This window comes from Glycine soja, chromosome 5 (genome assembly GCF_004193775.1).
Source record: "Glycine soja cultivar W05 chromosome 5, ASM419377v2, whole genome shotgun sequence".
NCBI classification, from domain to species: Eukaryota; Viridiplantae; Streptophyta; class Magnoliopsida; order Fabales; family Fabaceae; genus Glycine; species Glycine soja.
Window position 1 is genome coordinate 32,144,673 of NC_041006.1, and position 72,089 is coordinate 32,216,761.

The window sequence follows — 72,089 nt, forward strand, 5'->3', positions numbered from 1 at the left end:
ACATGACTCTGAGACAACATGGATTAAGTGATTTACACTTAGATTTTTGTGTTTTTTTTTCTAATCAATATTTTGGAAGAAAAATTAAATCTAAAGGTTCAGCACAAGAAGATTATGACTGAAAAAAGATAGAACCTAAACTCAACACAAAAACATGATTCAAGAGTAGATCTACAAAATTTGAACCATTGAAATGCAAGAACAAGTGTAGATCTAAGATTTAATGGGTTTAGTTTTTTGAATCTACTCTAAACAGCACCAAACCACAAGACAATGGAGGATATACATGGAAAATAAGATGAAGAACAAGGAATTAAAGTGAATTGACCAAACAAAAAGATAGAGGAAGCAAAAGAACATCAGCTAAATGAAGATGCTCTTGATACCACATGATGTAGCTCCATGTGGAGCTTCTAGGCCTTGGATCTTCTTCATCAATGGAGTCCTTTGCTTCTTGAAGGTGAATGGTAGTGGAATGGAGAAGGAAGAAAGATGATTGGAGACACCACTTCAAGGAGAAGATGAGTCAAGAAAAAGCTCACCACCATAGGAAGTCATGGATAAGAGCTTGAAGGAGGAGAAGATGAGGGGAGGAAGAAGGAGCATGAAATTTTGTACCTCAAATGAAGTCTGAACTTTGAAGTGTAATTCTCAAATGATCAACGTTGAAAAAAATGCACACACATGACCTCTATTTATAGCCTAAGTTTGACACAAAATTGAAGGAAAATTTGAATTTCTATTCAAATTTCACTTGAATTTGAAATTGAATTTGTGGAGCCAAAATTTCACTAATTATGATTAGTGAATTTTAGCTATGGTTAAGCTCACTAATCCAAGATTAAGTCCAAGATTCTCCACTAAGTGTGTTTAGGTGTCATGAGGCATGTAAAGCATGAAGGACATACACAAAATGCGACTATATGATGTGACAATGGGGTGTAGCAAGCAAATGCTCACCTCCTCCTCTAAAATTTAATTGGATTGGGCTTCTCCCAATTCAATTAAATTTATTTCCCAACACACACATCAAATATTCACGTAATGCATGTGAAATTACAAAAATACCCTTAATACAAAAACTAGTCTAGGTGTCCTAAAATACAATGGCTGAAAAATCCTACATTTCTAGGGTACCATACCTACATTATGGAGCCCTAAATACAAGGCCCAAAAATAATGAAACCTTAATCTAATATGTACAAAGATAAGTGGGCTCATACTTAGCCCATGGGCCTGAAATCTACCCTAATGCTCATGAGAATCCTAGGGTCTTCTCTTGCATCGCTGGCACAATTTTCTTTGTGTCTTCTATCCAATGCCTTTGGGAGGTAGGATTGCATCATGCTGGGCCCATGGAACTCTGGATTCATGATGCCAATGTGACACCTTCTACCCCATACATATATGTACTAATAAAAGGGAAAGAAAATCATAATTAATTAAAAGTTTTTAAAACACATTGAAAAAAAATCCTTTCTACAGGGTAAAAGGCTCACATTCACTTCTTTTTACATCATATTCAAACTTGTCCAAATAAATAATAAAGTCATCTCAGCTCGAACAAGGTTGTCTAAGACTTCATACAATTAATATAGAAACCTATATCCCAATGTCACATCCTATCAGAGCATTATGTCCCGACGTCCTTCAACACAAGGTTCCTTAAAGCAATTCACCTAGTCATCTGCTCCCCCAAACACAAAGTTCAAGATCATTACAGGATCCAAACACAAACAACACACAGGGAGTGAGTTATCACATTCCTAACTAATGGAGAGAAACAATATAGCATGTAGGTATAAATATCATATAAACAAAATAAAACTTACTTAAACATAGCTCACGTCATTTCACCATTTGGTCGCCCAACATCACATCACAACACAACACAACACATCTCATTCATTTTCACAACATTCACGTACTCAAGGATCAAAACATAATATCACCAAGTCAATCAATATCGATCGATACACAAGCGTTATGCAACATATACACTAAGACTCAATACTATATGCAATGTGGTACCATGTCAGTGAAAAATCTCGTCGGGCACCTAGGAGTACATGACAAGACAAACCACACACTAGTAAGTCAGGTCACTCTCACTAGGTAAAATCATAGGGAGACCAGTCAGGGTCACGCTGTTTTGCGAGAATGCTCCAATCATGTGGGATCAGCACAGGCTTAAAGGAGCACTCAAACTGGGTGTATTTACCCCCAAGGCCTACACTCCGAAGAGTCTGTCAGGGTCTCTCCCTCTTGATTCAGGTCCAACCCAGAAAATATTTTAGCTCACAGACTCTATTTATGAACTGTACAAAACATATGACTCCTCAATTGTTCTCAAAATAGTTTTATCTCGTTACACTTGTGATTAAACTCGTCGGGTTCCCATAGTGGTTCCCATTATAATACTCATTGCGCATTAACTCGTCGCCCTTAAAAAGTCTTAGCATTAACTCGTCACCCTTAAAGAGTCTTATAGTCGTGTGATTGTACAATTCATAGCTCACAACTCAATGCACACAACATCTCAATGTACATATATATTACGAGTCAACACATACTCAATTTATCGCATATATTCAGTCTCAATCACAATGGTATAATTACAAAGTATCATGTTACCACACCCCATGAATCATATACACTTTACCTATGAACTATGCAATACACACAACTACTCAATTGTTTTCAAAATAATTTTAACTCGTTAGGTTCCCATAGTGGATCCCATCACAATGTTCATCGCCCTTAAAGGATCTTACAATTGTATGATTGTACTGTTCATAGCTCACAACTCAATACACACATCTCAATACACATGTATTTTATCATTCATCATAGGTTCAATTTATCGCATATTTACAATTTGAATCACCATTTCATAAATCTCAATATAACAATTTATACAAAAGGTTTATCATAACGTGGGGAGTAAAACCCCTCAAATAATTTCACACAATTATATCAAAATCATAGGTCAAAATATAAAAACATCAAGAGCACTCAAGTTTATCAATCAATTCTCATCAAAACATCAATTGGTACATAAAACATAATGGTATTGTATTTATAATCGTAAAGGAAAAATTATAATTCAAGAAGCATCCCAAAATAAACTCCAATTTAATCCTCTAAGGATCCCTACATATGTTCATTTTAAGGATCTCTAGCAATTTCTTGAGATTCCTCAAGTTTTTACTATGATTGCTCTGATAGGGTTCTCAAACGTTAGAGAGAAGGAGAAGAGATTGAAGCCTCCATTTATACTATCTTTGTGCGATTCTATTTTCTCTCTCCAAGAATATTATCTCCCAAATCCCAACGGTAAAGGTTTGCAGAATTGAATAGTAAACCATATATCAAAATTTCACGACAATCCAACGGTTAACGAGTTCCGAATCATAGTTTTACTGAGACAATTTTGGGTTTCTGCGGGAAAGAAAAAGTTACAATGCAAAGGGTATCTCTATCAGCTCCGACATCTTTTTCGTAATCCCAACGGTGAGAATGTTTGGAAATGAGTTCCAAACCTGGTGCTCAAATTTCAGGATGATCCAATGGTAAATGAGTCCGAGATTTTCATTTTTCTGGGATAGGTTTGATGGTATGTGGGAAAAGAGAGAATTTTGGGAGGAAGAGAAGGGAAAGCAAAATTGAGAGAAAGGAGAGGCATCGTTATGAAAACTGACCTAACACGTCTCTATTTATAGCTAGGATACTTACAACTTATTTTTTACTCTATTTATTTATTTTTATTATTTTATAAAAAAAACTTTATTTTATTCCCTATCAAATGAATAAATCAAATATACTTTTTATTTTCTCTCAAATCATTATTTTAATACATAAAGTTATTTCTCCTTATTTATTTAATTATAAAAACCTCATCATTTTTTTAAAACTCTATTTATTTACAAATAACAATCCTTTTTAAATTAGTTTACGAAAAAAAGGGATGTTACAGCGGCCAACGTGAGACTCTCCCTTCCCGTAAGCCCTAATTTCAATTCAACCTAACTTCCATTAACAATAATTGTAATTGTAATTTCTTTCACACAACCTTATTATTAATGAAACGTTGATTTGGTTGTGCAGCATGACGTGGATGTTGGTGTGTTGAAGAAAGTGGTTCAATGGATAATGCTGATGATAAGCAGGTTTTTAATCAAAGTATTCAATCAAAATATTGATTTTCTTTCTATTGTTAAGTTTCTTCCAATTGTCGTGGTAACTAGTGACGCTGATGGCTTGAACTAGTGTCTGTGGTTATTTATTACTATATTAGTATCTAGTTCACTATTCCTGCATGTATAGAAGCAGAGCAGGTTACAAGGAAAGGGATGGTAAGTAAAAGAATAAACACACTATAAAATTAAGCATATTGTACTTTGTAGGTTTACTTTGATTTCATGAGAAGTTTCCGGGTAGAGTTTGATGAATATTTTGAGGATGGGTTAATCTCTATGATTGAAGTTGGAATGGTTTCGTGTGGAGAACTAAGATACCCATCTTGTTCTGTAAAGCATGGTTGGAGATATCCTGGTATTGGTGAATTCCAGGTAATTAAGTATATCATAGTTATCTATCTCTGTCACTCTTCAGATGTTGTTTTCCATTACAAATGCTTCCTTGGCTCAAATGTATTTATTTCCATATATTCTTTTAAACAAGAATTTTTTTATTCTGTTGAGCCAAAAAAGTTGGAAATGAAAATATCCCTTATACATAGACTTGTCATAGCTCAAAAAGAAATTTGTTTTGTTTAGTTGTTTTATTCACCATTTTTTTTCTTTTGCCACATGTTTTCCTTGACAATTTGTTTTAGGATAAGGGTCTTCATTTAACCTCTATTGATATATGTGTACAAATTTTAGTTTGTTTTAGGAGGTGAATGTTAAATGTTTGATTCCACACAGAATTTTGTCCTTACACCATTGCCTATGTATCATTGTTGTTGTCTTGTCTTCACTTGTTGTTGATAGTTGTTGATATCTTTTTGCCTATTCATATATGCCTTGGAACTCTTTTCATCACTTTTGCTAGTGCAGGTTGGCCATCTATATTAGCCTGTGTGCTCTAATTTGTATGAGAGTTATATGTTAATTTTCTTTAAATTTATTTGTGTAGTCATATGGGCTTTTGGTTTCACTTGGAAAAGTTAAATTGTACCTGCTACTAGCATTATTTTATCAAATCAATTAAATCTTACTAGTGGATTTCATTTCCCTACACATGTGCATTGCTAAATGATTAAAGAGTATCTAAATATTTATATTTGTCCTTATCCTTTTAGACTTTAGTGATTGTATATTCCTTTTTTTAGGATGATGACTTTAAGCTAATTGGCAGAATGTCGCCAGCACAAGGAGGATATGGCACATACATGCTTATATTTCAGCAGCCACTAGATATGCAACACTTGGTGCTCCTACTTTGTATGACCATCCTGGCCCAATTTATGGAAGTAATCATCAAGCACCAGTGTTCAATTAAAGTGACTTATGTTGTTTTTCATAGTGTCAATGCACTGAACTATTACTTACTATTTTCCTTTAATTATTTTCATAACTTGTAATTACGATTCAAAACCAAAATAAAAATCAACTGTAACAACTATGAGGCATTGACCCTGTGCAGGTAATGTATTCAATTTCACAAATTTATTCCCTTTTCCTATTCTAATCGAAGAAGTATGCATAGGCCTAAAATCTGATATGTAACAGACTAATATGTTTCACATGCCATAGACCCCTTAATGGGATTTTATGTTTCTAGTAGCATGCATTAGATGAAAATTTAGTATTCAATAACAAGTGTACATGATTCTGACATCTTTCTATTTTCCAATTGATTGATATGTATCAGGTAGTGGTAGAAAGTTTTTTGGCAAGAAACCAGCATGAGCAGAAGTCAAGAAAACAAAAACATGAGGTTATATCAAGTTCTCTGTTTGCAAGGTCTACCATCATGTCATATTCAACTTTATGGTTATAGTTTTCATCATAGGCTTCTAATTACAATAATATGACAGTGCTCACTAGCTCCTTTTCTTTGCTTTCAGACTTGAAAAGGTCATTCACTTCAATTATTTTTGGACTAGGTGCACAAAGCTCATTATTGTAAGCCACTAGAGCTCATATCTTATTTTTGCTTTGTTTATCTTCCTATAACAATCTCAAGGTACTTTGTAGAACTAAATTGCCACTTTTCATAAAAATTTCAGGTGAACTTGTTTTCGGTGCATTGTGTGGGATGCTTTAACTATCTCATTGCTGATAGGTATCTAGATTCCAAAAGAACATGGATTGGTGCAGTGTACCCAAATTTCAAAGAAGAAAGTCTTTGGGACAAATATGTCACTGCAATATATTGGTCCATTGTCACTGTTACTACCACTGGCTATGGGGATTTACACAAGAGAGATGTTGTTTAATATAGCTTGCATGCTCTTCAACTTGGGCTTAACATCATACATCATTGGAAACATGACTAAACTTGTAGTCCACTAGACCAGCCGTACCATAAATTTTGTATGTACTCTCAAACTTAAGCTTTTTAAATTCTGCTATTGCTCAATTTGTTAGTGTCAATTATTATACATGTGTTAGCCTAAACTAAACTCTATTTCTCATTTAATGATACTCTTCAAAGTCACTATCCAGAGGACAGTGTTCAAAAAGCTACTTTTAAGTTTTAAATATTCTGTAGGCCCCACATTTTGGTAATATATTTGGAACAACAAATCTCGCATAGTTTTCCTATTAGTTTCATGCTATGTTGCACTTCAACAATAAGAGGAATTTTATTTCTTCCCCCTAATGAAATAGAGGATTGGTTTATCGAGAATGGAACAATAGTCATTTTGGGGGAATGAGGCAATTTTTAATCTTTTTTTTGTTGTTGTTATATCCTCATTTGATCTTACACGGACAATAAAAATATTATTGTTGCTCTTAACATACAAAATAGTTAAACATTTAAATATTCTATTTGACAGATAAACTAATTTTTGTTGATACACTCATAAAAAGTATATCAAATTATCATTTTCAAAAACTAAATAATACAATATCTATTGAATTTCTTGAATCTCTATATTTCAAAAAACAATTCTCTTATGTCGTGTTAAAAATATTATACCATAACAATAATTTTTTTTTTGCTGAACATAATAATAATATTTAAAAGCTAAAAGAAAATATTCTAAATATGATTCTCCTCCAATTTGTTATATTTCTTTTAATTTTATTTTAATGTTTCTAAATGGTGATTATTTGTATCCGAAGGTTAGGATTATCACATATGGAGACATGAACTTTGCCTCCATTTCCTTTAGGCGAGTCAGGTGCATGAGTTTTTTTTCTAGGTTGTCCATGTTTCTTTAAATAGTTTTATATTGTTATGTTTCTTTAAATAATTTAATTATTGTTATTATTATTATTTGGGACTTTGTATCATCATATGTAAATACAAATTATTTTGTTTGATTATTGTTATTATTATTATTTGGGACTTTGTATCATTATATGTAAATACAAATTATTTTCTAGGTAAGATACTAATTAGTTTGTTTGCCTTTTTTCTGTTTTTGTAAAGTATTTTTTTTAAAAAATAAAACATTCTAAGATGATTATTTAAAAAACCGTTTTATAAAGTATATATTCTAAGATTATTTTTAGCTAAGAACCGTCTTAGAAGGACAACCTTCTAAGATGGTTTGTCTAAGAATCGTCTTAGAATGATACCCTTCTAAGAAGGTTCTTAGATAAAAACCGTCTTAGAAGGACAACCTCCTAAGACGGTTTTTAGTTAACATCATCTTAGAAGAGTACCTTTCTAAGATGGTTTTTAGATAAAAACCGTCTTAGAAAGGTACTCTTTTCTAAGATGGTTATTTATGGAGCCGTTGTCGAAACTCTTGGTTTTCAATGACATTGGCTTCAAAGAAGGTTCAAAATCGTCTTTGAAAGTGGTTTAGAACCGTCATTATATGGTCTTTTTGCAGTAGTGAGGGTGGAGTGAAATAAGGGAAGAAGAGAGAATTTGAGCAAGATCTTAGGAATCGAGTGTGTTCAAATGCATGAGTGTCATCATCCTCCTTTCATGTGGTTACAAGATGTCTATTTATAGTGATGTTGTTGTAGCGCTATTAGCCACGTGGCTTATTACAAGTGTTTGCATTGGGTCCCCTTCTGAGGGTTGTCATAAATTTCTTATGTATTTATTGTAAGCCGATTATTGCTAGGTCTTCTTCAACTTATGCTATTGTTGGATTTGTCATCAGCTTATTATCCTCAAGTTGGCCGATGTGAGTCAAGCCATGTGCCATCACTACTAGAAATATTGTTTTTAATTTCGCTAGCTTAACATTGGTTTTAAAAAAATCGATGTTAACAAAAACATGGTGGCATATTCATAAATAACATGAACTCGTTAATATCGTTTTTTTTTATAAAAAAACGGTGTTGTGTTTTAACTTAATTAAAAACCCTAAACTCTTTTTGCGTCGCACGCATTCTCCAACCCCCCCCCCCCTTTCACCAAAGCATCTAACGACTCTCACAATTGTGGCTCGCGACTGTCACCACTCTCACTGTCGTCACCTGCGACTTGCACCACTTTCACGTCATCACTTTCACCATTGTCTCTTGGTTTCGTCCTCATTGTTCACTGGCGTCAATAAGTGTTTGTGACGCTTGTTCTATGACACCATCATCACTGTGTTCTATCAACCACCATCACTCATGACTGTCCTCCAAGGTTTGTTCTTCTTTTACTTAAGTGATAACTCGTTGGGATGTTGTCATTGTTGTATTTTTTTTTATGAAACATTGTCTTACATTGAAGTTAGTTTGAATGATGAAATTAGTTCTTCACACATACAGAGAAGAAGGTAATGCTCAAAAATAGTTTGGAATTATTGTTGGGCCTTGCAGGCTTTGCCTATACACCTATGAGTTAGTTTTCTATTTACTACATTCTATCTCTTTATTTTTGTTGTTCCATACCTTAAACTTGGTAAAAATTGAGTTTCTAGAGTTGCTTCTCTTGTTGTGTTTAAGTAATAATGGTTAGTAAAATGAGCAAGACATTCTGACCCCGGTTTTTCATGTTTTATTTTATAGTTATTTAATTATGAAAAATGATGAAAAGAAATCTAATGCTAACCCAACCTCCTATATAAAAGCCTAAAACTAGAATGTGTATGAAGCAAGCTAATTGTCTTTATTTAAAATCATTATAGCAACTTCAATAAAGTTTCTCTTCTAACTGTCTACTCTGGCTGATCAATTATCATCAATAATTGTGTCTCATCTAAACTCCTATAATATCACAATCCTTGAATTAATCATTGTAAGCAATCTTTGTTTGGAGACAAGAGAGTCAAGTTTCTACTACTATTTGCCTATTGGGTTGCTACTCCATGTTTGACCTGTGCTTTCACTATTGTAGACCTTTGTGAAGGTTCTTATGACTTGTGATTTTGAAAGACATGTTGTATATAGCTGTTGGTCTAATTTGGAATATTTTTCATGCACACTACCTAAATCATAACATAACTTATGCATGCTTCCTAGGCCTGTATTTGTCATGCCACCAATAAACTTGCTCCAACATGTATTTGTCAGGATTCAGAATAGAATGTTGTTTCCCAAATGAACTTGGTAAAATATTTTATCATTAGATTTAGATGCTTATGCCCAACAATTCAGAGACTTGAATACCAAGATAGAATCAAATCAAATATAGTATGTTAATATGATTGTTCCCATTAGACATAACATAATACAATGCCTAAAGTAAAGTCACGATATTCATTGTTGGAGACTGTTAGTGAGCATTATCACAAGTACGAATGTCTTTCATACTTTTGTTAGGCTATTTTTTCTTATGAGTCCTTTTTTACCTTGTTTTATGTCATTAATGAATATTACTTTGTATATAATTAATGTTCATCATGAGTGAATCTTAGATTCCCATTTGAGAATTAATACAATGATTATTATGGATAGTTTGCATTAATTGTTGTATTGAATCTTGAATTGTCCGTTTGGATAGTTTGGGAAGAGTCATATTTTATAGTACATTCACGCATAAAGGTTAAGTTTATATTCTTAAATTTGATGAAATTTCGGTACAATGCATTTCTCTTTGTTCGCTAAGTGCATACTTGATTGTTGTGGAATTAATGTCACCGCTTTCATGTTGTGCATTTGTAGATCAATGCAAAATGCTACCAAAATTTCATCAAATTTAAGAAAAGAGACTTAACCTTAACGTATAAATGTACTATAAAAAATAAAAAAAACTTCTTCCTGAATGGGATTGGGCCACACCTTTAATGAAAAAGTGAGATTTTCATGCATCGAAAAACTTTGTGAGTATCATAGAGTTATTAATTAAATGGATCAAAGTTGGATGAATGCAAGTCGCATGAGCCCTGCGTATGAGGAACACGTGGAATAGTTCTTGGAATTCGCCTTCAAAAGAAGTCAACTAGATGAGGATGGAAAATATTTTTGTCCTTGTATAAACTGTTTGAACGGGAGACGACAACTACTCGGTGACATACGAGAACATCTACTGTGTGATGGTATTAAGAAGAATTATACGACATGGATATGATATAGTGAATTGACAGACATGCAGAGGGAGTCCCAACCTGAACCGGTTGATGTACAAATGCTTAGAGGAAATGATTTGTGATCTTGGACAAGAATATTTTCAGCAAGCACATGCCCCTATGTATGAAACATTGCAAAGTTATTCGAAGAAGCCTTTTGTATTCGGGGTGCAAGAAGTCTTTGTCGTTGTTGTCAGTGGTGTTAAGTCTGGTTAATGTCAAGGTCATATATGGGTGGAGTGACAAAAGCTTCACTTTACTTCTTCAGGTGGTGCAAGATACGCTTCCAAAGGAAAACATGTTGCTAAAAAGTTACTATCAGGGGAAGAAGATACTGTGCCCAATGGGTATGAAGTACGAGAAGATTCATGCATGCCCTAATGATTGCATACTGTACAGAAATGAGTTTGAAGAAATGCACAACTATCCCAGGTGTGGGGTATCATTGTAAGTGAAGGATGATGACGAGTGTAGCAGTGATGAAAGCCCCAAGAAAGACCCCCTAGCGAAGGTGTTATGGTATCTTCCGATCATTCCAAGGTTGAAGCGTCTGTTAGCTAATGCAAATGATGCAAAAAAACCTTACATGGCATGCAGATGGGAGAAATTGCGATGGAATGCTCCGCCATCCAGCTAATTCCTCTCAGTGGAAGAAGATTAATAGTTTGTATTCGGAATTCAGCAAAAAGGCAAGAAATCTTAGGCTTGGACTTGCCAATGATGGAATGAATCTGTATGGCAGTTTAAGCACTCAGCACTGTTCATGGCCTGTTTTGCTAGTAATTTACAACTTGGCTCATTGGTTGTGCCTGAAGCAAAAATACATGATGTTGTCTATGATGATATCGAGCCCAAGACAACCAGGAAATGCCATTGATGTTTATCTCAATCCCTTGATTGAAGACATGACAGAGTTGTGGGATGAGGGGGTTGTTGTGTTTGATGGGTATCAAAATGAGACATTCAAGTTGCGTCCAATGCTATTTTGTACCATTAATGACTTTACAGCATACGGGAATTTGAGCAGATACAGTGTTAAGGGCCATCGTGCATGCCCTATCTATGAAAAAGACACAAGCTACGTACAAGTGAAACATGGAAGAAAAATAACATACACTCGGCATCGACGTTTTCTAAATGCTTATCACCCTTATCGATGATTGAAAAAAGATTTTAATGGAAGTCAAGAGCGTGATAGTGCGTCAATACTATTAACTAGTGAACAAGCTGTTGAGTGGGTTGACAACATCAATACTGTATTTGGAAAGACCCAAAAGAGGGAAAAAAGTAAAACTTCCATCTGGAAGAGGAGGTTGATATTGTTTGATCTTCCATACTGGTCTAATCTAGATGTCATACATTGTACTGATGTTATGCATGTTGAGAAAAATGTTTGTGATAGTGTCATCGACACGCTTCTTAACATTCAAGGCAAGACAAAGGATGATTTGAATACTCGCCAAGATCTAGTTGAGATGGGTATATGAGACCAATTACATCCAAGGTCTGATGGTAAGAAAATATACTTTCCTCCATCTTGTCATACTTTGTCCATAAAGGAAAAGATAAGTTTTTGTTAGTGTCTGTGTCGTGTCAAAGTGTCACAGGAATACTCTTCAAATATTAAGAGCCTTGTGCAGTTAAAGGAACTAAAGTTAGTTGGCTTAAAGTCTCACGATTTCCATATCTTGATGCAACAACTGTTAGTTGTGGCGATACAAGACATTTTGCCTAAGAAAGTCAGGCATGCCATAACTCGCCTGTGTTTTTTCTTCAATGCCATATGTAGCAAAGTCATTGATCTTCTCAAGTTAGATGAGCTGGAAAACGAGGCTATTATTATCTTGTGTCAATTGAAGATGTATATTCCTCCTTCATTTTTTGACATCATGGTTCATTTAATTTTTCATCTGGTGAGGGAAAGTAAATGTTGAGGTCTGGTCCCGTTTATTTGCGGTGGATGAATGTACTATAAAATTGCATATCACTAAGATCATTTTTCCTTTGTTCATTTTTCTAAATAGATCTTTAAGATAGGAAAGCTCAGTTTGCAACTTCATACGTTCTTCATAGTGATCCTTTTTGAACTTTTAGAATTCAATTTGCAAAGATTTGTAATCATCCATATTAAGAAAAGTAGAAGCACAAACACAACTAGTGGCTTTATAGCTTGAAATAAGTTTTTCATTTTCTTGTCTCAATTTATCCAGCTCACTTTGTGTTGAAGCCAATTTAGTGATATTCAATTTTAGATCGCTTCTCAATTTATTGTTCGAAACAACAAGCCTTTGCGCTTCTTCATGCATTTCATTAAATGCTTCCAAAACTTCTTCAAATTCAGAATTTACCTCAGTTTCTTTAATTGTTGATGAGTCATCCATTGAATTTTCCATCAAGAACACATTTGCAACTTCTTCTTCACTAGAAGATTCGAAGGATGTGGATGCATTATCTTCCAAGCTATGTAGGCTTTTTTATGTTTTCTGCCCTTCTTTCCTTTCTTTTCAACAAGTTGTTTTCTAAGGTAGATAGGACATTCGAATTTGATGTGACCTTGCTTCCCACATTCGAAGCATGTAAAGGTGTTGTTATTACTTTCTATCTTCTTTGAAGGTATAGAGAATTTTCTGTCTTTGGATCTTTTGAGAAATTTTCCAAACTTCTTCACCAAGAAGCTTAAACTCTCTGCATCTTCGTCATCACTAGAGCTTTCTTAGCGATCTTCCTTTGAAGAACTAACTTTGAGGGCAATTCCTTTTCTTTTCTTTTCTGTTTCTTCTGCATGAGATTGTTGAATTAACTCATGTTCATATGCAAACAATTTTACGAAGAGAGCTTCCATTGACATTGATGCTAAGTCCTTGGATTCCTTAATCGTTGTGATTTTTGGTTCCCAAGTTCTTGTAAGACAGTTGAGGATTTTGATGTTTAGCTCATCATCTTCAAACGTTTTTCCAAGACCAAGAAGGTGATTCTTGTTTGAAGTTTTTAAATGGTTTCTCTATTCTTTATTCGAAAAACTTCATATTTAGATACTAGAGTGTGCTTTCTTGCCCTTCTTACATCCATAGTGTTTTTCATGAGTGACTTCAAGCATTTTCCATATTTCCTTTGCACTTATGCACCTTGTAGTACAAAAAAATTCATCAAAAGATAAACCAGAAGTCAAAATGTTTTTAACTTTTGATCATCTTACACTCTTTTTTTCTCATCATCTTTCAACTCATCCCATTCTTCAGGCACCAACTCACCATTCACTTCTTTAGTTGGTATAAAAGGTTCTTTAACAATAGCAATCCATGCACCAGGATCAATTGATTGAATAAATATTTCCATTCTTTTGCCAAAACAAAAAATGTTCTCCCTCAAACAGGGAGGTCGGTTGAGAGATGCGCCCTCTTTGAGAGTGATTTGTTTAAAGTCCATTTTAGAAAAACTTTAATCTTGAGCAACTTTCAAGATGTAGCTCTGTTACCAATTGAAAAAAGATGATGAATCTCACAAACACAAGGTTCATTTGGGCTCTAAGGTTCATACTCGGGGATTTACCGCCGAGCCATAAACACAAGGTTCATTCTCACCCTTAATAGATATAATATATGTTACGGATATGGTACGAGAAACATGATAATAAGGTACGCTTATCTCATTCTCTAAGGCACATATAATCTTAACAGTAACAGCGTAATCAATACGTCCACAAACTTCATGTATTCTTATAATTATATTAAAAGTTTCATCTCATCATATTATTTCTTCATATTCTTCTCTTAAAAATAATTAGGAGATCAACCTAGTTAGAAAAATAATAATTTTCTTATAAAAATAAATTTATAGGAATCATATATATATATATATATATATATATATATATATATATATATTGATAGAAGACTATCCAAGGAGGAAGAGTTTGGCTTGGGTGGACTCAACATGGATGGACCAATCACTTGAGCAAGGAGTAAGGGATTTCAAAAAGAGCTTGGTGAGAGACTAAATTCTCTCATGGAGGAAAGAAAAGAAGAAGTGAAGCTCATAAGTTTTAGCCAACTTTTAGAATAAGATTTATTTTCATTTTTAATTGTATTTTGGGTCTATTTTTAGACTTTTGATGGGTTGCTACCTTCTTATTCTCCTTTTGAGGTAGTTTACGGTTCTAGTCCATTGTCCCCTCTAAATTTATTACCTTTGCCTAACACTTTTGCTATCATGAATAGGAATGGGCTTTTTAAAGCCAATTTTGTTAAGAGTTTGAATAAGACGGTGAAAGCACAAATTGAGAAAAAGGTTGAACAATATGCTAGATATTCCAATAAGGGGAGAAAGAAAATGCTAGATATTCCAGGTGATTGGGTTTGGATTCACTTAAGGAAGAATAGGTTTACTTCCAAAAGGAAATCTAAACTTCAAGAAAGGGGAGATGTTCCTTTTCAATTTTTAGAGCGCATCAACTATAATGCATATAAAATTGATTTATCCCTAGACTATGGTGTGAGCAACACTTTTAATGTTACTGACTTGACTGTTTGTGATGTAAGTACCTTTGACATCAATTTGAGGGTGAATTCTTGTTAAGAAGAAGGGAATGATAGAGGACTATCCAAGGAGGAAGATTTTGGCTTGGGTGGGCTGAACATGGATGGACTAATCACTTGAGGAAGGAATAAGAAATTTCAAGAAGAGCTTGGGGAGAGACTAAATTCTCTCACCGAGAAAAGGAAAGAAAAAGTGAAACTTGTGACACCCTCTACCCCCATACATATATGTACTAATAATAAAAGGAATAGGAATGTGAAATTAATTAAAAGTTTTAAAACACATTTAAATAAAAGCATTTCAAAATGGTAACAGGCTCACATTCACTTTTCTAACATCAAAATAGAACTTGTCCAAATAAATAATAAAATTATCTCGGCTCAAAACAAGGTCGTCCAAAACTTCATGCAATTAATATAGAAACCCATGTCCCAATATCACATTTTATCAAAGCATTGTGTCCCAGCGTCCTCTAGCATGAGGTTCTTTAAAGTCATCCACCTAATCATCTGCTCCCACGAACACAAGATTCGATATCATCACAAGATCCAAACACAAACAATACATAGGGGTGAGTTATCACATTCCTAAACAAGTAGATATAAACAAAATCACATATATCTAATATAAGTATAACAAACTCAACTTAGCACAATTTGCATCATCTTACCACTCATTATGTAACATCACTTGTCCGAAGGATTTAATCACACAATCATATTTCACACCTTTACATTAATCACGTGTTCAAAACAATACACCTCAAGTATAACACAATGTCTCACACTCACATAATTCATTATCCACCATCATGTAACGAGTCACAATAGTCATTACACAGGCCTTATGCCACAAATACACTAAGACTCAATCCTATATGCAATGTGGTACCATGTCAGTGAAAAACCTCGTCAGGCGCCTAAGAGTACATGACAAGATAGACCACACACTGGTAAGTCAGGTCACTTTCACTGGGTAAAATCATAGGGAGACCAGTCAGGGTCATGTTGTTTTGTGAGAATGCTCCAATCATGTGAGATTGGCACGGGCTTAAAGGAGCACTCAAACCGGGTGTATTTACCCCCAAGGCCTAGACTCCGAAGAGTCCATCAGGGCCTCTCCTTCCTGATTCAGGTCTAACCCAAAAAACATTTTAGCACACATACTCTATCTATGAACTGTACAAAACACAGGACTCCTTAATTGTTCTGAAAATAACTTTATCTCATCACGCTTGTGATTAAACTCGTTGGGTCCCCACAGTGGTTACCATCACAATACTCATCAACCATTAACTCGTCGCCCTTAAAGGGTCATACAGTTCATAGCTCACAACTCAATGTGCACAACATCTTAATACATATGTATATTACAATTTAATACATACTCAATTTATCACATACACTCAATCTCAATCACAATGGTATAATCCCAAAGCAACATGTTATTGCATCTCATGAATCATATACACATCATCACACAATATTAATATATACATGGCACAAACATAGACTTTACCTATGAACTATGCAATACACACAACTACTCAATTGTTTTCAAAATCATTTTAACTCGTCACGCCTCAAAGTGATTCAACTTGTCGGGTTCCCACAATGGATCCCATCACAGTATTCGTCGCGCAAAAATTCGTCGCCCTTAAAGGGTCTTACAATTATGTGATTGCACAGTTTATAACTCATAACTCAATACATACAATATTTTAATACACATGTATCTCAATTTATCATAGGTTCAATTTGTCGCTTACTCACAATTTCAATCATAATTTCATGATCTCAATATAACAATTTATCATGCTAATCTAGTAAATTTTGTCCAAAATACAAACAATTTATACAAAAATGTTTCTCACAACATGAGAAGTAAAACCCTTCAAATAATTTCACATAATCATATCAAAATCAAGGAATCAAAATCATAGGCCAAATACACGAAAACATCAAGAGCACTCAATTTTATCAACTGATTCACATCAGGACATCAATTGGTCCATCAAACACAACAATATCGTAATTATAATCGCAAAGGAAGAAATATAATTCAATAAGCATCCCAAAACAAACCCCAATTTAATCCTCTAAGGATCCCTACATATGTTCATTCTAACCCCAATTGTGATAAACTCATCCCTTACCTCTAAGCGGGCTCATGTGTGTAGTCTAGCAGTGATAGTGATGTCTCTAGTGATTCCCTATGATTCCTCAAGCTTTTCCTCTAGTTGCTAGGCTATAGTTTCCAAGCGTTAGAGAGAAGGAGAATGGATTAGAGCCTTCATTTTACTGTCCCAGTGTGAAATTTGAGAGGAAGGGAGAGTGAAGAGATGTGTTGTAAATGTAAAAATTGACCTAATATGTCTATTTATAGCTAGGGTACTCTCAACCTATTATTTAGTCTATTTTTTATTTTCTATTATTTTAAAAACAGAAACTCTATTTTACTCCCGATCAAATGAATAAATAAAATATCCTTTTTATTTTCCTTCAAACCATTATTTTAATTAATAAAATTATTTTTCCTTATTTATTTAATTATAAAAATCTCATTATTCTTCTAAAACTCTATTTATTTTAAAATAAAATATTTTTCAATGTATTTTACGAAAAATGGGGTGTTACAAAACTCATAAATTTTAGCCAACTTTTAGACTAAGATTTATTTTTGTTTTTAATTGTATTTTATGCCTATTTTTTGGACAAGTTATGGGTTACTACCTTTTATTGTTATTTTTAAGCCTTTTAATTATTAAATTAGTTATTGGGACTTGTGCTTAATTCATGGTTATTTGTAGGAATTATAAATAGACTCATTAAACACTTTGTTGACAATTTTGAATGAAATTTTATAATCTTTTCTTTTTCATATTCTATTGTATATTATAGTATAGGAAACAAAAAAATGATAGAAAATTAGAAAAATGAGATATATATATATATATATATATATATATATATATATATATATATATATATATATATATATATATATATATCAAAAATAAAAATGTTCTGTTCATACAATTTTATCCTGATATTCAATCAAATTCATACTTCAATCCATATAAATTCATGATACTAACACACTAACAATTATTATAATAAGTATTATGAAATGTAAGATCTAAGAACTGAGAGAACTTTTAGAAATTATTCTCTACCTTCACATAACACAACATCAATGGGAAAATACAAACTCACCATACCTATTTCTCCTACACTTTGAAGTTCAATTTCTCTTCTTTTTTTTCTCTCAATTTTAATTTCGTGCGCCACCACTTTTACCATGCCAAGAAGAGGTCCAAAACTTTGCTTTCTTCTTCTTCTAATCCCATAATTCTTTAGGCTACAAATTTAATTGTTCTCACCTCTTTATTTTATTTAATTTTTTATTTATTTTATTAATTAGATATTCTAAATGCTTCCTAGGTTATTTAAAGTGACCATAAATTTGTTTGCATTCCTATTTTAATAATAAAAATAGATTTTATGTTACTGTTTGCACCATGCAACATGCCCCTTTTAAATTAAAAACAGATTTTGTTACTGTTTGTACGGCTTTTAGTGTAGTCCAATTTTACTTACAGAACTCCCAATATTGCTATTCACACCCCTACAACACACCGTATTTTATTTTTATTATATAAGCCCAAAAACTAATATATCCATATTCTAGGCCGAACATCATAAGCATCCAAGGTATATAATAAAAGAGAATGCCAATGAAATTACTAATGTACCCATACCTAGAAGCTTGATACGTATCCATTTTCCTGGCTTTTTGGTCATTTTCTGTGCCCAGTTTAGACTCCTTTGGTTGTGACAGGTGTTTGCTGAATAATCCAATCTTCACTGCTTTGTTGTGCCACGTGGTTTGATGCAGTGGCGGAGCCAGAAAAATTATAAAGTCTGGGCAAAAATTTAAAGATAGCAAATTCACATTGTATATAATATGTAAATAGTAATCAATCAAAATAAAAGAGACTCGTCATTTTGTCAACAAAAATATAGTTTAAAATAAAAGAGATAAACATAATCTTACAATAGCGGGTTAAATAAAATTACGAGGCAAGTGTCCTTTCCGAGACTTCTTTGCGGTAAATGTTCGAATAATATCAATATCATCAAGTGACTTGAATATCTCCCGCTCGGTGTAACATACCATCAAGTCATTGAACCACACATCGTTGATCTTATTGCGCAATTTAGACTTGATAATCTTCATTGCTGAAAAAGCTCTTTCAACGGATGCTGTCGACACCGGCAATATCAAAGCTAGCTCAATAAGTTTATAAACCAATGGAAATACCAAATGTTTCTCAGTTTGAACCATCTTCATAGCCAAACTTTGAACATCTTCACAAGTGGAAAAAGAAGCATTTCTTCTCACTCGAAGCACATAAGTTTCAAGTTGATCCCTAATTGTTCCTCGGTCATCATCAGAAAAGTCTGCATGATAAATATCAGCCAGACGAGCAAGCTTATCAACATCAAACTTGGAGAAAGAGTTCTTGGGGTCAAGACATGAGAAGCAATCAAGTATAATGTTACTTCCTTCACTAAAGCGGTGATCCATCTCCACACATATTTTATCAATAGCAACATAAAAAATCTCTGCACGGTAATGATGAAGATTAGTGATAGTCCTCCCTTCTGCTCTTGAACGACCCCGAACTGGTATTTCGTCATCCATATTTGGTACCAGAATACTTTTAGCAACACAAAATCCTTGGACATCGGCAAAAAAATTATTCCAGCCACTCTCTCTCATTGTGCCCAACCGAGCTTTGACAACATCAACTAATTCCATGACATTCACAATATTAAGATCTTTTCTTTGCAATATATTTGAAAGCTCGTTTGTGATACCAAACAACTTTAACATTAACCTCAAAATAAAAGCAAATTTAAAGCTCTCCATTTTTTCTATCAAACCTGCTGCTTGAGATGGTCCACGTCCATCTTCATCAACCATACTAAGCACCTTTAACACGGAGGACCACATTTGATCCAAACGAAGCAATGTAGTATGATGTGAACCCCATCTAGTATCCCCGGGTCTAGTGAGACTAGATGATTGGTGTAAGCCCCTTCCTCTAGATATCTCACCACTCTCAAGTTTATTTAAAATATCTTTGTGTTGTGCCTCTGTCAAAGCATCCCTCCTCTTACAAGATGCACTTGTTGTATTCACAATCAAGGTGATGTACTCAAAGAAATCATGAATAGATGAGCAACTACTAGTAACAGACACAACAACCAATTGCAAACGGTGAGCATAACAATGGACATAGAAAGCATAAGGATTTTCATCTAGAATTTTTCTTTGCAAACCATTAAATTCACCTCTCATATTTGAAGCTCCATCATATCCTTGCCCTCGTATCCTTGAAATAGATAATGTGTACTTATCAAGAATACCATAAAGAGCATCCTTTAATGACTTAGATGAAGTATCTGTGACATGATGTAGAGCAATAAATCGTTCCACAACATTCCCTTTGTCATTCAAAAACCTAAAACAAATTCAACCAGTTTACTTGGCGGCATAGAGAATAATAGGTAATGAAAATTGGAAATTGGAAAATACAACTACTAACCTCAACATCACCGCCATTTGCTCTTTGACGGATATATCACGTGACTCGTCAATAAGCACGGAGAATTGTCTATCACCAAGCTCTTCCATAATCACCTTGGTAACTTCATGTGCACAACACGTTGCAAGCTCCTTTTGAATGTCACCGCAAGTCATTGTGCAATTTTTTCCACCACGGTCAAAAGCATCCCTCACTTGTTCATTCTGAGATTTTACCCAATCTACCATCTCTCTAAAATTGCCCTTATTTAGCGAAGTAGAGGATTCATCATGGCCACGGAAAGCCATGCCTTGTGCTATGAGATATCTTGAACAATCTAAAGAACAAGTCAAACGAATCTTATACAATTCTTCTGATTCCTTGGTTGCTTTAGCAAACTTACTTGTCACACTTTGTCTTTGATTATTATAATCATCGTAGTGCTTGACACATGAGTTGTGCAAACTATTATGACTACCAACATGATCTTTCAAGCCTTGAGATGCATGCTTCCAATCTCTATATCCGCTTTTAGTGAAGACTTCAAAACCAAAGTGTTCGGCCCTCCCGGGTTGCTTAAAGAGAAAGCAATAAAAACAATAAGCTGCATCCTTGATCTCACTGTATTCTAACCATGTGTAATTCTTATACCATGATTTACTAAATGCTCTAGAAACACTTCCAAATGGAGTACGAGGAAAGCTTGGCAAATGTGGTTGCATTGGACCCTTCAATATATATGCCCTCCTCACTTGATCTTGAATATCCGGAGCATACTCATTAATTTGTTTCCTATGACCTGGATCACGCACAATCTCATTTGGGTCAAACTCATTAACCACATTAGGTGGCGGTTCTAATTCGGCTTCTTGTTGTACAACATTCACATTCTCAATACTTGCTCTATCAACCAAAAATCTCCTCATCTCTGAAATTAAATGATCTTAAGTTAATACTCAATTAACAATTAAAATCATAAGAATCAAAATTTAAATAAGAATAGTTTTTCAAAATAAAAGTAATCTCTTATGATTTATAAAGAGTAAGAACAAGCATTATATTATATTCAATTAAACACCATTATAGAAACTAATAAAATTAGATAACCAAAAGAAACCTTTATTGTAGATAATTTATCTATCAATAAACAAATTTACAAGTGGTATGATTCCACTGTAAAAGATCTTTTTACTGCTATTATAAATAATACTATATGCTTATAATATTACTAGATACACACTTTAGTTTGACTTATCAATAAAACTTTTATAACCAATGAATCTTGCTGTGTAGTAGCTTAATCTGACACTTAGCAGCACACAAAATGACAAAATATATTATAAAGTAAATATTTTTTATAATGAAATTTATTGAAGTGATCAGTATGATACAATATTATAATTTCACCATATGAGATATTAGATAAACTTGAAAAATATGGGACCCATTTTCACAATGTTAGTACTTCTATATAACATAAAATATTTAACCTTTCAAAGACAAACCCAAATTTTTCTTCTTCTCTGTGTCTGCTACTACTAGGCGGTGCAAATAAACCCAAATTTTTCTTCTTCTTCTCTGCTACCTTTGTGTTAATTGTTTCAATTTAAAACCACATTCAGTTGAAATTAAACAATTACTAACCGAAAAAAAGGGGAAGGCGGTAGTCGGAAAAGAACCAGTAGGTGTCGATGGCGGAAGCTTTAAGGTTTCTACAGTGTTGCTGCGGTGACGAAGCTTTACTTCTTTTGTTTCTGTTACCTATATTTTTGCCCTTTTAATTTTTAACTCTTACAATTGTTTTGCCCTTTCAATTTCTTGCCCTTTCTTTAATATTTTTCTTTTAATTTTTACCTTTTTTTTTTTTTTACCAAATGAATTTGGGCCAGAGCCTGGGCAATTGCCCAAGGTAGCCGGGCCTTGAAACCGCCTATGTTTATGGGCATGCACGGTAGCTCCAACGAAAATAATTGTTGGTCTGGGCTTATCACTTGGTGTTGATATTCTAGATGCTCCTGAAGCAATCGGGGCCTATCCAACTTTACTAACATGAAAAGCATCCGTAACAGCTAAAGCACTCTCAGCTCCTTCACAGTCTTGTCCCAGAGTTTTTGCGCCTGGAGAGGATGAGCTTAAAGCAGGCCGGTCAGATGGCTATGACTTTGGATTTCTTCATATTAAGGTCATAATTTTACGGTTTTTGGTTTCATTATCTGCTTTTACTATGATGTTTCAGAATCACATTTTATAGACAAACAAGGGGAATCCATTATTTCCAAATCTTCTCTTGACTCATTTCCTATTCCAAGTGTTAAGTCGGGTGAAGACTTACTTGATGATTTGGAGACAAAAGAGAAAAGAGATAAATGTTGTGAAGTTTATAGTGGTCATTTGGTTTATGAGCTGAATGAAGTGGTAGCTGCAAAGCATAGGCGGTTTCAAGGCCCGGCTACCCTGGGCAATTGCCCAGGCTCTGGCCCAAATTCATTTGGTAAAAAAAAAGGTAAAAATTAAAAGAAAAATATTAAAGAAAGGGTAAGAAATTGAAAGGGCAAAACAATTGTAAGAGTTAAAAATTAAAAGGGCAAAAATATAGGTAACAGAAACAAAAGAAGTAAAGCTTCGTCACCGCAGCAACACTGTAGAAACCTTAAAGCTTCCGCCATCGACACCTACTGGTTCTTTTCCGACTACCGCCTTCCCCTTTTTTTCGGTTAGTAATTGTTTAATTTCAACTGAATGTGGTTTTAAATTGAAACAATTAACACAAAGGTAGCAGAGAAGAAGAAGAAAAATTTGGGTTTATTTGCACCGCCTAGTAGTAGCAGACACAGAGAAGAAGAAAAATTTGGGTTTGTCTTTGAAAGGTTAAATATTTTATGTTATATAGAAGTACTAACATTGTGAAAATGGGTCCCATATTTTTCAAGTTTATCTAAGATCTCATATGGTGAAATTATAATATTGTATCATACTGATAACTTCAATAAATTTCATTATAAAAAATATTTACTTTATAATATATTTTGTCATTTTGTGTGCTGCTAAGTGTCAGATTAAGCTACTACACAGCAAGATTCATTGGTTATAAAAGTTTTATTGATAAGTCAAACTAAAGTGTGTATCTAGTAATATTATAAGCATATAGTATTATTTATAATAGCAGTAAAAAGATCTTTTACAGTGGAATCATACCACTTGTAAATTTGTTTATTGATAGATAAATTATCTACAATAAAGGTTTCTTTTGGTTATCTAATTTTATTAGTTTCTATAATGGTGTTTAATTGAATATAATATAATGCTTGTTCCTACTCTTTATAAATCATAAGAGATTACTTTTATTTTGAAAAACTATTCTTATTTAAATTTTGATTCTTATGATTTTAATTGTTAATTGAGTATTAACTTAAGATCATTTAATTTCAGAGATGAGGAGATTTTTGGTTGATAGAGCAAGTATTGAGAATGTGAATGTTGTACAACAAGAAGCCGAATTAGAACCGCCACCTAATGTGGTTAATGAGTTTGACCCAAATGAGATTGTGCGTGATCCAGGTCATAGGAAACAAATTAATGAGTATGCTCCGGATATTCAAGATCAAGTGAGGAGGGCATATATATTGAAGGGTCCAATGCAACCACATTTGCCAAGCTTTCCTCGTACTCCATTTGGAAGTGTTTCTAGAGCATTTAGTAAATCATGGTATAAGAATTACACATGGTTAGAATACAGTGAGATCAAGGATGCAGCTTATTGTTTTTATTGCTTTCTCTTTAAGCAACCCGGGAGGGCCGAACACTTTGGTTTTGAAGTCTTCACTAAAAGCGGATATAGAGATTGGAAGCATGCATCTCAAGGCTTGAAAGATCATGTTGGTAGTCATAATAGTTTGCACAACTCATGTGTCAAGCACTACGATGATTATAATAATCAAAGACAAAGTGTGACAAGTAAGTTTGCTAAAGCAACCAAGGAATCAGAAGAATTGTATAAGATTCGTTTGACTTGTTCTTTAGATTGTTCAAGATATCTCATAGCACAAGGCATGGCTTTCCGTGGCCATGATGAATCCTCTACTTCGCTAAATAAGGGCAATTTTAGAGAGATGGTAGATTGGGTAAAATCTCAGAATGAACAAGTGAGGGATGCTTTTGACCGTGGTGGAAAAAATTGCACAATGACTTGCGGTGACATTCAAAAGGAGCTTGCAACGTGTTGTGCACATGAAGTTACCAAGGTGATTATGGAAGAGCTTGGTGATAGACAATTCTCCGTGCTTATTGACGAGTCACGTGATATATCCGTCAAAGAGCAAATGGCGGTGATGTTGAGGTTAGTAGTTGTATTTTCCAATTTCCAATTTTCATTACCTATTATTCTCTATGCCGCCAAGTAAACTGGTTGAATTTGTTTTAGGTTTTTGAATGACAAAGGGAATGTTGTGGAACGATTTATTGCTCTACATCATGTCACAGATACTTCATCTAAGTCATTAAAGGATGCTCTTTATGGTATTCTTGATAAGTACACATTATCTATTTCAAGGATACGAGGGCAAGGATATGATGGAGCTTCAAATATGAGAGGTGAATTTAATGGTTTGCAAAGAAAAATTCTAGATGAAAATCCTTATGCTTTCTATGTCCATTGTTATGCTCACCGTTTGCAATTGGTTGTTGTGTCTGTTACTAGTAGTTGCTCATCTATTCATGATTTCTTTGAGTACATCACCTTGATTGTGAATACAACAAGTGCATCTTGTAAGAGGAGGGATGCTTTGACAGAGGCACAACACAAAGATATTTTAAATAAACTTGAGAGTGGTGAGATATCTAGAGGAAGGGGCTTACACCAATCATCTAGTCTCACTAGACCCGGGGATACTAGATGGGGTTCACATCATACTACATTGCTTCGTTTGGATCAAATGTGGTCCTCCGTGTTAAAGGTGCTTAGTATGGTTGATGAAGATGGACGTGGACCATCTCAAGCAGCAGGTTTGATAGAAAAAATGGAGAGCTTTAAATTTGCTTTTATTTTGAGGTTAATGTTAAAGTTGTTTGGTATCACAAACGAGCTTTCAAATATATTGCAAAGAAAAGATCTTAATATTGTGAATGTCATGGAATTAGTTGATGTTGTCAAAGCTCGGTTGGGCACAATGAGAGAGAGTGGCTGGAATAATTTTTTTGCCGATGTCCAAGGATTTTGTGTTGCTAAAAGTATTCTGGTACCAAATATGGATGACGAAATACCAGTTCGGGGTCGTTCAAGAGCAGAAGGGAGGACTATCACTAATCTTCATCATTACCGTGCAGAGATTTTTTATGTTGCTATTGATAAAATATGTGTGGAGATGGATCACCGCTTTAGTGAAGGAAGTAACATTATACTTGATTGCTTCTCATGTCTTGACCCCAAGAACTCTTTCTCCAAGTTTGATGTTGATAAGCTTGCTCGTCTGGCTGATATTTATCATGCAGACTTTTCTGATGATGACCGAGGAACAATTAGGGATCAACTTGAAACTTATGTGCTTCGAGTGAGAAGAAATGCTTCTTTTTCCACTTGTGAAGATGTTCAAAGTTTGGCTATGAAGATGGTTCAAACTGAGAAACATTTGGTATTTCCATTGGTTTATAAACTTATTGAGCTAGCTTTGATATTGCCGGTGTCGACAGCATCCGTTGAAAGAGCTTTTTCAGCAATGAAGATTATCAAGTCTAAATTGCGCAATAAGATCAACGATGTGTGGTTCAATGACTTGATGGTATGTTACACCGAGCGGAAGATATTCAAGTCACTTGATGATATTGATATTATTCGAACATTTACCGCAAAGAAGTCTCGGAAAGGACACTTGCCTCGTAATTTTATTTAACCCGCTATTGTAAGATTATGTTTATCTCTTTTATTTTAAACTATATTTTTGTTGACAAAATGACGAGTCTCTTTTATTTTGATTGATTACTATTTACATATTATATACAATGTGAATTTGCTATCTTTAAATTTTTGCCCAGGCTTTATAATTTTTCTGGCTCCGCCACTGCTGCAAAGGGGTGTCTTGGGTGTTTGCCTGGGGAGACATGGCGGGAATTATCTATAAATTCATTAACTTAGATGCAGAAATTGATTAACTAAGGACGTTAGGAGTTGTTATGAGAGTTTTTGTATTCACGCTTTGAAATTGAACCAATCTCATTCCAATAAACTCATAAGCTAAATAAATAATTATAGGTTTCAAAAACCAAATATAATTATCTAAATCAACTTTATACCAGCAAGACTAACATATTTTATATATAATGTAATATTATTATTGTTATTTAGTTATGTCCAATTCCATTTCTCTCTCAATTTCTCCAGTAGAGCACGATTTTGGATGCCTGTTCCTTTCTTTCTTCTTCTATTTTCTTATTTTCTTTTCCGATTCAAACACAACTAGCCGCAAGAAAAGTCATTTTCTGTGTTTTTGATATAGTTTTCTTCTCATCTTCATTCTATTCTTTGTGTTTTAAATTAAAAAATAATTTAAATTTTTGTGACTAATTTGTTTATTTATTTTTTCGCTAATATGCAAGTATTTTAAGATGGTCAACAAATTCTTTCCTCAAAATTAATTATCATTAAAATTAATATATTTACGGTACTTATATATATATATATATATATATATATATATATATATATATATAAAGACAATACCATAATTATAAAAATAATGTTTTTTAAATTCTAAAATAAGTGTGATTTAACATAAAATAAGGAAATTAATAAATGGATGAAAAATAATAATATTAAGATTTATTAGTATTATTATTTAGTTATAGTTGTTTGTTTCATGTTTTTCCTTCCTTAATAATTTTTCCCGCTTTATTTTTTTTTCCTTTCTGATTTTCCCGCTTGCAATTGTACTTTGTTTTATGCATGTTTATTATTATTATTATTATTATTATTATTATTATTATTATTATTATTATTATTATTATTATTATTATTATTATTGTTGTTGTTGTTGTTGTTGTTGCTGTTGTTGTTGTTGATAACTATTTATTTCCAAGAAATTTATTTTTATCATTTGATTTAAACTGCAAATCCATCAATAATCATTGAAACAAATACACAAAATGAATATAAATTAAAATATGATCTCTCAAAATCCAGAAATTGCTATAAATTAAAATAGAAAAAGAATAAAATGTGATAAACAAAAAGGTTCTATTATTATTATTATTATTATTATTATTATTATTATTATTATTATTATTATTATTATTATTATTATTATTATTATTATGTGTACTATGGAGAGTATCATCTCGGGTAACTCAAGGCAAAAATAACAAACACTAGTTAAATGAGGTAAGTTGAATTTTGATGTTCCAATTGTGGAATTCTTTTTTTTTTCAACCCGATACTACTGAGTGCATTGTGCATGGTTAATGAATATAACTGTTCTGTCTTCAAATTATGCATTTCACATATTAAGAGTAGTTTTAGTGTTTTTCTTAATTGATAAACATATTCTACTAGGACACATTTCTGTTCTTAGTGGTTTATGTAAATATTATGTTGTTTGAATTAAATGCTTTTAAACAGATTCACGGGTACTTAGATTTAACATTTTTACCCCTAAATTTCAATTTTTAAAAACAAGTGCCGAAAATAAATTGTTGGTTTGTTTCTTTCTACTCTCTCTTAGTTTGTGTTATTTTTTGTTTTGTTTTGTTATTATTATTATTATTATTATTATTATTATTATTATTATTATTATTATTATTATCATCATTGTTATTATGTATGTTTTGTTCTTCTATTGTTTCTTCGTTTGTTTTCCAATCAGAAGCTGAGAAAATATTTCAAGATTCCACTTTGGTATTGTATGATTGGTTGTTTTGGATTCCTTAAAAAAATAATGCACTTTGGGAAGTGGTTAATCTTTGAGTTTAAAAACTAATTTGTATCATTGAGTTTACACTTTGATCTAAAATCTAATTGCATATAATCAAATCATTAAAAGGTTTAACAATTATTGGTTATGATTTTCAAAGTTTTAACATTTTTGGTGGCTTGCAAATACTTATCTAGATAATATTGTCAGAAAACTGTGAGTGTGAATCAAAAGTATACTCTTTGATAATTATTGGACCTTTCTTTCTGCCGAGATATACATAATGTATTCATGAAGTTAAGAATAAGAATACAAAGCTGCGTATTCTACTAGGACACGTTTCTGGTGGTTTATTTAAATATTAAGTTGTCTGGATTGAATGCTTTTAAACAGATTCATAGGTAGTTAGATTCAACATTTTTACCCCTAAATTTCAAAATTTTTAAACTAGTGCAGAAAATAAATTACGCTGACATTGGTGATAAGAGCATTCTTCAACCATGGTATGACTTTCTCATCGAGAGCCACTTCGATCATGGAGATGAAGTGTCATTCTATTATCAGTGTAATGAAAAAATTTGGGAAATGGTCATTAGAAGACAGAAGGACTGGGGTGATAGCGATACTGATTAAATTTTGTTTTGTATTTTGTGAATTTTGCCCCAGATGTTTTGTTAATTTTGTTATCTGAACAATTGCTCTGTTATGAATATTAAGCTTTATCATGCTTCATGGTTCAATCTATGTATTTAATCTTATATGTACATTAAACTTTGCAATCTTTGGTTAAATTTATATGCATATTAGCCTTTGCAATAGCGCTTACCAAGCGACCTGTACGTACGCACGGCATGTACTTAAACTTATGTATCTTTTTCACTTTTATGAACAATTTGGTTATTTGACTTTGAACACTAAATATATTATCCATATTGAATATATTATTATTTGCACATTGGTTTTTATTCTAATGTTTTTTTTTAATCTGACACTGATAGATGGTAAGTGGTTTGATGTTATTTCAATTCTAGCCGTTTCTGATCATCATCATCATCATCATCATCATCATCATCATCATCATCATCATCATTATTATTATTATTATTATTATTATTAGGTAGCCTCTGTTTTTCTATAGTTTCTTAGTTTGTTTTCTAATTAGAAAATAAATAAAAAGGATTAGGGAAGAAAATAAATTGTTGCATTGTTGAGTGGATGTGCAATTGGAGGTGCAATATCAACAAAAGGTAATATTATTATTATTATTGTTATTGTTATTGTTATTATCATCATCATCATCATCATTATTATTATTATTATTATTATTATTATTATTATTATTATTATTATTATTATTATTATTTAGTTATAGTTGTTTGTTTCATATTTTTCCTTCCTTACTTATTTTTCCTGCTTTGCTTTTTTTTCCTTGATTTTCCCACTTGCAAGGTGATCCATGAAGAAACATCCGGCCGGCAAGTTTCTTTCTTTGTGCTTTGTTTTATGCATGTTTATTATTATTATTATTATTATTATTATTATTATTATTATTGATAACTATTTGTTTCCATGAAATTGATTTTTATCATTTTATTTAAAATGCAAATCCATCAATAATCGTTGAAACAAATACACAAAATGAATATAAATTAAAATATGATCTCTCAAAATCCAGAAATTGCTATAAATTAAAATAGAAAAAGAACAAAATGTGATAAACAAAAAGGTTCTATTATTATTATTATTATTATTATTATTATTATGTATGCTCTAGCTGAAGGTCATTTTTTATGTTGTGATTATTATTATTATTATTATGTGTACTGTGCAGAGTATCATCTCGAGTAGCTCAAGGCAATAATAGCAAAGCCAAGTTAAATGAGGTAAGTTGAATTTTGATGTTCCAATTGTGGAGTTCTTCTTCTTTTTTCTAACCCGATACTACTAAGTGCATTGTGCATGGTTGATGAATATAACTGTTTTTTCTTCAAATTATGTGTTTCACATATGCAGAGTAGTTTTAGTGTTTCTCTTAATTGACAAGCATATTCTACTAGGACACCTTTCTATTCTCGCTGGTTTATATAAATATTATGTTGTCTGGATTGAATGTTTTTGAAGAAATTCACGGGTACTTAGATTCAGCATTTTTGCCCCTAAATTTCAAATTTTTTAAACAAGTGCAGAAAATAAATTGTTGGTTTGTTGAGTGGGGCAAAAAAATGAAGTTTTAAACAAGCACAAGTCTTCTTTCTACTCTCTCTTAGTTTGTGTTATTTTTTTGTTTTGTTTAATTATTATTGTTGTTGTTGTTGTTGTTGTTGTTGTTATTATTATTATTATTATTATTATTATGTGCATTGTATCTCGGGTGGCTCAAGGCAAAAATAACAAAGACGAGTTAAATGAGGTAAGTTGAATTTTGATGTTCCAATTGTGGAATTCTTCTTCTTTTTTCCAACCCGATATTACTGAGTGCATTGTGCATGGTTGATGAATATAACTATTCTTTCTTCAAATTATGTGTTTCATATATTGAGAGTAGTTTTAGTGTTTTTCTTAATTGATAAACATATTTTACTTGGACACCTTTCTGTTCTTGCTGGTTTATGTAAATATTATGTTGTCTGGATTGAATGTTTTTAAACAGATTCATGGGTACTTAGATTCAACATTTTTGCCCCTAAATTTCAAATTTCTTAAACAAGTGTAGAAAATAAATTGTTGGTTTATTGAGTGGAAAAAAAAAAAGAAGTTTTAAACAAGCACAGGTCTCACACGTCTTCTTCCTACTCTCTCTTAGTTTGTTATTTTTTTGTTTTGTTTAATTATTATTATTATTGTTATTATTGTTATTATTGTTATTATTATTGTTGTTATGTAGGCTATGTTCTTCTATAGTTTCTTAGTTTGTTTCCTAATAAGAAAATAAATAAAAAGGATTAGGGAAGAAAATAAGTGTTGCTTTGTTGGGTGGATGTGCAACTAGAGGTGCAATATCAGCAAAAGGTATTATTATTATTTAGTTATAGTTGTTTATTTCATGTTTTTCCTGTCTAAATTATGTACATAAACATAGGTTTTCCCAAGGTTTTGTTTTGTTTTTCCCGCAATATATATTGAAAAATATTACCTGATTAATATGAAAAGATAATGTCAGTTATGTTTAGTGATTGAGTGTAATATATATATATATATATATATATATATATATATATATATATATATATATATATATATATACACACACACACACATAATGTATTTACTATTTGGCCTCAATTTGTAGATCCTTTTGTTGATGCAAATGTTGATGACCCGGGTGTTGGGTCAAAGGAATACGTGCATAAGCGAATTGGTAGGAAAAGCCTGACAACCATTCAGATTATGAGATAATGAGTTGTGGTCGCTTTTTTGTTCTCTATTTATCTGTTTTTTAATAAAAAAAAAGTGCTTAAAATTTTAATAATTCCTTTAATTGCATATTACTATTATCCCATGAACTGTTAGGAAACACTAACGATGTGCTACATTTTTTTAATTAATCAGAAGCACTGGAGCCATATGTAGGACACTGATTAAACTTCATTTTGTAGTATGAAATTTTGAACAAATGTTTTGTGAATGATGTAATTTCAACAATCTTCACTTGTGTATTTGATTTTAAGTGTATATTGCAGTTAAAAAATGTTTGCAAACTCGCTTACCAAACAACCCGTGCATGTGCACAGGTTGCATACTAGTATATATAATAAATTACAAAGTCATGTAATTAAATAAAACATAACCCAAAAATAATTAAATATCAAACAACTCACGCAAATTAATTACTATTTAATTTCCTAAAATACATCAATTCTTATAAGGTGAAAATTAGGCTGTCCCTTTTATTCAATTTAAAAACCATTTTACCTATTTTAATATTGCTAATTTAATATGGAAAACTAGACACTAGATGCCATTTATTTTCTTTATTATAATGAAACTTGGAATTCTACTTTTTTTATTATTTTGTTTAATGTCAAACTATTTATTTTAAGGAATTATTACATTGATTATTTTTATTTTTATTTAAAGTATTTGGTCACTAAAGAAAAGTTTATAAAACATCAAAATGATAAAGAAAAAAGAATTTTTTTTTGTTCTAAACAATCTTATTAATAAAAAATTAAATATTAAAATATAATTTTAAAAAATATTGGTTATTCAATTTAATTCTACTTTTTTCGGGGGAAAATGATTTTTAAAAAATATTAGTTTGTTGAAAACTTGATTTTAAACACTAGGAGTAAAATAACTAAATCTTTAAGATTCTTTTATAATAAAAATTTTAAAAAATTATAGTCTTACTTTTTAAGATGATAAGTTTTTAGAAATAAATTCAAATATTAAAATTATCATCTAACTTATCAACTATTTTTAGCAAACACTTTTAAATTAGGTTTTTAGCCCCCAGCTTATAACTTAGAGCTTTCAATTAACTTATTAATTGGTTTTTACAAATATAACCTGATAGTTTATTTTGGTCAAAGTATCTTATAAGTTAGTCAAATGGAGTGAATAAACAATTTAGTCTCTGAGATTATATCCATTTTGCATATTAGTCCCTAACTTAATATTAAATTTGAAATAGTCCTTATCTTTACATAAGTGTTGCAAAATAGTCTTTCCGTTAAATTTTAAAGTAACGCTGTTAGTGAAGTCAATTTTAGTGTCACGTGGACTATCCAACGTGACATTAAAGGATGATGTGGCATGACACATGGACGTGTCTCTTAAAAGATGCCACGTCATTTGATGATAACAAAACTAGTAAATAGACAATTTAGTTCCTGACTTTGTACCCCTATTGCATATTAGTCCCTAACTTAATAAAAAAATTCAAAATAGTCCCTATCTTTTGCATAAGTATTGCAAAATAGTCATTCCGTTAAATTTTAAAGTAACGCTGTTAGTGAGGTCAATTTTAGTGCCACGTCATTTGATGATGATAGAATGAGTGGCTTCTTCAAATTTGATGGTTTTGAACCAATTGAGACATATATACGAAAAAGAACCCACACACACTTGCACAAATAAAAAGAACCAAAAATCCACAGCAACAACCTTATCTCTGTAGTCGTCAACACCAATGGGCGAGGTCTGTATAACCATTCTTTTTTCCTCTTTTTTTTTTCTTCAATGACCATCAATGTATCATCCCGGGTTCTGATTTTTTTTTTTTGTGTTTTGAATAGGAAGAGAAAAAATCAGAGGAAAATAAAGTGGAGGAGAAAAAAATAAAGGAAGAAGAAGAGAAAAAAACCAGAGGAATCAAAAGATGATAAGGAATCCAAGGAGGAATCTGCGCCGCCAGAAATTGTGCAAGGCATAACCTTTGCAATGCATAGACACTTTAAGCACGATTTCTAGCTTCTTTTAAGTTAGGAACTATTTTGCAACACTTATGCAAAAGATAGGGACTATTTTGAATTTTTCATTAAGTTAGGGACTAATATGCAACAGGGATACAAAGTCAGGGACTAAATTGCCTATTTATTCATTTTGTTATCATCAAATGACGTGACATCTTTTAGGAGACACGTCCACGTGTCATGCCATGTCACCCTTTAGTGCCACATTGGATAGTCCATGTGGCACTAAAATTGATTTCACTAACGGCGTTACTTTAAAATTTAACGGAATGACTATTTTGCAACACTTATGCAAAGATAGGGACTATTTTGAATTAAGTTAAGGACTAATATGCAAAATGAGTACAATCTCAGGGACTAAATTGCATATTCACTCTAGTCAAATGAGTTTATATGCTTCCCAGAATTTAATAAAATAAGCTTGTATACCAAATACATTTTGTAGTAGCTTGTTTTGGTCAAAGTACTAGTGTAGAAGGTATGATTTGGAACCTTATAGAATCTTGTAAGCAATATCTTGAATTTAGTCGCTAATTATGTGTTGTTAAAACTAGCTGAAAGCTTATAAGTTATAAGCTACAATACAAAAAACTAGAAACTTATAAGTACCTGATTTAAGTGTTAAGTAAGATTAACTAATAAGTTAGTTGATAAATAAAAAAAAAACATAAAATGATATATTTAAAACTTCTATTTGAATTTATTTTGTATAACTTATCATTTGAAAAAGTAGGACTTGTATTATAAAAAAATAGTAAAGATTTGGTTATTTTACTCATATTATTTAAAATCAAACTTTAATAAACTAATATTGTTTTAAATATTTTTTTCCTTTTTTTTGAAAAATATATTTAAATTAAAATTTTTAAAATCAATTTTTAATATTTAATTTTTTATTAGTAATATTATTTTAAAATAAAAAACAAAATTGTTTTTTCTTTACAATTTTTATTTATTTTTATCAACTTTTGTTTAGTGACCTAATAATTTAAATAAAACAAACAAACAATGTATTAATTCAGTAAAGTAAAATAGTTTAACATTAAATAAAAAACTGACATCTAGTGTTTGCAAAAATGTTTAAATTGGTAAATATGACATCTAGTGTTTGAATAAAAAGATAAATAAGAATTTCAAATAAGTTAATGAGGATAAATTAAGAAGAAAAGTTACTAGCTTATAAGATAACTTATTTTCTACAAGCTACTTTCATGTAGCATATGAAAGTAAGTTACTTAGAGTAATCTATGAAAAATATATTATTAAAATAAAGTCATGTATCAAATAAGGTAAGTCAAAGTAACTAACTTGTAAGCTGATCAAAAGAGGTTACGAGCTACTAAAATGTGTTAGTTTCACACGTTGTTGAGGAGAGAAAATTCAAATGAAAAAGGTTACGAGAGAGAGTAAAAAAAGTGAGAATATAAATAGAGTTATTCATTTTAAGGAAAAAAACAGTAAACTCTCTTAAACTTTACTTAGTTTACAAAATAAATACCCTAAACTTTAATTCTATCCTAATTAGTCCTTAAATTTCATCTCATTTGGAAATAGATACCATTAATTTTCATTTCATTCCAATTAATCCTTAATCTTTATTATTTTTGTAAATAAACACCTTAAAACTTAATTTCATTCCGATTCATCTTTAAAAGTTATCATTTTTTTATAAATTTTATTATTTTTAAATGTTTGAAAAAGTTACTTATGAAAATAAAATTAATAAATGATTGGGATTTAAAATAAATAAATATTTGAGATTTCTTTCTTCTTTGGTAGTAATATTGTTTTTGGTGAACTACAAAAGAGGTCAGAAATTAAACTACAAGACTCTAGGGAAAGAAACTTGAGTCATATCAGCTCTTACCACATCCACGATGAAATAAGGAGCTATTTTGTACACATGATAATTATCTTCACTCAAAAGAACATGCTTGGCCATCCTGTTAGCGGGTTGATTTAGTTCTATGTACATATGGTTCCATGTAACCTGTCCCATGTGGAGTGCAGTTCATGAATTGATCTAATGATTTTATAGCAAGGATGCAAAACAATAACCATTGGACAACAGTTTGACAACCAATTTGGAATTTAACCCAAACTTAATATAAAACACTATTTATTTTAAGAATTAATTAAAATGAAAGTGAATTTAAGGTGTTTATGAAAAACAAATAAAGTTTAAGGATCAATTGTGACAAAGTTCAAGTATAAGGTATTAATTTAAAAAGAGAATAAAACTTAAGGATCAATTAAAACAAAATAAAAATTTAAGGTATTTATTTACAAAAGAGGTAAAATTTAAGGAGGATAAATATTTTTTTCCTTCACTTTATATGTAAGAAGATTTATAAGTTATTTCATACGTTTGGAATCGATACACTGCAATTGCAATAATAGAAAAATATTTTTTCAATAAAAATTCATCAAATTAAAGTCAACTCATATCTTAGCTTTAATACTCGTTAGGTGTAATACTTTCTTTTATTCTTTTCAGACTTTACCAATTGAGGTTTATTTTTAAATTCCTACTCGTTTTGATATAAGTGGTAATAGATAATATGATTTTTATGTTGGAATGTTACTTGGGAGTTGTCACATTTGTTATATTTTTTTTAACTAAAGTTATAACTTTAGTTATTTTTTATTTCATTTAAGAATTTAAATTTCAATTTTTTTATATATTTACGACTTTGAATTGATAAATATTTCTTTTTACATTTAGGTCGTAATTTTTTTTATGTTATTTTAAAAAAAATTGATTTTTAAGTTATTTTTATAAAAATTGAAAATAATTTTATAATTTAATTATTTAATAAACAATTTTTTTTTGCTTTTATTTAATATTATATATATTTTTTACATGGTTTATATAATATTTTATATATTTTTTAATATTTTTTAATTTAATATATTTTACATATTTTTTTATTGAATATTTTATATTATTTCTTTTACTAATGTTAAGGAATTTGATTTGTTTTGCAAATAAAAAATAAATACAAAATACTTAAATTAAATAATGAAAAAAACCGTAATACATTAATATAAAATAAATAATACAAACTAAAGAGAAATATAATACATTAATTTAATAATGATTAATATTATTTTTACTTTTTATATTTATTTTTAATTTATATTGTTCATTTTATATTAATGTATTATGTTATTTTTATTTTAACAACAAATTTTATTATTAAATTATTATCTATTGTTAATATTAAATTTATTTATATTAATATAAAATAAATAATACAAATTAAAGAGAAACACAATACATTAATTTAATAATGACTAATATTATTTTTACTTTTTATATTTACTTTTAATTTATATTGTTCATTTTATATTAATGTATTATGTTATTTTTATTTTAACAACAAATTTTATTACTAAATTATTATCTATTATTAATATTAAATTCATTTATACAATAAAGTTAATATTATTTAATAAATTATAAGTTAATATTAGCAAAAAAGTATTTTAATATTTTCATTTAAATTTTAGTCAACATTATGTTGTCATTTTATGTTTCTCTTTAGTCTTTTTAAATTTAAGTATTTTATATTATTATTTCATTTACAAAACAAATAAAATTCCTTAACATTAATTAAAATAATATTAAATAAAAAATATTAAAAAAATATAAATATGTTAAATAAAATAATATTAAAAAATATATAAAATATTAAATAAAACCATATAAAAATATATGAAATATTAAATAAAACAAAAAAATAGCAATAAAATTAAAAAAATTATTTACAATTTAAAAAATAAAAAAATATTTACAATTTTTTATAAAAAATTAATTTAAAAAAGGAAAGATTAAAAAAAAATATTTACAATTTCAAAGTGGTAAATGTAAAAAAAAAATTACCGTTCCAAAAAGTTGTAAATGTAAAAAATTTAAAAAAGTCATAAATTAAAAAAAAAAACAAATCATAAGGGATGTTATAACTTTCCACACAAAAATAATAAATATTACAACTTATTTCAACAAAGATAATAATTCAAAAATAGCCATCAATTAGTAAATTAAAAAAAAAACTATCACACACAAACGGTATTAAAACTGTCATGTCTCACTACTCAAATTCGAACTCATATCCTTATGTAAGAGTCCGATCCTTATAATATAATGTTTAAAGTAATTATTATAAATATCAATTTTTAATTACATATCAAATTAAAGGTTAAATTGCAATTATGTTACCCCTATTTTACTTAATCTAAAATTTTAGTTTTTCTATATATATATATATATATTCTTCCTATTTTTTAAAATTAATTATTTTTTTAACCATCAACTTTCATGTTATTAATTGTTAATAAGAAAATATTTTTCCGGCGAATCATCGATGTGATACTATAATATTATTGAGTTTTTAATTAAGTTCTTAAATGATTTAAAAACATCATATTTAATAATTAATAATTTTTAATTAATTTTTTATTAAATAAAATTATTTACTCATCAAATTAATAATTAAACAAATTTAATAAAGATTTTAAGAGTAATTCAAATTTTTAAAGAATTTAAAATTATCTGATTTGTTGGAATTTTTTAGAAAGAAATTAAAATTACAATAATTTTTTTAAGAATTATTGTCTAATAACAAATTAGCATTAATATTATTCTTAAAATAATTATTATAAAAATTAAAAAATTTAATTGTGATGGAATGAATTTAACTGAATTTCTGATCTTCAATTTTAAAATATATCTTTGAAACGGAAAGTGTTTGGAAAAAAGAAAAGAAAGGGAGTGAATTGGTTTTCTACACCAAGCTTATGCTTCTTGAGGTTGTGCAACTGAAAAACCTATGCAATGGCGAAGAATTCAGTAACCGAGGAAGAATGTCAAGCCATGATTCACAAGAGTTTCCGAAGTATGTCATTTTTCTTTCTTACCTTTCCCTCCACCAATACTCTTACACATCTTATCAGGGTTTAGGGTTTTATCATACCCCACTATTTTTTCATTTTCAAAAAACTTTCTATCCCCCCCCCCCCCCCCCTTTTTTTTCTTACTGATGAAGTTTATCTTTAATTGCGTCTCGAAATTTTTGGGAAAAAATGTGAACTTTCAAGTTTCGCCTCTTGGAAGTGTTATTTCTCTCTGAGCAATTAGTGTTAGGAGAGACGAGGGGGAAAAAGAACTTCGTTTTCTGGGCTTTGTTCTGATTCACATTACTTTTATGGATTCATTATTCTCGTAAAGTTTATTTTAGAATTGGGATTTGAGATTTTTGGGTATTGCTGAAAATAATGATAATGATAATGCTTTCATTGCCATTGTAAGTGCAATTTTTCTCTGAGGAATCTGTTTTGAATGATGTTTTTTTTTAATGGGTGGGTTCATTTCAACTTTCTTTGACAGCTCCAATGGTGAGGTTTTTGAGGGAACGTTTAGAGAAAGCTGGGTGTGCTGTAGGAGACAATTTTTTCAAAGCTGTTACTTGCGACGAGGAAATGGCTGGTGCATATGTTCGCCGTGAAGGGGTACTGATTTCTTTGTTCTCTTTACTTCTCTTGTTTTGTCTTTTTATTCGAGTAAATTTTGAATTATGTTTTTCTATGGGAATATTATGTGTTAATTATGTTTAGCCTCCTGTTATGTTAGAATTATGCTTCTTCATGTACAATTGAGAAGCTGATTGAACTTTTGTTTCATGAAGAAAATAAGCTCTCAATTCTAATATTGCTTCCTTGTTTTTCTGGTTGAATTAGTATTTTGATCAATGCTTTTACACTGGTTGGATGATAAAGTTTGCAATTGGCTAGTATTCATTTCCTCCTGTTTTGGTGTGTTTGTCACTTTGTCCCACTCTCAGGTAAAAGTGTGCAGCAATTATGTACGAATTCAAGACGACGTCAACATGGTGGTAATTCGTGAGTTAATTCATGTGTTTGACGACTGTCGTAGTGCTAACTTGAATTGGTCTGATTGTGCTCACCAAGCTTGTACTGAGGTTCCTATCTTACCTTGTGTTCCTATTCAGATCATGTTGTTTTTTCACAACTTTTTACCCCCTAATTAATATTTCTTTATGATATTGTGGAACAGATACGAACTAATCATCTAAGTGGTTCTTGTCATTACAAGCGGGAATTACTAAAAGGTTTTCTGAAAATACGAGGGCATGGACAGGTTCACTTTTTTACTTCCCTCATTCATTAATACCAACCCATTTATTTTAGTTGAGTTTTTTCGTAGATTACACTTCGTAGCTTTTCATGGCTACTTTTTAATACACCTTATCTAGTTATAAATTGGAGGAAAAAAATATTATGGTTAACTACATTCCTCCTTCCACAGAAGCATTACTCTAATCTCAAAAGTTTTAAAATTGCTATTTGAGACATGGATTGGTAATATCAAGCATCTCACATACTTTTGCCAGTCTGCTAGTTTCTTGCATGTACACATGGAGGATTAGGAAGAGTACAATATTTAAACAACTAGCTATTGCACTTACATATTTTGAATCTGATCTTCAAATAAAAGGTTCACAGGAGTAATAAATTATAAAAATGAGGAATGTAGTCATTATCATTTTATTTGAAATAACAATTTTAATTGAAGTCTATGCCTATTGTCACCACCTCTAATGTCACTCTTGTAAGCAATTAGTGCATTATTAAAAGATTGAGATAAGGAAAAGTAAATCCTCAAGGTTGTTGATATCTAAATTATAGCAAACCGACATGACCACCCCTCTTGTTAGTTGAATTCTCTTAATCATATGCACTACCTATTTTGTTAGAAGGTTTTCTTTAGGGAGGTCAACAATCTGTTTAGATCTGATATATCATGCTTCACTGATAAGTATATCAGATATGATTTGATCAATACTGAGAATTAGGTTATAGGGTCAAGATAGAAAGCCAAAATCTCACAAAACAATTGAAGTCATCCATGTCAAATTTTTGAAGACTTGGCATAATTTTCTAGGAATGGTAATAGGTAGCTAGAATTTTGTCTGTTTGACAGAGATTAGTGCCAATGTCTTACTGTGTCGGTGGAATATAGAATTCAAATAGAGAGTAGACAACACCTATCCTTTTCCATTTTCTCATCCTTTTAACCACAGTATTGTTTTGTGATAGTTAGTGAATGTCATTGTCATCAGAGAAGATATAATTTTAGAGCTATCTTAAGTTTTAGATTGGATTAAACTTTGTCATGTATGCTTGTGATCCCAAATCCACAATATGGAATACTCTTCCATTTGTACTTAGGAGCCATACTTTGCTAACATGATTCATATGTTTTGTTGACACTATGGTTGTCGAATCAGATAAGAAAGAAGAGATGGAAAATTTAAGGTATAGGGAGTTAATCACCAGGAGGATTGGCTTGACATTAATGCCTATTTGGTAAAGAGGAGAGAAATAGGGTAGATGGAAATAAAAAGAGTGGAAATAGGGGAGAAATAAAGTGGAAAGTAAAGGTGTTTGTTGAAGAGAAATAGAAAAGAGATGCGGAGTGAGATAGAGAGATGGGTGGAAATAGGTGAGACATAGTACAGTGGGTCCCACCAATTTCAAAATTCTTTCTTCTCTAACTCTCACCTACCTAACACCACCAACTTATTTTCATCTCCACAATTATTTTCATCTTTTATACGAAACAAGCTGTAAACTTGAGAGAGGACATATAGTTTCTAGTAGTGTCCCTAGGTGCTTAAAAAATGGATTTTCCTTCAATTTGGATCAAAGGTAAGTTTGAAGGTTCAGTGTTGTATGATTAGTAGTGTTATCAATGGAGGATGGCAGACGATTAAAATTCTGCCATATAAACATGCCATTGCAGCCTATGGTGCCACTATAGCGGGTCTCCCTTCACAAATTGCCTTATGGTGGTTGGCAAAAGTTCCACCACGCCATGGCGTCCATGGCACCACCATTTAACAACATTGATGATTATGTGGTGGTTTGTCTCATTGGTGTGCTTTACTATAGCATAATCATTCTTATTGGTCCCCTATGGTCAAATGATGATGTACGATAAACATTGGTTAAGGAAGACTAGGGAATAAAATTTATGGAAACTCATCCCGTTTGCTCTATTCCTTGTCACATAATGATGCTGTGGCATTTCCAATTTTGTTGGATGCTAGCATGAGTTGCTAAATCTTTAATCCCCATCCTCCTGAATGTCCACTCTAGCTGATGAAGTTTAAAATCAAATAGTATATGGTACACAGTTTAGAAAATGAAACTTCAACCATTCTTTAATGCATTTGTCAATACAAACTGAAGCATGGTTTTCTTTGTTCATAGTTTTAATTTATGTAATAAAGTTGAATGGAAAATTGGTTTTATCTTTTTTCTCTCTCGCTTTAATATATATTTTCATTTATGGTGATTATATTTTTTTTTTATCAGCAAAGATAGATATTTATATATATGAAACTGAGTACCAGAGGTACTGAAATACATAGTTTTGGATGGCCGTGCAATTGGTTCCAAATCAGACTTAATAGAGTCTAGAGAGGAACCAAACAGGCTACTCCCTGCCATAAACTAGCCTATATGACTTAACTTTTTTAATACAAAAACCCTTCTCTAATATTGCTAGACCAGTGGTTAAAATGTATTGTAAAGTCCTTCTCCAAATTGGACAGCCAAGTCCACAATAGAAAGGATGCCTCGTCAATCAGTTTGTTGCTATCAAAGGAGTCATTGGAGAAGATGATCTTATTCCTCTGCTGCCAAATGGTCCATGTTACAGCTAGCCACCAGCACTTCCATCTAGTAATCCTTATCCCACCAATTGATATGGAACCATGTTGTAGGAAATGTTGCCTTGGTACTTTCGGAAAAGCTCCAGAGATGTTCAACCATGATGATGATTCCCACCAAATAGGGAGGATCTTGCTGCAATGAAAAAACAAGTGTCCTGCTTCCTCTTCCATATTTCCGCAAAACGGACAGCTCTTATCCGTGACCTCTATTTGTCGCCTGTGCAAATTTACTCTAGTAGGTAACCTATCCCTCAGTAGCCTTCAAGCAAATACAACAACTTTGATTGGCACCTTTAACTTCCACAGCTCCTCAAAAGCCCTATCCTGTATCCCCTCAACTTCTGCCCCCCTCATTAGGTTGTACGTGGACCGTGCCGTGTATTGCCCCCTTTGATCTTTCTTCCACACCCACTCATCCCTTCTATTTCTTTGAACTGTCTTCCTCTCGATATCTGTTAGGAAATTTGTAGCCATTGTTATCTCGTTGTCGAACAATGGCCTCCTCCATGATAAGTTCCATTCCCACTTCTCGTCCTTGTAACCGCCCATCTGCTGGATTAATTGGTTCTGTTGGCATGAAATTACGAACAATCTGGGGTACTTTGTTGCCAGTGAGGCTTCTCCATCTATCCACTCGTCTTCCCAGAATTTGATCCTATCTCCACTGTATCCCTTTTTTGAGCTCCTCTCCCTGTTGTGAAGTTTGAAAAACTATCTTTAGATCCCTCCACCACAATGACTCTTTGTTACTCCCATGTGCTTCATCCAGTCCCCTCCACCCACCATATTTGGACTGCAGTACCCTTGCCCACAACTGTCCTTCATGCTGAAATAGATGTCACCTCCACTTACCAAGTAGAGCAAGATTGAAAGTGTTTATATCCTTCATGCCCAGGCCCCCCGTTTCTTTTGGTAGGCAAGCTGTCTCCCATTTGATCCATGCAATCTTGTTTTTATCTGGACCTCCTCCCCATAGAAATCTGCGTTGCAAGCTGACTAACTTGTCCTCCACCTTCTTAGGTATCCTGAAAAAAGACAAAAAGTATATAGGAATAGAATTTAGGATTGACTGGATATGAGTCACTCTCCCCCCAAAGGACAGGTGTCTTTGCTTCCACTTAGTTAATGCCCTCTCACACTTTTTTATAATGGGATCCCACATCTGACCCCGCCTCGGATTTGTCCCAATAGGTATTCCTAGGTAGACAAAAGGAATGGACATCAAGTTACAATTCAACCAACTGGCTGCTTCAGACTTCCATAACTCCGGCACACCAAATTTATGGTGATTATATGACTATTACATCAAATCACTTTTTCTATGTTGCTTTATACTATAACAAGCTTGATATCTCTAAAGATTGTGTCATTCAAATTCAAAACCATAGTGGCCTTTTGGGCTGTAAATAATGGTAAAATTATTGACTACACAAATGAGAAAGACTAAAAGATAGCTTGCCCCGTTAATCTTTGCTTCATGTGCATTGTAACCTTCTCACTTTAAGAATGTGCAATTCATCCCATGAAATTTATTTATAGTACTTAATTTTTCTCCTAAGCCAACACCGTTAAAAGTACGTAGTAGTTCTGTGTGAACTATCTAAAATGACAATCCTGCCCTTTCTTGAATCCCTTCTTTTTCTCCATTGTTGGTGATCTTAGCTCTACATTTGATCACAAAGCTCCACCCAATTAAAGAATACCAGCATTGATTTTTATGGAGACTGTACATCCAGTCAACTACAATGCAAAATACTTGAGTCTCCTGCAGCTACATGGAAAAGTACTGCTTTTCTTTTATAACCTGTGAAATATCAGCTTACTGAAACTGAAGAGATCTCTGGTATTATAAGAAATTTTAGTTATATGTTAGTGTTCATATTGACATATGGAATAGTTAACAAGAAAAATAAGAATATTTTGGTCTTCATCATGCCAAAGGAAACTGGTAATTTGTTTTGGCTTCAATCCTATTCTTCATATGGTGGGCAGGGAAGGTTTAAAACTAATAGTTTGGAAAGTGGGAGCAGGTAAAGTGGTGTTCCATCCTATATTTGAAGTTTAGATTATGGTGGTTAATTGAATGGGTTATTAGCATAATTTGAAAATCTTGGTTGACTTGATTGTGGTTAGGTGTAGCTGTCCTAAATATGCCTTTCATGGACTGAGGTCCAAGCTGTAGGGTATGGATTATGACTCCCCTTCAATGCATATAACATGACCTGGACTGGGGTTTGGTACCTGTAAAAGGAACTTTAACACTTGAGTCAATAGTATTTTTAACTGAGTGACGGTGTGTAGCAAAAGCATAAAAGCGTATTTGATAATGTTGATGTTGGTGATATTTACAGGGGTCTGAGATGGGTTAGATTCTTTGGCACAGGAACCAAGGCCTCTAAAGGTAAATATTAACCTACTAAAGTAAGACACTTGTAGTTTTAAGTGGTGCACTATAGTGCCACTCATAGTTGTCAATAGCGGCCGCTATAGTGGCGGGGCAGAGCGGAGCAGCACCCATTCGCGACGGACACGTGTGTAGCGGCGCGATTTTGGGTCGCGGCTGGAGCAGCCGTTATCGCGGCGGAGCGTGGCAGAGCGGTGCGGGTTGCGGAGCTGTTTTTCGCCCCGCTACTTCGAAGCACTGGAGGTTTTGTTCTGTGTTGCTTCGTCTGCTTTGTTCTTCCAGAGAGAAAGAGGGAAGAGAGAGAGAGAGGGAGGGAGGGAGGGAGGGAGAGAGAGAGAGAGGGTTCTGTGTTGCGGAGCAGTTTTAATATACCATTAGGGGATTCAGGAAAAAAACATATATACCACTAGGGTTGGCTTACGTAGAGGCAAACAATATTAATATATAATAATAATGTTAATAATTAAATAATATAAAATAATATTAAATAAATATAATAATATCATAATTTTATAATATTAAAAACTTATGTATATATATATATTTATATTTTTGTTTTCGAACATATATATATATATTATTAATTATTTATATATTTATATTTCTGCTTTAAAGTTTAACATATCTAGTTAAATGGTAGCCAAACAATATTAATATATAATAATAATGTTAATAATTAAATAATATAGAAATAATATTAAATAAATATAATAATATCATAATTTTATAATATTAAAAACTTATATATATATATATATATATATATATATTTATATTTTTGTTTTCGAACATATATATTATTAATTATTTAACATATATAAAAAAAACATTAGAATAGCGGTCATCCCGCTATCCGCTATCCCACTTTTGGGGTCGGCTGCTCCGCTCCGCTATGCCAGTATTGACAACTATGGTGCCACTATAGCAGAATAGCGATGCGGAGCAGCCCCTACCTATTACAGGCTCTTTCGTAGCATAGCAGTATAGTGTATCAATCATAGTGGACCAAGTAACAGGTTGAATAGTGGTCTTAGTGACACTATATTGGCGCTATGTGTTTATTCCTAAAAAGCCCTCAGAACAGAGACATTAGGGCGGCTTAACTACCAATTTGGTTACCAAATTATTTTAAAAGGTTCAATTTGGTCCTCAAGTTTTTAAAAGATCCAGTTTGGTCCTCAATCTTTAAAAATACATCAATTTAGTCCTTTCTATTCAATTTAGTTGATGTCGTCATGATTACAAATTTCAACGGTTTTTTTGTTTACGAATAGTGACGATTTTTAACTGCTACTATATTTTTTATTATTTAAAAAAAATAAAACTTTCACCCCGAAGTGCATAGTCCCAATTTTCAAACACAAAAAACTCGTAAACACCCACCATATCTCTTTTTTCTTCCAAATCATGAAACAACCACATTCTAATATCATCACCCCGCCTCATTCATCCCCAAATTGCAACAGATCCCCAAATTCATCAAATAGATGGATCACTCATTCGCTTTGGTTATCAAAGAAAATCCCTAAATTGCAACAATGAAAAATAAATAAATGATCAAGGTTAAAAAAAAAAACAATAGAAAGATTCAAATCAGCTAGTCTATGCATCCAGAAGCTACAAAGCAGTAAGGCACCTTCAGAGGGAGTACGAAAGCCTGAGAATGGGAAAGAAGAAAGCGGTGCGAGGTCGAGAGAGAGTTACATATGCGATGGAGTAGGGAGGATGAGGGATTTCATTCTGATAGTGGTTTTCGCAAGATGGTGACTGAAGGAGGAGGAGGAGGCCATACACATGGTCGTATTTCTTAGTGTCTCCAAAGGCATAACCTGTCACGGCTACGATGGTGCAAAGAGGCACGATAAGATAAGGAGGAAGGAAAGGAGAGGGGCGAAGAGACCTTGGTGGAGGCCGGGAAGACATACCTGTCGGTGACAATGGAAGCTGTGTGGGTGCCGTTTATAGGTGTGAATAATGGAGGGGGTGGTGTAGGCAAGGTAATCATTTTATTTTTTTAAAATAATAATAAATATAGTGGAGGTTAAAAACTGCCACTAATCATAAAAGAAAACCACCAGCGTTTGCAATCCTAATGGCGTCAACTTAATCGGATGGAAAAGACTAAATTGGTGCATTTTAAAAAAAGTTTGAGGACCAAATTGAATCTTATAAAATTTTGAGGATCAAGTTGAATCTTTTAAAATAATTTGAGGACCAAATTGATAATTAAGTCACATTAGGACTTGGGGACCAAATTGATCCGCAAAATAGTGGCTATCCTACTATAGTGTTTTTGGGGCCTGCTGCTATCCGGGATTTAAAACATTGGACTCTATCACTTTACTCTGGGCTGAGGTACAGTGGTACACTATACTGTACCTAAGTGCATTATAGTAATATTGTTCCTAAGCGATGACATTAACTTCAGTCAACACCTAACATGGTGATTCACGCAAATGATAGAGTCGAAGGGGATTTCTTAAATTTTAGCCAATTTGGAATGGATTAGAAAACAGTAAAACGGGGGTAATTATTTTATAAAAAAGCCAAAAAATTGTGGAAGCATAACGTATAGTGCCATTAGACTGCTACTGCTTTTTCCTAATACTCAATATACCCTGTTCTTTCTTGGAGGGGGTGGGGGACACTAGGCTCTCTTCTGTTCATAAGCATGATGATTAAACTCAATAATGTTACATTTTTTCATTAAAAAGACTTTGATATGATTGACATCTAACGGGGACAAGGAGTTTATAAACCAATTTAACTTACAATTTTCTGTTTTCCGTAAAATTACATCTGCTATTATTCAGTTGCTACTGTCATGCATTTGCTTTAGTATATTTGGTATCCTAGTTTCTTGTTTTTTTTTTTTTTTTTTTTTTTTTTGCGGTAATTTGTTCTATACTGAATTAGTGTTATGGAACTTGAAGGAATGTGTCAAAAGAAAAGTTATGCAAGCCTTGTCTCAAAATCCCAATTGCTCTGGTTTGGCTGCCAAGGATGCTATGGAAGCTGTATGGGATGTTTGTTACAATGATACACAGCCCTTTGACAGAGCTCCTTAGAATCTGCGTGGTTTGATACTAACACATAGTATAGCCTCCATCGGTACTATTTTTTCTTTGCCGAACATTTTTGGTAGCCACTGGCTTAGAATAATGATGGCCCTTGTTGAGTACTACAACTGTGATTCAAATTGAATGCTTAATTTTTTGGGTGGAAATCTCACAAATTTTGTCTGTGGCAACTCTGCTGGGAAAATCATACCGTCTTCCTGTGCACATTTATTTTGCTGGCTATATTCTTCAATCAAAATATTATTTCAATTTGGGAGGCATGTCAATGGAGTGCCAATGCTACACAATTTGTCATCTGGGTTCTGGATATGAGTAATTCATTCATGATTTATGGTTTGAGGACCTCCATTTTCAGGGTTCTCCCAAGTATGTTGGGTGAATCCTGGTTTATTCTTTTATGTAGTTCCTTTTCTCGGACTAAATGTATGAAATTTGTTAGTAACTCAAGTGGAGCTTCTGTTGGTTTGAGGATTCAATCATAAAAGGTTGGCCAATAAGGTTCATCAGATTCCGAAAATCACATCAAACCAAAAGATAGAGGTCGAAAGTTAGATCCAAGAAAAAGAAATTAGCACAATGTATTTGGTTGCCTTTTTGTAATTGCATTAAACACAAACAGTAACGGCAGTTATGGAGAAAGTCATTTTCTTTTTCTTTTAAAGAACAATGTCAGCAAATATTTACTATCGTTTGAATTCGTTAGGAATCACAATTATGTGGGCGTTGGTCTTCTTTTAATGAGTTTCACACTTTCATTCATGATTTTGAAATCTTTGATAACTCCTAATAAATAGATAAATTGTAATAAAGTGCATTTTAAAAAGGATATTAGTATTACTATTAGAGTGTGTTTGATAAGCCACTATAGTAACTTGTAAGCTATTTTAAACTGTTAGTAGCAGACCAAGCGTTGTACGTAATAAGCTACGCCCTTGTTGAAACGTTTCACACATTTTTCCCTCCCATACCAGCTTTTGATGGAAGTGGAGTCCCATCCCTTTGAATAATGGGGGAAAATGTTTTATAGCATTCGAATTACAACTGAAAATGGGGTTTGTGCTAGTGTCTGTTTACTATCATTTTAACGTTTTTCTAAAAGAAATGGGATTGCACTTTTGAAAGATTTTAACTCATTTGAAGAATATTGTTTTCCAACATTAATTGTTTTTCTAGATAACAGTTTCCAAACATTAATTCTTTTAATATCAATCAATCTTTTTTACTTTATTTCTTTCAAAAATAATTTTACCAATATCTATGTAAATAAACCTTTTTTATATAAATCTAAAATTACAAATGTCTACATGCTTACATCACCAAGCACACTAAGAAACATTAGTGAGCTCTAGTGTGTCACTTGATGTGACAAAAAACGGTCACATCTATGTATTGAACATGTTCTTTATAAATTGTTATATTGAATCTAATTATTAAAGATTCACTTGTAATTAGATGATTTACAACTTTTCAAGTATTAAACTTAACAGTAATGAACACTTTATTGATCGGAAAATTCATTATTAGTTGATTTATAGCTCCATAATCAGCTGAAAAGGTGTGGGTGCTTGTTTATTCTGACAGTCCATAGCCAATTTTTCAACTACTTGTTATAAAATTTGTTGCCAATTGTCATGCTACCAATATAGAGCATACAATAAACAAGACTTCGTCATAAGAAAAATTCAATTTGGAGTGTATATATATATATATATATATATCGGTGAATTTGGAGTAGTTAGGATGCCACAAGTCGTTTAGTCATTCATCTAATTGTTCAACCATTTGTATTTTGGACTTCGTCTTCTGTGCTAGTGTCAACTGAATGAATATCTCAATTATGGATTTGAAACAAAAATTCACATGGCATGGAATGTTTTACCAGAACTTCAAACCTCAGTTCTCCAAATATCCGTGGCACCTGGATCTTGTGTAACAGTAGATACAATTGTCAAATAGTGAATATTTGCCAGATCATATACTTTTGAGTTGCATCATAGTTGTTTTTCTACTCCAAACTTATCTTTTATTGTTCATTGTTGAATTTGGTGATCTTCTTAATAGTTCCATTTCTAGTTTTCCAACAAATTTTACACGCCACGCAGTGTATTAAGTAATGGAAGCTAATGCCCATCAATCCGTTGCATTTAAATAGAGTTGCATGGCTTTGAAAAAATTATCCCAATATTTATTGCTCAACGGCTCGACCAACTTTGCGATGACGGATCAAGATTCAACTCATGTTAAAAAAAAAAAAACATATTATACATGTGGAGTCTATTTTTTTTTTTTTATTAAAAAAACGTGGAATCTCATAATTTACTTGTTCAATTTGTACTTATGTTAAAATTTGTTCACTTTTAAGCCTTCCTTAAATGTTTTCTATATCTGTTTACGCTTTTTTGATTCATTATTTCAGGCTTGAGACAACATTACATGTGGACAAGGACAGACCCAAAAGTGTATTAAAGGGGGGTCGAAATTTTTTTTTACACCACTATTTAAATATCTAATTTTTAATAAATAATAAGTTTAACAAAAAATATGCATTATTAATTTTATGTGTAAGACTAGATATATAATCTACTACTAGAAGAAAATTAAACAAATATAAACTAAAAAATTCTATTTTTCTTTATAAGTATTTTTTAATTTTATTTTTTCTTTTTATATATACATAAAAGATCCCAATCAAGGGAGGGAGGGAGGGAGCCAAGGCACTCTCTTGCCCCCCTTGGATCCATTAGTGCATGTAGATTCATATCCTGAAAAGGACATGGGTTCAAATCACATTGTCGATGTAAGAATTTTGTTGGTGGACGATCTACAAGAACCACTGTTTGATCGTTATGAGTCCTTAAGACTCATCATGTGGCAACCTCTACCTCACACATATATGTATTAATAATAAAAAAAATAAGAAATCATAATTAATTAAATTTTTTTAAAACACATTTAAATAAAAGCATTTCATAAGGGTAAAAAGCTCACATTCACTTCACTATTATCAAATAAAACTTGTCATAAACATTTTTGGCTTAAAACATCATGTAATTAAACAAAACTCATACTCCAATGTCACATCCTATCAGAGCATTGTGTCCTGACGTCATTCAACATAATGTTCCTTAAAACAATTCACCTAGTCATCTGCTCCCCCGAACATAAAGTTCAAGATCATCACAGGATCCAAACACAAACAACACACGGGGAGTGAATTATCACATTCCTAACCAATAAAGAAAAATAAGACAACATGTAGATATACATATCATATAAATGAAATACAACTTACCTAAACATAGCTCACGTCATTCCACCACTTTATCGCGTAACATCACATCACAATACAACACACTCATTCATTTTCACATCATTCACGTACTTAAGGATCAAAACACAATATTACTAAATCAATCAATATCGACTAATACACAAGCGTTATGCAACAAATACACCAATACTCAATCCTATATGCAATGTGATACCATGTTAGTGAAAAATCTCGTCGGACGCTTAGGAGTACATGACAAGACAAACCACACACTAGTAAGTTAGGTCACTCTCACTAGGTAAAATCATAGGAAGACTAGTCAGGGTCACGGTGTTTTGCGAGAATGCTCCAACCATGTAGGATCGACATAGGCTTTAAGGAGTACTCAAACTGGTTGTATTTACCCCCAAGGCCTACACTCTAAAGAGTCCTTCAGGGCCCCTCCCAACTGATTCAGGTCCAATCCAGAAAACATTTTAGCACGCAGACTCTATCTATGAATTTAACTGTACAAAACATACGACTCCTCAATTGTTCTCAAAATAATTTTATCTCGTTGCGCTTGTGATTAAATTTGTCGGGTCCCCACAGTGATTCCCATCACAATACTCGTCACCCTTAAAGAGTCTTATAGTCATGTGATTGTACGATTCATAACTCATAACTCAGTGCACGCAATATCACAATGCACATACATATTACAAGTCAATACATACTCAATTTATCACATACACTCGGTCTCAATCACAATGGTATAATCCCAATTTAACATGTTATCACACCTCATGAATCATATGCACTTTACCTATGAATTATGCAATACATACAACTACTCAATTGTTTTCAAAATCAGTTTACCTCATTGCACCTCAAAGTGATTAAACTCGTTGGGTTCCCATAGTGGATCCCATCACAATACTCCTCGCGCAAAAACTCATCGGTCTTAAAGGGTCTTACCATTGTGTGATTGCACATTTCATAGTTCACAACTCAATACACACATCTCAATACACATGTATTTCACCATTCATCACAAGTTCAATTTGTCACATACTCACAATTTGAATCATAATTTCATAATCTCAATATAACAATTTATACAAAAGGTTTCTCACAACATGGGGAGTAAAACCCCTCAAACAATTCCACACAATCATATTAAAATCAATGAATCAAAATCATAGGTCAGAAAAATGAAAATGTCAAAAGCACTCAAGTTTATCAACCAATTCACATCAGAACATCAATTGGTTCGTCAAACATGATAATATTGTATTTATAATCGTAAAGGAAAATTATAATTTAATAAACATCCCAAAATAAACCCCAATTTAATCCTCTAAGGATCCCTACACATATTTATTCTAACCCCAATTGCGATAAACTCATTATTTACCTTTAAGCGAGCTCGCGTGTGTAGTCCGACAGTGAAAGCGGCATCTCTAGCAGTTTCCTAAAATTTCTCAAGCTTTTCCTTTGTTTGTTCTATTAGGATTTCCAAGCGTTAAAGGGAAAGAGAAGAAATTGTAACCTCCATTTCATTGTCAAAGTGTGAGACTAATTTCTCTCTACAAAAACATTATTTCACAAATCCCAACGGTTAGAATGTGAGAAAATGGGTTCCAAAGATGGTGTCCAAATTTCTCGACGATCCAACGGTTGAAGAGTCAGGGATCGTAGTTTTACTGTGAAAGATTTTGGGTCTTTGCGGAAAAAGAGAAAGCTACAATGCGAAAAATATTTCTTTTACCCCAGATATTGTTTCAAAAATTCCAATGGTGAGAATGTTCAAAATAAGTTCTGAAATTAGTGCTCAAATTTCACGTCTATCCAACGGTTAACAAGTTCAGGATCGTTATTTTACTAAGATAGGTTTGTGTGTACGGGGAAAAAGAAAGGGTTTTTGGAGAGGAAGAAGGAAAAATGAAATTGAGAGGAAGAGGAAGTGTAAAGACATATCGTCATTCTCAAAATTGATCTAACGTGTCTCTATTTATAGCAGAATACTCTCAACCTATTATTTATTCTATTTTCTTTATTTTTATTATTTTATAAACAAGAACTCTATTTTATTTCCTATCAAATGAATAAATAAAATATTTTTTTATATTTTCCTTCAAACTATTATTTTAATTAATAAAAGTATTTTTTTATTTATTTAATTATAAAAATCTCATCATTTTTTTAAAACTATTTATTTTTTTAAAAATAAGTGTTACACATCATACCTAAACTTTTTAATTAAAAAGATTACATTGGAACAAATGAAAATAAAAAGGTAAAGAGAACAAGTAGCAATAAAGTATTGAGTAAATGTAGAGTTATGGCTTGTACAAGTGGGCACACAGGCATAGTACACTTACAGCGGAGGATGTGCATGAATGCAATTGGTAGTGATTAGGTTAGAAATGTCTATCTTGTTCAAAAAGTCCTCTTATAAATTTCCATTATGAATTATTTTATGTAGCTTCTCCTCTCTAAGTAGTAGTGTGTTTATTAATGCCCATTGCCAAGTACTCCCAACTCTATGTTATACTTACATTCTTCGCACGTGTTTGAAAAAAGAAAGGAAAAGGAAAAAAACTAAAGAAAAGGACATTGTGTGGATCTTGTCATGTGCACCACAAAAAGCTCATGCATTCAAGGCAATGTGAGAGAGTGGATATCAATGATGAGAGGTTGAGATAATTTGTAGAAGTTATAAATCAAAATTTAGGGTTATTTTTTAGGGGATTGTTATTACTACTACTTAATTTGCTATTGACACTATCCATGTAAGTGTTTTTTTTTTTTTTTCGTATTCCTGGATTGTTTCTCGGTAGGAAATAAAATGGAAACATGTTTTCGTTTTGCAAATGGGATAGAATAAACTAATGAATAACAAAATTGTTGTTCTGTGATTCCGTTGTTCATAGACCTTATTCTTCGATGTCATTTTCCCGCCCATGTTAAGATGTGAAAATCTCTTTAACAATGATTGACTTCATTTTTGAGAATTAAGTCCCCCAAGAATTACCTGTGTCCTTTATACCAGTAATAGATAACATCTCCCAATACACATGAATGGACGACAAAGGTATCGAGCCACTGATGTGGCTGTACCCAGCAAGTTCACATGCTCATGGTAGGCCATGAGTAATCCTGAGTGTGCAGCCAAACAGAACCACTACTAGAAAGAATAGTTTTAAAATCGTTACATTAACATTGGTTTTTGAAAAATTGATGTTGAGTTTCTCATGAATAACATCGGTTTTATTTAAAAATTAATGTTATTGGATCTTTTATAAAAAAGACCTGACACTCAAACCCTTTGTCTCTCTCACTCCCATTCTCGTTTTCTCACTCACTCTCCTCGCAGTTGTGAAACGACTCCTGGTCTCGCTCTCTCACTGTTGCTCTCAGTGTCACTCGAAGCTCTAAGCTCATCGTCGACACTGTCACTCTCACTCTCGATTAGCATTCTCTTGAAGTCCTATTAGTATTAGAAAGCTTAACTTGATGCATGAAACTCGAGAGAGTGAAAACAAGGTAGAAATAGAAAATATTTCAATAAAACTAGATATCGAGTTACACAATATATACCTAGCCTAATGCTTATATTTATACTTCTGGTTCTTTTTCATCTGCTTATTGCACGGTTTGTTTGAGTGGTGTGGACAGTGAACTTGGCATGCAGTGTTGTTGTTAATTATTTGGTTCTTAATTTCTGTGATTTCTCACTTTATCCCCCCGTAAAACATGGAATAATTAATAATAATGGTTTTTTTTCTTTCTCTTTGTATCTCGTGTTTCTGTTTATGGGGTTTATTGAATAATGGGGTGTATCTCGTGAGAGAAAGAGGCAGAAAGTGTTGCTGTTTATGGTGAAATGCTGGTTCTTTTCTATTCCTATGGTCATATGCTGTTGTTGTGTGTGTGTGTGTGCTTCCATGCGCTTTATTCACGAAAAAATGTATTTGATAGAACAGGCGTAAAGGGTAGACAAAATCATAATGATATTATATTAGAACGTGTATTAAAACTGTAAGTTTTTGGTAATCTGAGTGTGTTTAGTTAAGGGTATAGTTTATTAGTTCCGGGGTAAATAATACTATATATTTATTATGGGAGACAATCCATGTGGCTAATGAATCCAAAAGAAACCTTAATTATGCTTTTAATTAGTCTTTAATCTATAACATGTTACATCACTCACATGCATTCCTCGTGCAAGACTTCTCTTAAGGTATGGTTGAAAGTAAGATTTCGTTGATGAATAAGTGTGTGATTAGATCAATGTTTAGAAATTAATATTAAATGAAAAATAATAAATCAGATCCTTGTTTTACCCGTATTAAAATTTTATTTGCATGGTTTTTTTTATTAGTGCGCTTATTTTAGTTCTAAACAGGTACATAATTAAGATAACAATAGAAGCCTGGATACTTTAAAGCATCTTCCTTGTTTGTATTAGATACTTGCTTGTATTGAATATATACTGGAATATCATATAAATTTACGATGGATGTTTGTGCCAATATAGGTTGGAATAGGATGACAAATTTTCCTATTTGGGGTAGTTTTACAAACTTCTTTTTCAGATGGGGTCGTTTTCAAACAATTTATCCAAGGGGGCTCTTTTGGACGTAAAATGCATGCATGCAGCACCCAAATTGCCAGTACCATTGGCAAGTTTGGTCTCCGTGAAGGAATCGCTCCTAGCAATGGCGATATGCACTTGCAAGTTGAACAAATCGCCAGTGAGACTAGCGATATACGTGCCAGTGGAACCGCCAGTCAAACTGGCGAGTTCTAGGTGCTGTTTCGTAGGCTTGCTTTTTCAGGCTTTTTCAGGTGGCAGGTTGCTTTTTTCTGATAATAGGCCAAAAGGCAAGTTGCAACTGCCATTGACGAGTTAAGGGCAAGTTGCAACTGCCATTGGCGATTTAGGGCCAAGGAAATAGCCATTGAAGATAGCGATTCAGGGCCTTTATAAACTCGAAAAAAAACCTCAGTCTTGCTGTGTGTTCAAAACTGCATTTTAGTTATGTGTTCAAAACTGCAAGTTCTCATAAGTGTTGGTGCTGTGCGTTCAAAATTACATTTCAGTTTTCAAAAACTGTAAGCGTTTCTTGAGATTTAAATTTGTGCACATAAGGTTTGAAATTTATTTGTTGAGGCATAAATTTCTGAATTAGGTTGGTAATTTTCAGTCAAATAATTTGTATTATAAAATATTTTTTAAGTAATTTTTTAGAGTAGTTTGAATGTATAGTTTTTAATAATTTTTTAATTAAATTAGTCTTATATTTGATATGCTTGTTTGTGTGTATAAAGTAGAAAAAATTTGTGATGATATTTATCTAAAGAAAATATTTGAGTCCCGAAAAAATTTGGTAAATATGAAATTTTTAGTATATTTTTAATTAGATTAGGTTGGTGTTAATACTTTGTTAGTGTTAAAAATTGATCAAGCGTGTATTGTCAAAAGTGTCTGAAAGTAAAAAAATTTGTAACATCATAATTATTTGAAGTAAGTATTTTTAGTGTGGAAATTTATTTTGATATAGTTATAGTAAATTTATTTTATGAGCATTTAAGTTGAACGGTATTTAAAATTAATTTTTTTTCCATTACATTTATTTGAAGTACGTAAGTTGAAGTTATTATTGTGAAAATGAATTATTTATAAATAATACTAACTTTATTTATGGTTTATTTGGGCTTTAAAATTACTACCTAGGAATCGTTTAATTTTTTAAGTTTTTACCATGAAAAATATTTAAAGTTAATAATTTTTTTATAGAATAAAGTTTTAATGTCAAATTATGTTAAAGAGACTTTTTGTAATTACATTTTACTATTTTGAATTTATTATGATTAATTAATTAAAATATTTTTTTTGTAGGTACACGATGAATTCGGTTATAACATTGTTGTATTTCGATGGAAGGGTATATGAAGATAATGATGGTGTAATATTTGAAGGCAGTAAAAAAGTGATTCAGATTAAACGTGAAATTAGTTTCAGTGCTTTGAAGAAAAAAATTGGAGACAAGGTAAAGTTACAAAATAATAAAATTATTTCTGCTATCAGTTGTAGATTTTTAGTGTCAGGAAAATATATTGCCTTGCAAATTTGCAATGACGAAGATGTTGAGTCCAACCATAACAACATGGATTGATCGCATTTCAAAGGAAAAATGGACGATGACTTATGATAGAGAAAGATGTCGATATGGCCACATGACAACCAATCTCTCAGAATGTATCAATAAAGTTTTAAAGGATTGTCGCAACATTCCCATACTACCTAAAATACTCTACAAATAACAAAATTAAAAATTAAATAGCTACAAAAATTTAAATAAATGACCAAATTAAAATACATAACAAAATTTAAAATTTAAACACGTACATAAATTTAACATAAAAAAACTTAAAATACTACCTAAAATACTCTACAAATAACAAAATTAAAAATTAAATACCTACATAAATTTAAATAAATTACCAAACTAAAATACATAACACATTTAAAAATTTAAACACGCACATAAATTTAACATAAAAAAACTTAAAATACTACCTAAAATACTCTACAAATAACAAAATTAAAAATTAAATAGCTACAAAAACTAAAATAAATGACCAAATTAAAATACATAACAAAATTAAAAATTTAAACACATACATAAATTTAACACAAAAAAACTTAAAATACTCTACAAATAAAAAAATTAAAAATTAAATACCTACACAAATTCAAATAAATAATCAAATTAAAATACGTACATAACAAAATTATAAAATAAAATACGTACATAAATTTAACACAACAAAACTTAATTTACTAACTAAAATACTCTACAAATAACAATATTAAATATTAAAATACCTACATAAATTTAAATAAATGACCATATTTTTTTCCAATTATTAAAATTTAAATTAAATAACATATATTATACACAAAAAATGGTAATAAATAAAAAATTTACTATGGAATAAAAAATTTAAACAATGTATATATATAAAATTAATAAAGTATCATATATTTCAATAAAAAATATAATTAAATAAACTAAATAATATTCACATTCTAACTAAACCTAAAATACCATATATATAATACAAATAATATCATACAAACCTAATATATCTAAACCAAATAATAATAACATAACAACTAAAATTAACGTACAAATAATTTTATCACAAATAATAACATACAAATTTTAAAAATCTTAACAAAATCATATTAATAAATCAACTATAACTAACGTACAAATAATAATATACCAACTAAATTATATTTGAACGTACTACTTAAAATTTAAAAGTTTCATCTAACATCAACAAACTTAGCATATCTATATATAAAACAATTAATACTATACTAATTTACAAAATTTTAAAAAAATAATATTATCAAATTAACTAAAACTAACCTAACATATATATATATAACACAACTAATAACATATAATTTAAAAAACCTAACTTAAATAATATTAACATATTAACTAAAGTTACCAAGCCAAGTTAAGAAACACTTATCAAATAGAAAAATCACGTAATAGCAACAAGAGAAACCACATAATAGCTCGCAAGAGGAGAAACCACCTAATAGCAAGAGGAACAAACACTGTCCTACAACAGGAACAACCACGTAAATAATTTTCACTAAAATTAAGTTTAAATATATAAAATACTTACCAGAAAGAAAACAAGAAGAACCGCAATGTATTGAAGTAATATGAAGAACTAGAGTAATATGAAGAAGAAGAAGAAAGCAATGCAAGCGAAGCTGAGTTCCACATCCACCTTCTTCTTTTATAATGGAGAAATTTGAAATAAAGTAACTCGCCATCCAGCTTGGCGATTCCCGTGAAGCGCATCCCGCCAATGAGAATGGCGATTCCAGCCTGCTGCACTGCACCTTCTGCTGCACCTGCATGGCCTGCTGCATGGCCTGTGCCCCTGGCGCCTAGCCTTGAGGCCTACGTGGTGGGAACTCGCCAGTCAAACTGGCGGTTCCCCTTGCTGTGCATGTCGCCACTTCGAATGGTGAGTTCTTCAGGTTGCATGTGCATATCGCCACTCGTAGTGGCGAGTCCTTCACCAACAGCAAACCCGCCAGTCCCATTGGCGGTTTGCTTGCACCATGCATGCGTTTTACGTCCAAAAGAGTCCCCTTGGGTAAATTTTTTTGAAAAGCGCCCCATCCGGGAAAAAAGTTTTTAAAACTACCCCAAATGGAAAAATTTGTCGGAATAGGATAGCATTAGAATTTGACAAATGATGGTTTTCTGTTGTGCCCATTTACAACTAAAGCTGAAGAATAATTATTTTATTCAGTTTTTGTCCTAAGTCATGTTATGTTTCAATTTTTTCTTTTGTATTACTGTTAAGAGTACGATAGGACAGTTGTGTTAGTTCGTATGCTAAGCTGGCAGCTGGTGTTATCTATTAGCGGTTATTTATGTCATGATGAATACTTAGGTTAGCTTCCTTATACTATGCTAGCAACTGGTTACTTCATAAGTTCGGATTTTTTTTAATTTTTATTTTTTTAAAAGGATACACATATACACGCACATATGCCTTTGTGGTGTACGTAGTGTAGTGTATAGGTAAGGGATTCATGTTTGAACTTGATGAAAGAATGGTGCACATAAAAGAGACAAAAGTCACAAAACCACATCTTGCCGCGGCTAAAAACAACCACGCCACATCTTGAGTGGCACAGTACTCATGTGATGTGAGAGAACTAGCATGTTTGAAACTTAGTCTCTCATCTTCCCTCAATGAAGCAAAAACAATCAGAAAGAAAGCACCATATATACAATTACTATCGAATTTGGCTAAAAATTGGATAAATATATTAAAGTAAATTTTCTATTTTTCTTTGACAAAAAAAGATGGAAAATTAAGTAGAAATGAAATAACAAGATATAGTGCTTCAAGAATCACCAAAACCAAGTAGCAGAACCATGCATACTCAAGCACTCAGCTTCCTAGAGAACAGACTCATCGCTCAAACAAGTCTTGAAAGACCACGAGGTAAAAAATAAAAAATAAAAAGGGCAACCTTGTTTAGTTATAAATTTTTGGTGAAGAGGAAGTGGAGGATGAAAATTAGTTAAGCTTAATTTTCATGGTTATTTTCACCCCCTAGCTTTTAGAAGATGTGTTTTGAGACTTACCGGTGATCAGAGCGGTTAGAGCAGAAGGAAGGAAGCAAGAACAATCTTCAGTGACTTGTTCAGCTGTTGAATTTGAGCCAAAACCACTAGGGCCTGTCGCATTTCAGAATTTCAAGAGGCAGGTGAAGCTCAATTTAACAGCCTAACCACTTACACAAAGGTAAACATTATTTACACAACACATAACAAAATCAACTAGGTCATTCCTTCAATGTTCTAGCCAGTCTCTATAGGACAGGGCTGACAAGGAGCTTCCCAAATCACACAACTAATATTTTCAAGTTAACTACCAGCTACCAATTAATATTCATAGGCAAGAAATCACCAGGACTGACCATTATATATAGTAGTTCCTATAACAATCATTGTAAGCAAGCACACCGACTAATCCTTTTAACAACTTACCATACTTTCAATTAAGGCTGTTAATACCAAGTCCTAAGAAGTCACTTGAGTGATTATAGATTAGATTTAACATGGAAAAAAAAGCTTAAGACGCAATGTTAAGCAACATGCCTTGCTGACTGAATTGTAGTGTTGCACACAATATTTCAAAGTGCAAATGCATATGTAACAGACTTGATTCACTCAACAAATAAGCCTTCGGAAAAAGTCTACAATTTCAGTGTTGCACAACACAGGAAACTCCTTGTTTTCCAAAAAAAGAAATAAAAAACACAAAAAAATTACAAAAGGCACGAATGGATTGATAAAAAACAACACCAAAAATGTAATGGAAGCAGGGTAAATGGTAGACAACTTCAATAACCTGCTTTGTATACACTGGCAAACAATGAACATTCGTGTTTTCGACAAAAACAGAACATCTAGAGCATTTGCATTTTCGATAATGGAAATGTTGATGATATCGCAGACTATGGGCTCGCGAAGGACAATGAAAACATTCTCAACAACAGGAATAACATAAAACAAACATTAAATGGAAAATATATAACAATGGAAGCTTTCTACGATGGAACAAAAACAAGGCAAAGAGAAGGCGAACGTGACAGTGGCAGCCACAAGAGCAACAACCACATACAAAAATAAGCATTGTTACCTCACGGAGACATGACAGGTCACGGTGACGGAAGACAGACATACGTAGAGTGAAGTTGAAGAGGGAGCTGAGACGGAGAAGAAGATAGCACGTGAAAATAGGGCTTGTGTTCATACATTTTTTAATTTAAGTTCAACATCAGTTTTTATTAAAATTATACCGATGTCAACATCGGTTTTTTGGTTAACTTATCATTACTTAACATCGATTTTTTGCAAAATTGATGTTAACTCTCTGATGTTTACGTCAGTTTTGGAAAAACCGACATTAACATAAGTGTGTTAACATCGGTTTTTGAGAAACCGAGGTTAACATGATGTTCTTAACATTGGTTTTTTTAAAAAACCGATGTTAAGATAAGTGAGTTAACATCGATTTTTTAAAAAACCAATGTTAAGAAACTCATGTTATTTACAATTATGCCACCATGCTTTTATTAACATCGGTTTTATGGAAAATCGATGTTAAATCTATATTTTCTATTAATGTAACAATTTACTTTTAATTTTTTTCCTTTTAATTTTTTAACATACACTCTAAGTGACATATTGTTTTGCCTTGTGTTCCCATACCATGACTCCAAGTGTCATCACACCCCATTGAGTGGCATTTCAACAACACTACTATCAATACTCAAGGTAGTAATTTAAAAATATAAATAAGCTTTTAATTTCATTCATTGAGTTAGGTTTGTCTCAAAATATTTTCTTAAAGTTTTAACTCTACCAGAGCTAAACAACCTTACTCTACCTTGAGTATCCAATGAAGGTCTCTTCCCTCGTTTACCATTTATTATTTGTCCTTATATTAAATTGTAAATAAAGTGTAAAACTTACCTACACTTCTTTTCTTAATGATATAAAAAATGTACACGTTATTAATATATTATTACTTATAATTTTTTTATGTAATTATCTATCCACACTGTTTTTCTATTTTCCTCTACCATCCTATATTTACGATCATAATGTTGGATCAAGTGGCCTCGGAATAATTAAGAAGGGGGGTTGAATTAATTATTAATGTGCCTTGACTAATTAAAATTTACCCTTCTTAATGTTACTAGATTCAATTAGGATTTTACTACTAAGTTAAGAAAGTAAAGAACAATAACTTAACCAAAATTAAAGTGGCAATTAAAAGTACACAGCGGAAATTAAAGAGTTTAGGGAAGAAGAAGACAAACACAAGATTTATACTAGTTCAGCCATAATCCGTGCCTACATCCAATCCCCAAGCAACCAACAGTTCTTGGGATTTCTTTCAACCTTGTAAAATCCTTTACAAGCCAAAGATCCATAAGGGATGTACCCTCCCTTGTTCTATTTGAACAACCAAGTGGATGTACCCTCCACTTGAACTGATCCACAAGAGATGTGCCCTCTCTTGTTCTCAGTACAACAACCCAAGTAGTTGTACCCTCTACTTGTACCACAAAGGATGTACCCTCCAATGTGTTAAGACAAAGGATTCTCAGGCGGTTAATCCTTTGAATCTTTGTAAGGGGAAACAAAAGATATCTCAGGAGGTTAGTCCTTTGAAATCTTTTGTTTAAGGGGAAGGGAAGAATCAAAAGAATTCTCAGGCGGTTAGTCCTTTGAATTCTCTTGGAAAGAGAGAAGGAAGACACAAAATAATTCAGGCGGTTAGTCCTTCTATTCTTTTGGCAAAAGGAGAAGCGAATGAAGAATAAGAATAACACAAGTTTTTGAACAATGAACTTTTCTTGGAAGAGAAAGTATTGAACAAAAACTCTTACAAAGAAGTTGAGAAATGAATTAGAAATTTTTGTAAAAACTTGTTATGAAATTCATGTCATGGTCACATATTTATAATCATTTGATGACTCAAGTTAAAGTTTGTGACTCTTGGCAATTTCTTTAAAACTAGTCACCTTTTAAAAATTGTGACTCTTTTGAAAACTAGTCACATAAAAAGTTGTTACTTTTGAAAAAATCTTCAGAAACAAGTCACTTTAAGAATTGTGACTTTTGGAAATTTATTTTTCGAAATCAGTCACTGGTAATCGATAACCATCAAGGTGTAATCGATTACACATCAACAGATGTGACTCTTCATGTTTAAAATTTGAAAATAAAAATGTTTAGAAACTCTGGTAATCGATTACAAGTATTGTGTAATCGATTACACAAGTTTAAAATGATTTGAAAATGTTTTATCACTAGTTGTGACTCTTGAAATTTGAAATCTAACATTTTAAAACATTGGTAATCGATTACATGCTCATGGTAATCGATTACAACTTTGTAAATCAGTTTTGAAAACAATGTTGGCTACAAGTAATCGATTACTACATTCTGGTAATTGATTGCCAGAGAGTAAAACTCTTTGGTAAAAGATTTTGTGAAAAATTCTTGTGCTACTGAATGTTTTGAAAAACTTTTTTAGTATTTTTCTTGATTGAGTCTTCTCTTGATTCTTGAATCTTGATCTTGATTGTTCTTGAATCTTGATTCTTGAATCTTTGGAATTTGCTTAACTCTTGATTCTTTGACATCATCAAAATAATCTTGGAAGTCATTGCTTCCACACATAATTGTGTTCTCTAACTATGTTAACGCTTTCGGCTATAAATTAATTAACGTGTATTTTAATGGTCGTAATTTGTAGGTACTTTTCCTTTTTCCTGTTTGCATCGTGATCACGACATTCATTGTTGGAGATTGTTAATGACTATCTTCACAGTTATGAATGTCTTTCATAAAGTTTTCATGGTGTTTTTTGTTATGAATGCTTTTATAACTTGTGTTATGTGATTAATGACTATTACTTTACATACAAGTTATGTTCATCATGAGTGAACCTTAGTTTCCCGTTTAAGATTCAATACAATGATTCTTCCAGATAGTTTGGATTAATCATTGTATTGAATCTTGAATTGTCCGTTTGGACAGTTTGAGAAGAGCTGTTTTTTATAGTAGATTCATATGTATAGGTTAAGTTGTTTTTCTTAAATTTGATGAAATTTCAGTACAATGCATTTCACTTTGTTCTCTAAGTTCATACTTGATTGTGGTGGAATTCATGTCACCGCTTTTATGTCGTGTACTTGGAGATCAATGCGAAATTCTGCCAATTTTTTTTTTCAAATTTAAGAAAAAGAGACTTAACCTTTACCATGAATCTATTATAAAAAAATGCCTTCCTAAATGAGATAGGGTCACACCTTTAATGAAAAAAGTGAGGTTTTCATGCATGAAATGACTTTTTGAGCATCATTGAGTTATTAATTTGATGGATCAAAGTTGGATGAATGCAAGTTGCATAAGTCATGCGTATGAGGAAGGCATTGAACAGTTCTTCGAATTTTCATTCAAAAGAAGTTGACCGGATAAGGATGAAAAATATTTTTGTCCTTGTATAAACCGTTTGAATGGGAGACAACAAGTACTAGACAACATAGAAGAACATATTATGTGTGATGGGATTAAGAAGAATTATACAACATTGATATGGCATGGTGAATTGACAGACACGCAGAAGGGGTCCCAAACTGAACCAGTTGATGTAGAAATGGGAGATCGATTATAGGATATGATTCGTGATATTGGATGTGGCGTCCCCAAAATAATGACTGGTTTAATAGTAATGATTTAAATAACAAAAACCATGGTAATTTTTTTTTCTTCTTTTTCTTTTTCATTTCTTTCTCTTTTCACAATAATTAGGTTCAGAAGGAAAATCCTCACTATAGAGCCCTGAGTGGCCAGTTCACAACTCTATTCGGAGTCATTTCTTTCTTACCGCTCGTACTCTCTAAACTATTTTGTTGTTTAAAAAGGCAGAGTATATCAGCCATTACTTTAGGTCGTCACGTGAAAATAGTAAAATAAAATACGGTCGGTAAACTCTTTTGCAAATAAAGTTTTCTACTGCTTTCTTTCCAATTAACAAGATTAAACATGAGTACATTCATCATTTAAAAGCTGTCCAAAATATGGGAGTTTTACAAAATACATAGTGTCATCCAGAGCAAAGGCGTCCACAGTGGTGGCTTCAGCCACATGTATACAATCATCAAATTCCTATACAATAGGTCTACCCATACAAAAATAAAAGAGTAAACCTAACAGTCAGTCCTAGATACACGCACCCTCAAAAAGTATATAAAACTAGTCCATAGAACTGTCTACTATGATGAAGAGCCTCCACTGATCGCCATCTCTCCAGGGCCACTATCCTCCGTAGAGTCTGCCTCGGATGCCGACATGACGTCCTTGGGAGAATCCACCTCAGGGAGTGGGTCCTCATCACCCCCTAGAAAATCAAGAGCATCCACAGCAGGCTCAGGAGGTAGCTCCTCGGGATCCTCCTCAGGGTCTTCCTCGGATGACGTTACCTCAATCACTTGGACTGGCTCCACTAGACGGTATGGTGTAGGCGTGGGTAGTATCCACTCCACAGTACGCTGAAGCGTGCGCGCGGGTTCATCTGGATGCACCAATGAAGTAGCTGTAAATCGAATCGTGCTCCGAAATTGGCACCTCGTATTGCCTTCGAGGGTCTCCCAAGCTCCCTCTAGGCACTCCATCTCCACTCGATCATGGGTTACGCCGCCATCACGATCTACAAGAAAGAAAAGAAAGGGGTAGACTCTTTCACGCGATATCTAACTACGTAGCAACACGATGCGTCCCATAACACTACATGCAAGTAAAATGGGTATCTCTAGGCTTTTCATCTCTGGTAATCGATTACACAGCCTTGGTAATCGATTACCAGAGGCCACACTCGAATCACACAGCTTCAGGACATGAAAACCTGAAAAAGGCACTGTGTAATCGATTACACATACCTGGTAATCGATTACCAGTGACCCATTCCTCTGTGTAATCGATTACACAGACTGGTAATCGATTACCAGAGGCCTCCACAATCTTCCAGTTCCCTTTTTAAGCCTGGTAATCGATTACACCCCTTGGTAATCGATTACCAGAAGCTCTCCTAGCTTCCTGACCTCGTTTTCAAGCCTGGTAATCGATTACACCCCTTGGTAATCGATTACCAGAGACCATCTTAGCCTTCTGTCTTCATTTTTAAGCCTTGTAATCGATTACCTACCCTTGGTAATCGATTACCAGAGGCCATAACCCATATATCACACAAGATTCACAGCTGGCCAGCCACCACACAAGCCTCCTTGCTTTGTGGTCTTTGTTCCTTTTATCTGTTGACTGCCAGGAGCTCACCTGCTTAGGTACATCACAGGTTCTCACTGACTGACTATGCCTGGGTTGGGTCGGGATTGGTCAAGCTTGGTTTTGGGCAATAGCACCCCACCTGACGTCCCCAAGGTCTCCTGACCCCTGCGACATATCTCCAGGTACCACTCTGTGGTCAACGAATAAAAGCAGGAAGTTTCACCCTTCTACACTTCCTCTTTTCAAGCTTGTAGGATTATGGGGTACCCATCACATGTGGTACTAGGTGGCGGTCGGGCGATGGTGCAAGACAATTCTCCACATCCACAAATCACGTATAAACCCACCATCCCCTGTTTCCCACCTCCAACTGAGCTCACGTACTCCCACGTAACCCTTATCCTCGTTCCTCTCAACGCCGGGTCCCCATCAATCCTCTCAAGCTCCCACAAAATCTAAGAAATTCAACATCCCATCATCACAAACTAACAAAACCAAGCAAAACAGGCAAAGGCAGAAAACTCTGCCCAGAACACAAACCAAAAATCACAGCTTTTCACATACAAATACTCCAGTAACATTTTCTTCGTTCCAATTCGTTAACCGTCGGATTGACTCGAAAATTTTACTTGAAGTCTCTAGTACATAAGTCTACATTTTGACCGTTGGGATCTACTAGCAAACATCCAGAACTCATTCTGTACTACTCTTTCCACAACCAGCAAATACATAGCATTTTTTTCTGCACTTATACAAAATTCTGCTGCACATTTCAACAGCAAAATCCTGCATAAAGTGCAGATTTCGAAATCACACTTTCCCTCATCCAATTTTGCCCAAATCGAATCCTACAAGTCCCAAATCATGTATCAATCATGTCTAAACCAAGGACAAGCTTCAAACCGCAACAACACAAAATCTAGGTATCCAAAACCCCTCAATTTAATGGATTTTCAAGGTTTGAGAAGTGAAATTGAGAATGGGGTAAATTTGGAGTAAAACCTCACCTCACACAAGTCTATAACATCAATTTAAACTTGCTCAACTGGATTTACACCTAAAATTTCACCGAATCAAAATTTGACTCCTCAACACCCAATTTTACCCTAGAAATGGCTCTTTGTTCACTTTGGTCATTTGTTTTTCTCTCTTGCACAACCCAAACTTTCTCATAAGTCCTAAATGACATTTCAAACTAGGATTAACTCCCTTTAACCTCCAAATACCACTAAATCCAGATTTGGCCTTCCAACTCTCAAAGTCTCACTCTTTCTCCACTCACAACACCATATTCTCACCTTCTAACCCAAGGTTAACTCTACCCTTCATCTCTAACAGTTTTCCATTAGCAATTTCAGCACATCAACATCAAAAGCATCATCATAAAAACCCTAAAACTGAATGGGTAAGCTTAACTCACTCAAACATAACAAGTTTAGCATGCTTTCGTCAAATCTCTTCACAAATAACTATCACAAAGCATTAACCAAGCAAAACTGCCCATCATATGTCCCAAAGCCCCATACCCACGAAAATCAAGTGAGAAAGAAGTCTACCCAAACCTGAAATTTCGAGGTCCCACACGTAGAGATGTGCTTCACGACTCCGAAAATGTCTTCCTTTCGCGATTTGGAGCAGAAATGACGACCAAAGGTTGGAGCTTTGTTGGAGCTTCAATGGTGGAGGAAGAAGAAGAGAATGGCAACGTGAGAGAGAGAAAAGAGCTTTCTGAAATTTTCTTTGGCTGAGTGAGGAGAGAGAAAACAACTTTTTGGTTAAAAAGAAAAGCTTTTCTCTTTTCTTTTATTTTATTTTAAGTTATGCCACATGTCTCCATTTGAGTGGAGCAAAAGGCCCACTTTTCTCTTGATGTGACTCATGCTCAGCCACATGAAGAGAAAAATCTGACCTTTTGAAATGCCAAAATCCTGCCTCGGTTTGCATGTCATTCCTCTGGTTCTAGTCCCTCACGTTTCTCTGCGCCCGTCGAGGCCAGTTTTTGAAAGTAGGCAATATATATATCAAAACGCTCAGAATAAAGCCCCGAGCGTGGTTCAGAGGTTGGTTTTATTCAATTTTAAGTCGCACGCAAAACGATGATTTTTAGACTAATTAATTAAGAATTAACCTATAACCTTCCAGTTATGGATTTCTTTTCCTTAATTAGCCTAACCCGTGTATCTTGCCCCCACTATTCCTACTTCTACCAAGAACATATATGCATATACACTGAATAATACTTATATATATATATATATATATATATATATATATATATATATATATATATATATATATATATATATATATAATCATTCAAAATACATCGTTTTCAAAAATTCCGGGTAGAAATTTCCAGGATGTCACATTGGACATTAGTCTTTTCAGCAAGCATGTGCCCCTATGTATGATACATTAGAAAGTGATTCAAAGAATTCTTTGTATCCGGGGTGCAAGAAGTCTATGACGCTGTTGTCAGTGGTGTTAAGTCTAGTTAATGTCAAGGCCAAATATGGGTGGAGTGACAAAAGCTTCACTTCATTGCTTCAAGTAGTGCAGGATATGCTTCCAGAGGAAAACACATTGCCAAAAAGTTATTATTAGGCGAAGAAGATATTGTGTCCAATGGATATGGAGTATCAAAAAATTCATGCATGCCTTAATGACAACATACTATACAAACATGAGTTAGAAGAAATAGATAAATGTCCCAGGTGTGGGGTATAACGATACAAAGTGAAGGACGATGATGAGCGTAGTAATGACGAAAGCATAAAGAAAGGCTCCCCAGCGAAGGTGTTATGGTATCTTCGAATCATTCCAAGGTTCAAGCATTTGTTTGCTAATGGAGATGATGCAAAAGACCTTACATGGCATGCAGATGGGAGAAACTGCGATGGAATGCTCCGTCATCCGGCTGATTCTTCCCATTGGAAGAAGATTAATCGTTTGTATCCGGATTTCGGCAAAGAGGAAAGAAATCTTAGGCTTGGATTTGCAACTAATGCAATGAATCCCTATGGCAGTTTAAGCACTCAACATAGTTCGTGGCTTGTTTTGCTAGTAATTTACAACTTGGCTCCTTGGTTGTGCATGAAGCAAAAATACATGATGTTGTCTATGATGATATCAGGCCCAAGACAACAAGGAATTGACATTGATGTTTATCATAGTCCCTTAATTGAAGACTTAACAAAGTTGTGGGATGAGAGGGTTATCGTGTTTTATGTGTATCCAAAAGGGACATTCAAGTTGCGTGCAATGATATTTTTTACCATTAATGACTTTCCAGCATACGGGAATTTGAGTGGATACACTGTTAAGAGCCATCATGCATGCCCTATCTATGAAGAAGACACAAGCTATGTACAAGTGAAACATGGAAGAAAAACAATATACACTCGACATCGACGTTTTCGGAAACCTTATCACCTTTACTGGCGATTGAAAAAAGCTTTTAATGGAAGTCAAGAGCATGAAAATGCGTCAATACTATTAACTGGTCAACAGATTCTTGAGCGGGTTGAGGATATGAATACTATATTTGGAAAGACCCAAAAGAAGCTGACAAGTAAAACTTGCATATGGAAGAAGAGGTCGATATTGTTTGATCTTGCATACTGGTTCGATCTAGATGTTACACATTGTATCGATGTTACGCATATGGAGAAAAATGTGTGTGATAGTGTCATCGACACGCTTCTTAACATTCAAGACAAGACAAATGATGGTTTGAATACTTGTCAAGATCTAGCTGAGATGGATATACATGAACAATTACATCCAATGTCTCATGGTAACAAAATATACTTGCCTCCAACATGTCATACTTTGTTAAAAAAAGGAAAAGACAAGTTATGTCAGTATTTGCATCATATCAAAGTGTCACAGGGATACTCTTCAAATATCAAGAGCCTTGTGCAGTTGAAAGATATGTGTTGCAACATGGGCCATGACAGGATGACGAAATAAAATATTAAGCTATCTAAATAAATAAGTAAATTGTTTTCCAAAAAAAATGGAAAACTTGGGGAGTCGCCACCAACGTTTATTTAAGGAAAACGTCGGAAAAACCAAAAAGGTTAAGGAATGGTCTATAGTTTGTGAAAAAGGATTTGGAAGTCATTTACACCCAGGGAAGGTATTAGCACCCCACATGTCTGTCATGAAAATGACAGCCTTTAATCGAGTGTGCTAAAAAATAAAGCGACTTTTAATTATTTATCTTCCCTTGAAAACATGAATTATATTTTGTTATATTATTTTTTTATTTACAAAGGGAAATCAAATTTTTATTTTTAGAAACAAAAGAGATTTTATTTTATTTTTAGATTTTTTTTGGTCGACAAGAGATTTTTCCTTGCTTCTACGTATCCTCATGTGCAATGAGGAAACCAGACTTACGTAATTCTTTGTAGAAAAAAGCATTTGTGTGTTGGGTTTATTTTATTTTCTTTTGAAAGATTTTGGGTTTTGTGGTAAAGTTTGTGAAGTCAAACAAGTCGGAGACCCAACATGACATTCACAAAATTTACTCGCACTTTATTGAAACACTGTCAAGCAAGTCGGGGACCTAGCATGGAATGCATGTAACATGAAAAAGAATAATTGAGTGATCATTTATATGAGAATGTTAGCTTTTGGAAAAGACCTTAATTTTGTGGTAAACTTTATGAAGTCAAGCAAGTCGGAGACCCAATATGTCATTTACAAAATTTACTCACACGTTATTAAAACACCACCAAGTAAGTCGGAGACCCAACATGGAGCGCACGATACGTAAATGAGTATTAAAGAATGCTATTGTGGATTTGCAAAACTAAATAAATATTTTACATAGTGCTATGAAATCAGATAAATAGAATGGAAATGGAAAGGGATAACATAGAAGTGGGGAGTACACTTAGTAATTAAGGATGTGAAATTAAAACATTAGGGAAAATAAAATGAATAACGAGATATTTAAATGCATTATTAATTAAACTAACTAGCTAGACAATGATTAAAAAAACACATTGAAGAATAAAATAAACGATAGAGACCATAAAATAGAATAAAGAACTATCCACTAATATTTATAATTATTTT

The 72,089-nt window shown here is 32.5% G+C and overlaps 3 protein-coding genes across 3 annotated transcripts; 2 read left to right on the forward strand and 1 right to left on the reverse strand.

Annotated features, from left to right (window-relative positions):
• Positions 1-19,139: 19,139 nt before the first annotated feature.
• On the reverse strand, positions 19,140-21,693 carry LOC114412542 (zinc finger MYM-type protein 1-like). The gene is made up of 2 exons (XM_028376470.1): positions 20,787-21,693; positions 19,140-20,702 (listed from the first exon to the last, which is right to left on the reverse strand). The coding sequence occupies exons 1-2, from the start codon at positions 21,689-21,691 to the stop codon at positions 19,238-19,240; spliced, it is 2,370 nt and encodes a 789-aa protein (XP_028232271.1). The 5' UTR covers positions 21,692-21,693; the 3' UTR covers positions 19,140-19,237.
• Positions 21,694-24,194: 2,501 nt separating this feature from the next.
• LOC114412543 (zinc finger MYM-type protein 1-like) lies at positions 24,195-26,748 on the forward strand. Its single transcript, XM_028376472.1, has 2 exons — positions 24,195-25,101; positions 25,186-26,748. The coding sequence occupies exons 1-2, from the start codon at positions 24,197-24,199 to the stop codon at positions 26,648-26,650; spliced, it is 2,370 nt and encodes a 789-aa protein (XP_028232273.1). The 5' UTR covers positions 24,195-24,196; the 3' UTR covers positions 26,651-26,748.
• Positions 26,749-38,836: 12,088 nt separating this feature from the next.
• LOC114412544 (mitochondrial inner membrane protease ATP23-like) lies at positions 38,837-49,008 on the forward strand. The gene is made up of 5 exons (XM_028376473.1): positions 38,837-38,975; positions 39,467-39,588; positions 39,921-40,058; positions 40,154-40,237; positions 48,174-49,008. The coding sequence occupies exons 1-5, from the start codon at positions 38,915-38,917 to the stop codon at positions 48,306-48,308; spliced, it is 540 nt and encodes a 179-aa protein (XP_028232274.1). The 5' UTR covers positions 38,837-38,914; the 3' UTR covers positions 48,309-49,008.
• The last annotated feature ends 23,081 nt before the right edge of the window (positions 49,009-72,089 follow it).

What these genes read in the sequence shown, in the direction of transcription:
- LOC114412542 (XM_028376470.1), bottom strand. Translation starts at nt 21,691, where the DNA reads ATGAGGAGATTTTTGGTTGATAGAGCAAGTATTGAGAATGTGAATGTT. An exon ending in CAAATGGCGGTGATGTTGAG is followed by an intron (nt 20,703 to 20,786) that starts GTTAGTAGTTGT and finishes AATTTGTTTTAG; the next exon opens with GTTTTTGAATGACAAAGGGA.
- LOC114412543 (XM_028376472.1), top strand. Translation starts at nt 24,197, where the DNA reads ATGAGGAGATTTTTGGTTGATAGAGCAAGTATTGAGAATGTGAATGTT. An exon ending in CAAATGGCGGTGATGTTGAG is followed by an intron (nt 25,102 to 25,185) that starts GTTAGTAGTTGT and finishes AATTTGTTTTAG; the next exon opens with GTTTTTGAATGACAAAGGGA.
- LOC114412544 (XM_028376473.1), top strand. Translation starts at nt 38,915, where the DNA reads ATGGCGAAGAATTCAGTAACCGAGGAAGAATGTCAAGCCATGATTCAC. An exon ending in GATTCACAAGAGTTTCCGAA is followed by an intron (nt 38,976 to 39,466) that starts GTATGTCATTTT and finishes TTTCTTTGACAG; the next exon opens with CTCCAATGGTGAGGTTTTTG. An exon ending in CTCACCAAGCTTGTACTGAG is followed by an intron (nt 40,059 to 40,153) that starts GTTCCTATCTTA and finishes ATTGTGGAACAG; the next exon opens with ATACGAACTAATCATCTAAG.